This window comes from Schistocerca cancellata, chromosome 9, assembly GCF_023864275.1.
Source record: "Schistocerca cancellata isolate TAMUIC-IGC-003103 chromosome 9, iqSchCanc2.1, whole genome shotgun sequence".
In the NCBI taxonomy this organism is placed as follows: domain Eukaryota; kingdom Metazoa; phylum Arthropoda; class Insecta; order Orthoptera; family Acrididae; genus Schistocerca; species Schistocerca cancellata.
Genome location: NC_064634.1, coordinates 465,162,783 through 465,234,871, shown reverse-complemented (window position 1 = coordinate 465,234,871; position 72,089 = coordinate 465,162,783).

The window sequence follows — 72,089 nt, the reverse complement described above, 5'->3', positions numbered from 1 at the left end:
CGTCCAAGGGGAGCAATGCTTCAAACAGTCTGTATACGTGCCGTTACTGAGAGGCTAGTATTAGATTGTGACGCACAATTAGGTGATTACTGTAACCCTTGGAGCTCCATATTGACGATGAAACACAGAAATTGCATCGGGACTGGATATAGTAGGCAGAATGCCAACTTACGTCCAGGGGGAGCAATGCTTCAAACAGTCTGTATACGTGCCTTTCCTGAGAGGCCAGTATTAGATTGCGACGCACCACTGGGTGTTTACTGTAACCCTTGGAGCTTCATATTGACGATGAAACACAGAAATTGAATCGGGATTGAATATAGTAGGCACAATGCCGACTTACGTCCAGGGGGAACAATGCTTCAAACAGTCTGTATACGTGCCTTTCCTGAGAGGCCTGTATTAGATTGCACGCACCACTGGGTGTTGACTGTAACCCTTGGAGTTTCATATTGACGATGAAACACAATAATTGCATCGGGATATAATATAGTAGGCACAATGCCGACTTACGTCCAGGGGGAGTAATGCTTCAAACAGTCTGTATACGTGCTTTTCCTGAGAGGCCAGTAATAGATTGCGACGCACCACTGGGTGTTTACTGTAACCCTTGGAGCTTCATACTGACGATGAAACACAGAAATTGCATCGGGATTGAATATAGTAGGCTCAATGCCGACTTACGTCTAGGGGGAGTAATGCTTCAAACAGTCTGTATACGTGCCGTTACTGAGTGGCAAGTATTAGATTGTGACGCACCATTAGGTGATTACTGTAACCCTTGGAGCTCCATATTGACGATGAAACACAGAAATTGCATCGGGACTGAATATAGTAGGCAGAATGCCAACTTACGTCCAGGGGGAGCAATGCTTCAAACAGTCTGTATACGTGCCTTTCCTGAGAGGCCAGTATTAGTCTGCGACGCACCACTGGGTGTTTACTGTAACCCTTGCAGCTTCATATTGACGATGAAACACAGAAATTGCATCGGGATTGAATATAGTAGGCACAATGCCGACTTACGTCCAGGGGGAGCAGTGCTTCAAACAGTCTGTATACGTGACTTTCCTGAGAGGCCAGTATTAGATTGCACGCACCACTGGGTGTTTACTGTAACCCTTGGAGCTTCATATTGACTATGAAACACAGAAATTGCATCGGGATAGAATATAGTAGGCACAATGCCGACTTACGTCCAGGGGGAGTAATGCTTCAAACAGTCTGTATATGAGCCGTTACTGCGAGGCAAGTATTAGATTGCGATGCACCACTGGGTGTTTACTGTAACCCTTGGAACTTCATATTGACGATGAAACACAGAAATTGCATCGGGATTGAATATAGTATTCACAATGACGACTTACGTCCAGGGGGAGCAATGCTTCAAAGAGTCTGTGTACGTGCCGTTACTGAGAGGCCAGTATTAGATTGCGACGCACCACTGGGTGTTTACTGTAACCACTGGGACAACATATTGACGATGAAACACAGAAATTGCATCGGGATTAAATATAGTAGGCACAATGCAGACTTACGTCCAGGGGGAGTAATGCTTCAAACAGTCTGTATATGAGCCGTTACTGCGAGGCAAGTATTAGATTGCGACGCACCACTGGGTGTTTACTGTAACCATTGGAGCTTCATATTGACGATGAAACACAGAAATTGCATCGGGATTGAATATAGTAGGCACAATGTCGACTTACGTCCAGGGGGAGCAATTCTTCAAACAATCTGTATACGTGCCTTTCCTGAGAGTTCAGTATTAGATTGCGACGCACCACTGGGTGTTTACTGTAACACTTGGAGCTTCATATTTACGATGAAACACAGAAATTGCATCGGGATTGAATATAGTAGGCACAATGCCGACTTATGTCCAGGGGGAGCAATGCTTCAAACATTCTGTATACGTGCCATTACTGAGAGGCCAGTATTAGATTGCGGCGCACAACAGGGTGTTTACTGTAACCCTTGGAACTTCATATTAACGATGAAACACAGAAATTGCATCGTGATAGAATATAGTAGGCACAATGCCGACTTACGTCCCAGGGGAGCAATGCTTCAAACAGTCTGTATACGTTCCGTTACTGAGAGGCCAGTATTAGATTGTGACGCACCACTTGGTAATTACTGTAACCCTTGTAGCTCCATATTGACGATGAAACACAGAAATTGCATCGGGATTGAATATAGTAGGCAGAATGCCGACTTACGTCAAGGGGGTGTAATGCTTCAAACAGTCTGTATACGTGCCGTTACTGAGAGGCCAGTATTAAAATGCGACGCACCACTGGGTGTTTACTGTAACCCTTGGAGCTTCATATTGACGATGAAACACAGAAATTGCATCGGGATTAAATATAGTAGGCACAATGCCGACTTACGTCCAGGGGGAGCAATGCTTCAAACTGTGTGTATACGTGCTTTTCCTGAGAGGCCAGTATTAGATTGCGACGCACCACTGGGTGTTTACTGTAACCCTTGGAGCTTCATATTGACGATGAAACACAGATATTGTATCGGGATTGAATATAGTAGGCACAATGCCGACTTACATCAAGGGGGAGCAATGCTTCAAACAGTCTGTATACGTGCGTTTCCTGAGAGGCCAGTATTAGATTGCGACGCACCACTGGGTGTTTACTGTAACTCTTGGAGCTTCATATTGACGATGAAACACAGAAATTGCATCAGGATTGAATATAGTAGGCACAATGCCGACTTACGTCCAGGGGGAGCAATGCTTCATACAGTTATATACGGGCCTGTCCTGAGATTCCAGTATTAGATTGCGACGGACCACTGGGTGTTTACTGTAACCCATGGAGCTTCATATTGACAATGAAACACAGAAATTGCACCGGGATTGAATATAGTAGGCACAATGCCGACTTACGTCCAGGGGGAGTAATGCTTCAAACAGTCTGTATACCTGCCTTTCTTGAGAGGCCAGTATTAGATTGCGACGCACCACTGGGTGTTTACTGTAACCCTTGGAGCTTCATATTGACGATGAAACACAGACATTGCATCGGGATTGAATATAGTAGGTACATTGCCGACTTACGTCCAGGGAGAGTAATGCTACAAACAGTCTGTATACGTGCCTTTCCTGAGAGGCCAGTATTAGATTGCGACGCACCACTGGGTGTTTACTGTAACCCTTGGAGCTTCATGTTGACGATGAAACACAGAAATTGCATTGGGATTGAATATAGTAGGCACAATGCCGACTTACGTCCAAGGGGAGCAATGCTTCAAACAGTCTGTATACGTGCCGTTACTGAGAGGCTAGTATTAGATTGTGACGCACCATTAGGTGATTACTGTAACCCTTGGAGATCCATATTGACGATGAAACACAGAAATTGCATCGGGACTGAATATAGTAGGCAGAATGCCAACTTACGTCCAGGGGGAGCAATGTTTCAAACAGTCTGTATACGTGCCTTTCCTGAGAGGCCAGTATTAGATTGCGACGCACCACTGGGTGTTTACTGTAACCCTTGGAGCTTCATATTGACGATGAAACACAGAAATTGAATCGGGATTGAATATAGTAGGCACAATGCCGACTTACGTCCAGGGGGAGCAATGCTTCAAACAGTCTGTATACGTGCCTTTCCTGAGAGGCCTGTATTAGATTGCACGCACCACTGGGTGTTGACTGTAACCCTTGGAGTTTCATATTGAAGATGAAACACAATAATTGCATCGGGATATAATATAGTAGGCACAATGCCGACTTACGTCCAGGGGGAGTAATGCTTCAAACAGTCTGTATACGTGCTTTTCCTGAGAGGCCAGTAATAGATTGCGACGCACCACTGGGTGTTTACTGTAACCCTTGGAGCTTAATACTGACGATGAAACACAGAAATTGCATCGGGATTGAATATAGTAGGCTCAATGCCGACTTACGTCCAGGGGGAGCAGTGCTTCAAACAGTCTGTATACGTGCCTTTCCTGAGAGGCCAGTATTAGATTGCACGCACCACTGGGTGTTTACTGTAACCCTTGGAGCTTCATATTGACTATGAAACACAGAAATTGCATCGGGATAGAATATAGTAGGCACAATGCCGACTTACGTCCAGGGGGAGTAATGCTTCAAACAGTCTGTATATGAGCCGTTACTGCGAGGCAAGTATTAGAATGCGACGCACCACTGGGTGTTTACTGTAACCCTTGGAACTTCATATTGACGATGAAACACAGAAATTGCATCGGGATTGAATATAGTATTCACAATGACGACTTACGTCCAGGGGGAGCAATGCTTCAAAGAGTCTGTGTACGTGCCGTTACTGAGAGGCCAGTATTAGATTGCGACGCACCACTGGGTGTTTACTGTAACCACTGGGACAACATATTGACGATGAAACACTGAAATTGCATAGGGATTAAATATAGTAGGCACAATGCCGACTTACGTCCGGGGGAGCAATGCTTCAAACAGTCTGTATACGTGCCTTTCCTGAGAGGCCAGTATTAGATTGCGACGCACCACTGGGTGTTTACTGTAACCATTGGAGCTTCATATTGACGATGAAACACAGAAATTGCATCGGGATTGAATATAGTAGGCACAATGTCGACTTACGTCCAGGGGGAGCAATTCTTCAAACAGTCTGTATACGTGCCTTTCCTGAGAGTTCAGTATTAGATTGCGACGCACCACTGGGTGTTTACTGTAACACTTGGAGCTTCATATTTACGATGAAACACAGAAATTGCATCGGGATTGAATATAGTAGGCACAATGCCGACTTATGTCCACGGGGAGCAATGCTTCAAACATTCTGTATACGTGCCATTACTGAGAGGCCAGTATTAGATTGCGGCGCACAACAGGGTGATTACTGTAACCCTTGGAACTTCATATTAACGATGAAACACAGAAATTGCATCGTGATAGAATATAGTAGGCACAATGCCGACTTACGTCCAGGGGGAGCAATGCTTCAAACAGTCTGTATACGTGCCTTTCCTGAGAGGCCAGTATTAGATTGTGTCGCACCACTTGGTGTTTACTGTAACCCTTGGAGCTCCATATTGACGATGAAACACAGAAATTGCATCGGGATTGAATATAGTAGGCAGAATGCCGACTTACGTCAAGGGGGTGTAATGCTTCAAACAGTCTGTATACGTGCCGTTACTGAGAGGCCAGTATTAAAATGCGACGCACCACTGGGTGTTTACTGTAACCCTTGGAGCTTCATATTGACGATGAAACACAGAAATTGCATCGGGATTAAATATAGTAGGCACAATGCCGACTTACGTCCAGGGGGAGCAATGCTTCAACTTTGTGTATACGTGCTTTTCCTGAGAGGCCAGTATTAGATTGCGACGCACCACTGGGTGTTTACTGTAACCCTTGGAGCTTCATATTGACGATGAAACACAGATATTGTATCGGGATTAAATATAGTAGGCACAATGCCGACTTACATCAAGGGGGAGCAATGCTTCAAACAGTCTGTATACGTGCGTTTCCTGAGAGGCCAGTATTAGATTGCGACGCACCACTGGGTGTTTACTGTAACCCTTGGAGCTTCATATTGACGATGAAACACAGAAATTGCATCAGGATTGAATATAGTAGGCACAATGCCGACTTACGTCCAGGGGGAGCAATGCTTCATACAGTTATATACGGGCCTGTCCTGAGATTCCAGTATTAGATTGCGACGGACCACTGGGTGTTTACTGTAACCCATGGAGCTTCATATTGACAATGAAACACAGAAATTGCACCGGGATTGAATATAGTAGGCACAATGCCGACTTACGTCCAGGGGGAGTAATGCTTCAAACAGTCTGTATACGTGCCTTTCTTGAGAGGCCAGTATTAGATTGCGACGCACCACTGGGTGTTTACTGTAACCCTTGGAGCTTCATATTGACGATGAAACACAGACATTGCATCGGGATTGAATATAGTAGGTACATTGCCGACTTACGTCCAGGGAGAGTAATGCTACAAACAGTCTGTATACGTGCCTTTACTGAGAGGCCAGTATTAGATTGCGACGCACCACTGGGTGTTTACTGTAACCCTTGGAGCTTCATGTTGACGATGAAACACAGAAATTGCATTGGGATTGAATATAGTAGGCGCAATGCCAACTAACGTCCAGGGGAGCAATGCTTCAAACAGTCGGTGTACGTGCCTCTCCTGAGAGGCCAGTAATAGATTGCGATGCACCACTGGGTGTTTACTGTAACCCTTGGAGCTTCCCATTGACGATGAAACACAGAAATTGCGTCGGGATTGAATATAGTAGGCACAATGCCGACTTACGTCCAAGGGGAGCAATGCTTCAAACAGTCTGTATACGTGCCGTTACTGAGAGGCTAGTATTAGATTGTGACGCACCATTAGGTGATTACTGTAACCCTTGGAGCTCCATATTGACGATGAAACACAGAAATTGCATCGGGACTGAATATAGTAGGCAGAATGCCAACTTACGTCCAGGGGGAGCAATGCTTCAAACAGTCTGTATACGTGCCTTTCCTGAGAGGCCAGTATTAGATTGCGACGCACCACTGGGTGTTTACTGTAACCCTTGGAGCTTCATATTGACGATGAAACACAGAAATTGAATCGGGATTGAATATAGTAGGCACAATGCCGACTTACGTCCAGGGGGAGCAATGCTTCAAACAGTCTGTATACGTGCCTTTCCTGAGAGGCCTGTATTAGATTGCACGCACCACTGGGTGTTGACTGTTACCCTTGGAGCTTCATACTGACGATGAAACACAGAAATTGCATCGGGATTGAATATAGTAGGCTCAATGCCGCCTTACGTCTAGGGGGAGTAATGTTTCAAAGAGTCTGTATATGTGCCGTTACTGAGAGGCCAGTATTAGATTGCGACGCACCTCTGGGTATTTACTGAAACCCTTGGAGCTTCATATTGACGATGAAACACAAAAATTGCATCGGGATTGAATATAGTAGGCATAATGCGGACTTACGTCCATGGGGAATAATGCTTCAAACAGTCTGTATACGTGCCTTTCCTGAGAGGCCAGTATTAGACATCGACGCACCACTGGGAGTTTACTGTAACCCATGGAGCTTCATATTGACGATGAAACACAGAAATTGCATCGGGATTGAATATGGTAGGCACAATGCCGACTTACGTCCAGGGGGAGTAATGCATCAAACAGTCTGTATACGTGCCATTACTGAGAGGCAAGTATTAGATTGTGACGCACCATTAGGTGATTACTGTAACCCTTGGAGCTCCATATTGACGATGAAACACAGAAATTGCATCGGGACTGAATATAGTAGGCAGAATGACAACTTACGTCCAGGGGGAGCAAAGCTTCAAACAGTCTGTATACGTGCCTTTCCTGAGAGGCCAGTATTAGATTGCGACGCACCACTGGGTGTTCACTGTAACCTTTGCAGCTTCATACTGACGATGAAACACAGAAATTGCATCGGGATTGAATATAGTAGGCTCAATGCCTACTTACGTCTAGGGGGAGTAATGTTTCAAAGAGTCTGTATATGTGACGTTACTGAGAGGCCAGTATTAGATTGCGACGCACCACTGGGTATTTACTGTAACCCTTGGAGCTTCATATTGACGATGAAACACAAAAATTGAATCGGGATTGAATATAGTAGGCATAATGCGGACTTACGTCCAGGGGGAATAATGCTTCAAACAGTCTGTATACGTGCCTTTCCTGAAAGGCCAGTATTAGACTTCGACGCACCACTGGGAGTTTACTGTAACCCATGGAGCTTCATATTGACGATGAAACACAGAAATTGCATCGGGATTGAATATGGTAATCACAATGCCGACTTACGTCCAGGGGGAGTAATGCTTCAAACATTCTGAATACGTGCCGTTACTGAGAGGCAAGTATTAGATTGTGACGCACCATTAGGTGATTACTGTAACCCTTGGAGCTCCATATTGGCGATGAAACACAGAAATTGCATCGGGACTGAATATAGTAGGCAGAATGCCAACTTACGTCCAGGGGGAGCAATGCTTCAAACAGTCTGTATACGTGACTTTCCTGAGAGGCCAGTATTAGATTGCGACGCACCACTGGGTGTTTACTGTAACCCTTGGAGCTTCATATTGACGATGAAACACAGAAATTGCATCGGGATTGAATATAGTAGGCACAATGCCGACTTACGTCCAGGGGGAGCAGTGCTTCAAACAGTCTGTATACGTGCCTTTCCTGAGAGGCCAGTATTAGATTGCACGCACCACTGGGTGTTTACTGTAACCCTTGGAGCTTCATATTGACTATGAAACACAGAAATTGCATCGGGATAGAATATAGTAGGCACAATGCCGACTTACGTCCAGGGGGAGTAATGCTTCAAACAGTCTGTATATGAGCCGTTACTGCGAGGCAAGTATTAGATTGCGACGCACCACTGGGTGTTTACTGTAACCCTTGGAACTTCATATTGACGATGAGACACAGAAATTGCATCGGGATTGAATATAGTATTCACAATGACGACTTACGTCCAGGGGGAGCAATGCTTCAAAGAGTCTGTGTACGTGCCGTTACTGATAGGCCAGTATTAGATTGCGACGCACCACTGGGTGTTTACTGTAACCACTGGGACAACATATTGACGATGAAACACTGAAATTGCATCGGGATTAAATATAGTAGGCACAATGCCGACTTACGTCCAGGGGGAGCAATGCTTCAAACAGTCTGTATACGTGCCTTCCCTGAGAGGCCAGTATTAGATTGCGACGCACCACTGGGTGTTTACTGTAACCCTTGGAGCTTCATATTGACGATGAAACACAGATATTGTATCGGGATTGAATATAGTAGGCACAATGCCGACTTACATCAAGGGGGAGCAATGCTTCAAACAGTCTGTATACGTGCGTTTCCTGAGAGGCCAGTATTAGATTGCGACGCACCACTGGGTGTTTACTGTAACCCTTGGAGCTTCATATTGACGATGAAACACAGAAATTGCATCAGGATTGAATATAGTAGGCACAATGCCGACTTACGTCCAGGGGGAGCAATGCTTCATACAGTTATATACGGGGCTGTCCTGAGATTCCAGTATTAGATTGCGACGGACCACTGGGTGTTTACTGTAACCCATGGAGCTTCATATTGACAATGAAACACAGAAATTGCACCGGGATTGAATATAGTAGGCACAATGCCGACTTACGTCCAGGGGGAGTAATGCTTCAAACAGTCTGTATACGTGCCTTTCTTGAGAGGCCAGTATTAGATTGCGACGCACCACTGGGTGTTTACTGTAACCCTTGGAGCTTCATATTGACGATGAAACACAGACATTGCATCGGGATTGAATTTAGTAGGTACATTGCCGACTTACGTCCAGGGAGAGTAATGCTACAAACAGTCTGTATACGTGCCTTTACTGAGAGGCCAGTATTAGATTGCGACGCACCACTGGGTGTTTACTGTAACCCTTGGAGCTTCATGTAGACGATGAAACACAGAAATTGCATTGGGATTGAATATAGTAGGCGCAATGCCAACTAACGTCCAGGGGAGCAATGCTTCAAACAGTCGGTGTACGTGCCTCTCCTCAGAGGCCAGTAATAGATTGCGATGCACCACTGGGTGTTTACTGTAACCCTTGGAGCTTCCCATTGACGATGAAACACAGAAATTGCGTCGGGATTGAATATAGTAGGCACAATGCCGACTTACGTCCAAGGGGAGCAATGCTTCAAACAGTCTGTATACGTGCCGTTACTGAGAGGCTAGTATTAGATTGTGACGCACCATTAGGTGATTACTGTAACCCTTGGAGCTCCATATTGACGATGAAACACAGAAATTGCATCGGGACTGAATATAGTAGGCAGAATGCCAACTTACGTCCAGGGGGAGCAATGCTTCAAACAGTCTGTATACGTGCCTTTCCTGAGAGGCCAGTATTAGATTGCGACGCACCATTGGGTGTTTACTGTAACCCTTGGAGCTTCATATTGACGATGAAACACAGAAATTGAATCGGGATTGAATATAGTAGGCACAATGCCGACTTACGTCCAGGGGGATCAATGCTTCAAACAGTCTGTATACGTGCCTTTCCTGAGAGGCCTGTATTAGATTGCACGCACCACTGGGTGTTGACTGTTACCCTTGGAGCTTCATACTGACGATGAAACACAGAAATTGCATCGGGATTGAATATAGTAGGCTCAATGCCGCCTTACGTCTAGGGGGAGTAATGTTTCAAAGACTCTGTATATGTGCCGTTACTGAGAGGCCAGTATTAGATTGCGACGCACCCCTGGGTATTTACTGAAACCCTTGGAGCTTCATATTGACGATGAAACATGGAAATTGCATCGGGATTGAATATAGTAGGCATAATGCGGACTTACGTCCATGGGGAATAATGCTTCAAACAGTCTGTATACGTGCCTTTCCTGAGAGGCCAGTATTAGACATCGACGCACCACTGGGAGTTTACTGTAACCCATGGAGCTTCATATTGACGATGAAACACGGAAATTGCATCGGGATTGAATATGGTAGGCACAATGCTGACTTACGTCCAGGGGGAGTAATGCATCAAACAGTCTGTATACGTGCCATTACTGAGAGGCAAGTATTAGATTGTGACGCACCATTAGGTGATTACTGTAACCCTTGGAGCTCCATATTGACGATGAAACACAGAAATTGCATCGGGACTGAATATAGTAGGCAGAATGACAACTTACGTCCAGGGGGAGCAAAGCTTCAAACAGTCTGTATACGTGCCTTTCCTGAGAGGCCAGTATTAGATTGCGACGCACCACTGGGTGTTCACTGTAACCTTTGCAGCTTCATACTGACGATGAAACACAGAAATTGCATCGGGATTGAATATAGTAGGCTCAATGCCTACTTACGTCCAGGGGGAGTAATGCTTCAAACAGTCTGTATATGTGCCGTTACTGAGAGGCCAGTATTAGATTGCGACGCACCACTGCGTATTTACTGTAACCCTTGGAACTTCATATTGACGATGAAACACAGAAATTGCATCGGGATTGAATATAGTATGCACAATGCCGACTTACGTCCAGGGGGAGCAATGCTTCAAACAGTCTGTATACGTGACTTTCCTGAGAGGCCAGTATTAGATTGCGACGCACCACTGGGTGTTTACTGTAACCCTTGGAGCTTCATGTTGACGATGAAACACAGAAATTGCATTGGGATTGAATATAGTAGGCGCAATGCCAACCAACGTCCAGGGGAGCAATGCTTCAAACAGTCGGTGTACGTGCCTCTCCTGAGAGGCCAGTAATAGATTGCGATGCACCACTGGGTGTTTACTGTAACCCTTGGAGCTTCCCATTGACGATGAAACACAGAAATTGCGTCGGGATTGAATATAGTAGGCACAATGCCGACTTACGTCCAAGGGGAGCAATGCTTCAAGCAGTCTGTATACGTGCCGTTACTGAGAGGCTAGTATTAGATTGTGACGCACCATTAGGTGATTACTGTAACCCTTGGAGCTCCATATTGACGATGAAACACAGAAATTGCATCGGGACTGAATATAGTAGGCAGAATGCCAACTTACGTCCAGGGGGAGCAATGCTTCAAACAGTCTGTATACGTGCCTTTCCTGAGAGGCCTGTATTAGATTCCACGCACCACTGGGTGTTGACTGTTACCCTTGGAGCTTCATACTGACGATGAAACACAGAAATTGCATCGGGATTGAATATAGTAGGCTCAATGCCGCCTTACGTCTAGGGGGAGTAATGTTTCAAAGAGTCTGTATATGTGACGTTACTGAGAGGCCAGTATTAGATTGCGACGCACCACTGGGTATTTACTGTAACCCTTGGAGCTTCATATTGACGATGAAACACAAAAATTGCATCGGGATTGATTATAGTAGGCATAATGCGGACTTACGTCCAGGGGGAATAATGCTTCAAACAGTCTGTATACGTGCCTTTACTGAGAGGCCAGTATTAGACATCGACGCACCACTGGGAGTTTACTGTAACCCATGGAGCTTCATATTGACGATGAAACACAGAAATTGCATCGGGATTGAATATAGTAGGCACAATGCCGACTTACGTCCAGGGGGAGTAATGCTTCAAACAGTCTGTATATGTGCCGTTACTGAGAGGCCAGTATTAGATTGCGACGCACCACTACGTATTTACTGTAACCCTTGGAACTTCATATTGACGATGAAACACAGAAATTGCATCGGGATTGAATATAGTATGCACAATGCCGACTTACGTCCAGGGGGAGCAATGCTTCAAACAGTCTGTATACGTGACTTTCCTGAGAGGCCAGTATTAGATTGCGACGCACCACTGGGTGTTTACTGTAACCCTTGGAGCTTCATGTTGACGATGAAACACAGAAATTACATTGGGATTGAATATAGTAGGCGCAATGCCAACTAACGTCCAGGGGAGCAATGCTTCAAACAGTCGGTGTACGTGCCTCTCCTGAGAGGCCAGTAATAGATTGCGATGCACCACTGGGTGTTTACTGTTACCCTTGGAGCTTCCCATTGACGATGAAACACAGAAATTGCGTCGGGATTGAATATAGTAGGCACAATGCCGACTTACGTCCAAGGGGAGCAATGCTTCAAACAGTCTGTATACGTGCCGTTACTGAGAGGCTAGTATTAGATTGTGACGCACCATTAGGTGATTACTGTAACCCTTGGAGCTCCATATTGACGATGAAACACAGAAATTGAATCGGGATTGAATATAGTAGGCACAATGCCGACTTACGTCCAGGGGGAGCAATGCTTCAAACAGTCTGTATACGTGCCTTTCCTGAGAGGCCTGTATTAGATTGCACGCACCACTGGGTGTTGACTGTAACCCTTGGAGCTTCATACTGACGATGAAACACAGAAATTGCATCGGGATTGAATATAGTAGGCTCAATGCCGCCTTACGTCTAGGGGGAGTAATGTTTCAAAGAGTCTGTATATGTGCCGTTACTGAGAGGCCAGTATTAGATTGCGACGCACCTCTGGGTATTTACTGAAACACTTGGAGCTTCATATTGACGATGAAACACAAAAATTGCATCGGGATTGAATATAGTAGGCATAATGCGGACTTACGTCCATGGGGAATAATGCTTCAAACAGTCTGTATACGTGCCTTTCCTGAGAGGCCAGTATTAGACATCGACGCACCACTGGGAGTTTACTGTAACCCATGGAGCTTCATATTGACGATGAAACACAGAAATTGCATCGGGATTGAATATGGTAAGCACAATGCCGACTTACGTCCAGGGGGAGTATTGCTTCAAACAGTCTGTATACGTGCCATTACTGAGAGGCAAGTATTAGATTGTGACGCACCATTAGGTGATTACTGTAACCCTTGAAGCTCCATATTGACGATCAAACACAGAAATTGCATCGGGACTGAATATAGTAGGCAGAATGACAACTTACGTCCAGGGGGAGCAAAGCTTCAAACAGACTGTATACGTGCCTTTCCTGAGAGGCCAGTATTAGATTGCGACGCACCACTGGGTGTTCACTGTCACCTTTGCAGCTTCATACTGACGATGAAACACAGAAATTGCATCGGGATTGAATATAGTAGGCTCAATGCCTACTTACGTCTAGGTGGACTAATGTTTCAAAGAGTCTGTATATGTGCCGTTACTGAGAGGCCAGTATTAGATTGCGACGCACCACTGGGTATTTACTGTAACCCTTGGAGCTTCATATTGACGATGAAACACAAAAATTGCATCGGGATTGAAAATAGTAGGCATAATGCGGACTTACGTCCAGGGGGAATAATGCTTCAAACAGTCTGTATACGTGCCTTTACTGAGAGGCCAGTATTAGACATCGACGCACCACTGGGAGTTTACTGTAACCCATGGAGCTTCATATTGACGATGAAACACAGAAATTCCATCGGGATTGAATATAGTAGGCACAATGCTGACTTACGTCCAGGGGGAGTAATGCTTCAAACAGTCTGTATATGTGCCGTTACTGAGAGGCCAGTATTAGATTGCGACGCACCACTGCGTATTTACTGTAACCCTTGGAACTTCATATTGACGATGAAACACAGAAATTGCATCGGGATTGAATATAGTATGCACAATGCCGACTTACGTCCAGGGGGAGCAATGCTTCAAACAGTCTGTATACGTGACTTTCCTGAGAGGCTAGTATTAGATTGCGACGCACCACTGGGTGTTTACTGTAACCCTTGGTGCTTCATATTGACGATGAAACACAGAAATTGCATCGGTATTGAATATAGTAGCCACAATGCTGACTTGCGTCCAGGGGGAGCAATGCTTCAAACATTCTGTATAAGTGCCGTTACTGAGAGGCCAGTATTAGATTGTGACGCACCACTTGGTGATTACTGTAACCCTTGGAGCTCCATATTGACGGTGAAACACAGAATTGCATCGGGATTGACTATAGTAGGCAGAATGCCAACTTACGTTCAGGGGGTATAATGCTTCAAACAATCTGTATACGTGCCGTTACTGAGAGGCCAGTATTAGAATGCGACGCACCACTGGTGTTTACTGTAACCCTTGGAGCATCATATTGTCGATGAAACACAGAAATTGCATCGGGATTAAATATAGTAGGCACAATGCCGACTTACGTCCAGGGGGAGCAATGCTTCAAACAGTCTGTATACGTGCCCTTCCTGAGAGGCCAGTATTAGATTGCGGCGCACCACTGGGTGTTTACTGTAACCCTTGGAGCTTCATATTGACGATGAAACACAGAAATTGCATCGGGATTGAATATAGTAGGCACAATGCCGACTTACGTCCAGGGGGAGCAATGCTTCAAACAGTCTGTATACGTGCCTTTCCTGAGAGGCCAGTATTAGATTGCACGCAGCACTGGGTGTTTACTATAACCCTTGGAGTTTCATATTGACGATGAAACACAATAATTGCATCGGGATTTAATATAGTAGGCACAATGCCGACTTACGTCCAGGGGGAGCAATGCTTCAAACAGTCTGTATACGTGCTTTTCCTGAGAGGCCAGTATTAGATTGCGACGCACCTCTGGGTGTTTACTGTAACCATTGGAGCTTCATATTGACGATGAAACACAGAAATTGCATCGGGATTGAATATAGTAGGCACAATGATGACTTACGTTCAAGGGGAGCAAGCTTCAAACAGTCTGTATACGTGCCGTTACTGAGAGATCAGTATCAGATTGCGACGCACCACTGGGTGTTTACTGTAACCCTTGGAGCTTCATATTGACTATGAAACACAGAAATTGCATCGGGATAGAATATAGTAGGCACAATGCCGACTTACGTCCAGGGGGAGTAATGCTTCAAACAGTCTGTATATGTGCCGTTACTGAGAGGCAAGTATTAGATTGCGACGCACCACTGGGTGTTTACTGTAACCCTTGGAACTTCATATTGACGATGAAACACAGAAATTGCATCGGGATTGAATATAGTATTCACAATGCCGACTTACGTCCAGGGGGAGCAATGCTTCAAAGAGTCTGTGTACGTGCCGTTACTGTGAGGCCAGTATTAGATTGCGACGCACCACTGGGTGTTTACTTTAACCACTGGGACAACATATTGACGATGAAACACAGAAATCGCATCGGGATTAAATATAGTAGGCACAATGCCGACTTACGTCCAGGGGGAGCAATGCTTCAAACAGTCTGTATACGTGCCTTTCCTGAGAGGCCAGTATTAGATTGCGACGCACCACTGGGTGTTTACTGTAACCATTGGAGCTTCATATTGACGATGAAACACAGAAATTGCATCGGGATTGTATATAGTAGGCACAATGTCGACTTACGTCCAGGGGGAGCAATTCTTCAATCAGTCTGTATACGTGCATTTCCTGAGAGTTCAGCATTAGATTGCGACGCACCACTGGGTGTTTACTGTAACACTTGGAGCTTCATATTTACGATGAAACACAGAAATTGCATCGGGATTGAATATAGTAGGCACAATGCCGACTTATGTCCAGGGGGAGCAATGCTTCAAACATTCTGTATACGTGCCGTTACTGAGAGGCCAGTATTAGATTGCGGCGCACAACAGGGTGTCTACTGTAACCCTTGGTACTTCATATTAACGATGAAACACTGAAATTGCATCGTGATAGAATATAGTAGGCACAATGCAAACTTACGTCCCAGGGGAGCAATGCTTCAAACAGTCTGTATACGTTCCGTTACTGAGAGGCCAGTATTAGATTGTGACGCACCACTTGGTGTTTACTGTAACCCTTGGAGCTCCATATTGACGATGAAACACAGAAATTGCATCGGGATTGAATATAGTAGGCAGAATGCCGACTTACGTCACGGGGGTGTAATGCTTCAAATAGTCTGTATACGTGCCGTTACTGAGAGGCCAGTATTAAAATGCGACGCACCACTGGGTGTTTACTGTAACCCTTGGAGCTTCATATTGACGATGAAACACAGAAATTGCATCGGGATTGAATATAGTAGGCACAATGACGACTTACGTCCAGGGGGAGCAATGCTTCAAACAGTCTGTATACGTGCCTTTCCTGAGATGCCAGTATTAGATTGCACGCAGCACTGGGTGTTTACTGTAACCCTTGGAGTTTCATATTGACGATGAAACACAATAATTGCATCGGAATTTAATATAGTAGGCACAATGCCGACTTACGTCCAGGGGGAGCAATGCTTCAAACAGTCTGTATACGTGCTTTTCCTGAGAGGCCAGTATTAGATTGCGACGCACCTCTGGGTGTTTACTGTAACCCTTGGAGCTTCATATTGACGATGAAACACAGAAATTGCATCGGGATTGAATATAGTAGGCACAATGACGACTTACGTTCAAGGGGAGCAAGCTTCAAACAGTCTGTATACGTGCCGTTACTGAGAGGCCAGTATCAGATTGCGACGCACCACTGGGTGTTTACTGTAACCCTTGGAGCTTCATATTGCCTATGAAACACAGAAATTGCATCGGGATTGAATATAGTATTCACAATGCCGACTTACGTCCAGGGGGAGCAATGCTTCAAAGAGTCTGTGTACGTGCCGTTACTGAGAGGCCAGTATTAGATTGCGATGCACCACTGGGTGTTTACTGTAACCACTGGGACAACATATTGACGATGAAACACAGAAATCGCATCGGGATTAAATATAGTAGGCACAATGCCGACTTACGTCCAGGGGGAGCAATGCTTCAAACAGTCTGTATACGTGCCTTTCCTGAGAGGCCAGTATTAGATTGCGACGCACCACTGGGTGTTTACTGTAACCATTGGAGCTTCATATTGACGATGAAACACAGAAATTGCATCGGGATTGTATATAGTAGGCACAATGTCGACTTACGTCCAGGGGGAGCAATTCTTCAATCAGTCTGTATACGTGCCTTTCCTGAGAGTTCAGCATTAGATTGCGACGCACCACTGGGTGTTTACTGTAACACTTGGAGCTTCATATTTACGATGAAACACAGAAATTGCATCGGGATTGAATATAGTAGGCACAATGCCGACTTATGTCCAGGGGGAGCAATGCTTCAAACATTCTGTATACGTGCCGTTACTGAGAGGCCAGTATTAGATTGCGGCGCACAACAGGGTGTTTACTGTAACCCTTGGAACTTCATATTAACGATGATACACAGAAATTGCATCGTGATAGAATATAGTAGGCACAATGCCGACTTACGTCCCAGGGGAGCAATGCTTCAAACAGTCTGTATACGTTCCGTTACTGAGAGGCCAGTATTAGATTGTGACGCACCACTTGGTGTTTACTGTAACCCTTGGAGCTCCATATTGACGAGGAAACACAGAAATTGCATTGGGATTGAATATAGTAGGCAGAATGCCGACTTACGTCAAGGGGGTGTAATGCTTCAAACAGTCTGTATACGTGCCGTTACTGAGAGGCCAGTATTAAAATGCGACGCACCACTGGGTGTTTACTGTAACCCTTGGAGCTTCATATTGACGATGAAACACAGAAATTGCATCGGGATTAAATATAGTAGGCACAATGCAGACTTACGTCCAGGGGGAGCAATGCTTCAAACTGTGTGTATACGAGCCTTTCCTGAGAGGCCAGTATTACATTGCGACGCACCACTGGGTGTTTACTGTAACCCTTGGAGCTTCATATTGACGATGAAACACAGATATTGTATCGGGATTGAATATAGTAGGCACAATGCCGACTTACATCAAGGGGGAGCAATGCTTCAAACAGTCTGTATACGTGCGTTTCCTGAGAGGCCAGTATTAGATTGCGACGCACCACTGGGTGTTTACTGTAACTCTTGGAGCTTCATATTGACGATGAAACACAGAAATTGCATCAGGATTGAAAATAGTAGGCACAATGCCGACTTACGTCCAGGGGGAGCAATGCTTCACACAGTTATATACGGGCCTGTCCTGAGATTCCAGTATTAGATTGCAACGGACCACTGGGTGTTTACTGTAACCCATGGAGCTTCATATTGACAATGAAACACAGAAATTGCACCGGGATTGAATATAGTAGGCACAATGCCGACTTACGTCCAGGGGGAGTAATGCTTCAAACAGTCTGTATACGTGCCTTTCTTGAGAGGCCAGTATTAGATTGCGACGCACCACTGGGTGTTTACTGTAACCCTTGGAGCTGCATATTGACGATGAAACACAGACATTGCATCGGGATTGAATATAGTAGGTACATTGCCGACTTACGTCCAGGGAGAGTAATGCTACAAACAGTATGTATACGTGATTTTCCTGAGAGGCCAGTATTAGATTGCGACGCACCACTGGGTGTTTACTGTAACCCTTGGAGCTTCATGTTGACGATGAAACACAGAAATTGCATTGGGATTGAATATAGTAGGCGCAATGCCAACTAACGTCCATGGGAGCAATGATTCAAACATTCGGTGTACGTGCCTCTCCTGAGAGGCCAGTAATAGATTGCGATGCACCACTGGGTGTTTACTGTAACCCTTGGAGCTTCATATTGACGATGAAACACAGAAATTGAATCGGGATTGAATATAGTAGGCACAATGCCGACTTACGTCCAGGGGGAGCAATGCTTCAAACAGTCTGTATACGTGCCTTTCCTGAGAGGCCTGTATTAGATTGCACGCACCACTGGGTGTTGACTGTAACCCTTGGAGTTTCATATTGACGATGAAACACAATAATTGCATCGGGATATAATATAGTAGGCACAATGCCGACTTACGTCCAGGGGGAGTAATGCTTCAAACAGTCTGTATACGTGCTTTTCCTGAGAGGCCAGTAATAGATTGCGACGCACCACTGGGTGTTTACTGTAACCTTTGGAGCTTAATACTGACGATGAAACACAGGAATTGCATCGGGATTGAATATAGTAGGCTCAATGCCGACTTACGTCTAGGGGGAGTAATGTTTCAAAGAGTCTGTATATGTGCCGTTACTGAGAGGCCAGTATTAGATTGCGACGCACCACTGGGTATTTACTGAAACCCTTGGAGCTTCATATTGACGATGAAACACAAAAATTGAATCGGGATTGAATATAGTAGGCATAATGCGGACTTACGTCCAGGGGGAATAATGCTTCAAACAGTCTGTATACGTGCCTTTCCTGAGAGGCCAGTATTAGACATCGACGCACCACTGGGAGTTTACTGTAACCCATGGAGCTTCATATTGACGATGAAACACAGAAATTGCATCGGGATTGAATATGGTAATCACAATGCCGACTTACGTCCAGGGGGAGTAATGCTTCAAACAGTCTGTATACGTGCCGTTACTGAGAGGCAAGTATTAGATTGTGACGCACCATTAGGTGATTACTGTAACCCTTGGAGCTCCATATTGACGATGAAACACAGGAATTGCATCGGGACTGAATATAGTAGGCAGAATGCCAACTTACGTCCAGGGGGAGCAATGCTTCAAACAGTCTGTATACGTGCCTTTCCTGAGAGGCCAGTATTAGATTGCGACGCACCACTGGGTGTTTACTGTAACCCTTGGAGCTTCATATTGCCGATGAAACACAGAAATTGCATCGGGATTGAATATAGTAGGCACAATGCCGACTTACGTCCAGGGGGAGCAGTTCTTCAAACAGTCTGTATACGTGCCTTTCCTGAGAGGCCAGTATTAGATTGCACGCACCACTGGGTGTTTACTGTAACCCTTGGAGCTTCATATTGACTATGAAACACAGAAATTGCATCGGGATATAATATAGTAGGCACAATGCCGACTTACGTCCAGGGGGAGTAATGCTTCAAACAGTCTGTATATGAGCCGTTACTGCGAGGCAAGTATTAGATTGCGACGCACCACTCGGTGTTTACTGTAACCCTTGGAACTTCATATTGACGATGAAACACAGAAATTGCATCGGGATTGAATATAGTATTCACAATGACGACTTACGTCCAGGGGGAGCAATGCTTCAAAGAGTCTGTGTACGTGCCGTTACTGAGAGGCCAGTATTAGATTGCGACGCACCACTGGGTGTTTACTGTAACCACTGGGACAACATATTGACGATGAAACACTGAAATTGCATCGGGATTAAATATAGTAGGCACAATGCCGACTTGCGTCCAGGGGGAGCAATGCTTCAAACAGTCTGTATACGTGCCTTTCCTGAGAGGCCAGTATTAGATTGCGACGCACCACTGGGTGTTTACTGTAACCATTGGAGCTTCATATTGACGATGAAACACAGAAATTGCATCGGGATTGAATATAGTGGGCACAATGTCGACTTACGTCCAGGGGGAGCAATTCTTCAAACAGTCTGTATACGTGCCTTTCCTGAGAGTTCAGTATTAGATTGCGACGCACCACTGGGTGTTTACTGTAACACTTGGAGCTTCATATTTACGATGAAACACAGAAATTGCATCGGGATTGAATATAGTAGGCACAATGCCGACTTATGTCCAGGGGGAGCAATGCTACAAACATTCTGTATACGTGCCATTACTGAGAGGCCAGTATTAGATTGCGGCGCACAACAGGGTGTTTACTGTAACCCTTGGAACTTCATATTAACGATGAAACACAGAAATTGCATCGTGATAGAATATAGTAGGCACAATGCCGACTTACGTCCAGGGGGAGCAATGCTTCAAACAGTCTGTATACGTGCCTTTCCTGAGAGGCCAGTATTAGATTGTGACGCACCACTTGGTGTTTACTGTAACCCTTGGAGCTCCATATTGACGATGAAACACAGAAATTGCATCGGGATTGAATATAGTAGGCAGAATGCCGACTTACGTCAAGGGGGTGTAATGCTTCAAACAGTCTGTATACGTGCCGTTACTGAGAGGCCAGTATTAAAATGCGACGCACCACTGGGTGTTTACTGTAACCCTTGGAGCTTCATATTGACGATGAAACACAGAAATTGCATCGGGATTAAATATAGTAGGCACAATGCCGACTTACGTCCAGGGGGAGCAATGCTTCAAACTGTGTGTATACATGCTTTTCCTGAGAGGCCAGTATTAGATTGCGACACACCACTGGGAGTTTACTGTAACTCTTGGAGCTTCATATTGACGATGAAACACAGATATTGTATCGGGATTGAATATAGTAGGCACAATGCCGACTTACATCAAGGGGGAGCAATGCTTCAAACAGTCTGTATACGTGCGTTTCCTGAGAGGCCAGTATTAGATTGCGACGCACCACTGAGTGTTTACTGTAACTCTTGGAGCTTCATATTGACGATGCAACACAGAAATTGCATCAGGATTAAATATAGTAGGCACAATGCCGACTTACGTCCAGGGGGAGCAATGCTTCATACAGTTATATACGGGCCTGTCCTGAGATTCCAGAATTAGATTGCGACGGACCACTGGGTGTTTACTGTAACCCATGGAGCTTCATATTGACAATGAAACACAGAAATTGCACCGGGATTGAATATAGTAGGCACAATGCCGACTTACGTCCAGGGGGAGTAATGCTTCAAACAGTCTGTATACGTGCCTTTCTTGAGAGGCCAGTATTAGATTGCGACGCACCACTGGGTGTTTACTGTAACCCTTGGAGCTTCATATTGACGATGAAACACAGACATTGCATCGGGATTGAATATAGTAGGTACATTGCCGACTTACGTCCAGGGAGAGTAATGCTACAAACAGTCTGTATACGTGCCTTTCCTGAGAGGCCAGTATTAGATTGCGACGCACCACTGGGTGTTTACTGTAACCCTTGGAGCTTCATGTTGACGATGAAACACAGAAATTGCATTGGGATTGAATATAGTAGGCGCAATGCCAACTAACGTCCAGGGGAGCAATGCTTCAAACAGTCGGTGTACGTGCCTCTCCTGAGAGGCCAGTAATAGATTGCGATGCACCACTGGGTGTTTACTGTAACCCTTGGAGCTTCCCATTGACGATGAAACACAGAAATTGCGTCGGGATTGAATATAGTAGGCACAATGCCGACTTACGTCCAAGGGGAGCAATGCTTCAAACAGTCTGTATACGTGCCTTTCCTGAGAGGCCAGTATTAGATTGCGACGCACCTCTGGGTATTTACTGAAACCCTTGGAGCTTCATATTGACGATGAAACACAAAAATTGCATCGGGATTGAATATAGTAGGCATAATGCGGACTTAGGTCCATGGGGAAAAATGCTTCAAACAGTCTGTATACGTGACTTTCCTGAGAGGCCAGTATTAGACATCGACGCACCACTGGGAGTTTACTGTAACCCATGGAGGTTCATATTGACGATGAAACACAGAAAGTGCATCGGGATTGAATATGGTAGGCACAATGCCGACTTACGTCCAGGGGGAGTAATGCTTCAAACAGTCTGTATACGTGCCGTTACTGAGAGGCAAGTATTAGATTGTGACGCACCATTAGGTGATTACTGTAACCCTTGGAGCTCCATATTGACGATGAAACACAGAAATTGCATCGGGACTGAATATAGTAGGCAGAATGACAACTTACGTCCAGGGGGAGCAATGCTTCAAACAGTCTGTATACGTGCCTTTCCTGAGAGGCCAGTATTAGATTGCGACGCACCACTGGGTGTTTACTGTAACCCTTGGAGCTTCATATTGACGATGAAACACAAAAATTGCATCGGGATTGAATATAGTAGGCATAATGCGGACTTACGTCCAGGGGGAATAATGCTTCAAACAGTCTGTATACGTGCCTTTACTGAGAGGCCAGTATTAGACATCGACGCACCACTGGGAGTTTACTGTAACCCATGGAGCTTCATATTGACGATGAAACACAGAAATTGCATCGGGATTGAATATAGTAGGCACAATGCCGACTTACGTCCAGGGGGAGTAATGCTTCAAACAGTATGTATATGTGCCGTTACTGAGAGGCCAGTATTAGATTGCGACGCACCACTGCGTATTTACTGTAACCCTTGGAACTTCATATTGACGATGAAACACAGAAATTGCATCGGGATTGAATATAGTATGCACAATGCCGACTTACGTCCAGGGGGAGCAATGCTTCAAACAGTCTGTATACGTGACTTTCCTGAGAGGCCAGTATTAGATTGCGACGCACCACTGGGTGTTTACTGTAACCCTTGGTGCTTCATATTGACGATGAAACACAGAAATTGCATCGGTATTGAATATAGTAGCCACAATGCTGACTTGCGTCCAGGGGGAGCAATGCTTCAAACAGTCTGTATAAGTGCCGTTACTGAGAGTCCAGTATTAGATTGTGACGCACCACTTGGTGATTACTGTAACCCTTGGAGCTCCTTATTGACGATGAAACACAGAAATTGCATCGGGATTGACTATAGTAGGCAGAATGCCAACTTACGTTCAGGGGGTATAATGCTTCAAACAATCTGTATACGTGCCGTTACTGAGAGGCCAGTATTAGAATGCGACGCACCACTGGGTGTTTACTGTAACCCTTGGAGCATCATATTGTCGATGAAACACAGAAATTGCATCGGGATTAAATATAGTAGGCACAATGCCGACTTACGTCCAGGGGGAGCAATGCTTCAAACAGTCTGTATACGTGCCCTTCCTGAGAGGCCAGTATTAGATTGCGACGCACCACTGGGTGTTTACTGTAACCCTTGGAGCTTCATATTGACGATGAAACACAGAAATTGCATCGGGATTGAATATAGTAGGCACAATTCCGACTTACGTCCAGGGGGAGCAATGCTTCAAACAGTCTGTATACGTGCCTTTCCTGAGAGGCCAGTATTAGATTGCACGCAGCACTGGGTGTTTACTGTAACCCTTGGAGTTTCATATTGACGATGAAACACAATAATTGCATCGGGATTTAATATAGTAGGCACAATGCCGACTTACGTCCAGGGGGAGCAATGCTTCAAACAGTCTGTATACGTGCTTTTCCTGAGAGGCCAGTATTAGATTGCGACGCACATCTGGGTGTTTACTGTAACCCTTGGAGCTTCATATTGACGATGAAACACAGAAATTGCATCGGGATTGAATATAGTAGGCACAATGACGACTTACGTTCAAGGGGAGCAAGCTTCAAACAGTCTGTATACGTGCCGTTACTGAGAGGCCAGTATCAGATTGCGACGCACCACTGGGTGTTTACTGTAACCCTTGGAGCTTCATATTGACTATGAAACACAGAAATTGCATCGGGATAGAATATAGTAGGCACAATGCCGACTTACGTCCAGGGGGAGTAATGCTTCAAACAGTCTGTATATGTGCCGTTACTGAGAGGCAAGTATTAGATTGCGACGCACCACTGGGTGTTTACTGTAACCCTTGGAACTTCATATTGACGATGAAACACAGAAATTGCATCGGGATTGAATATAGTGGGCACAATGTCGACTTACGTCCAGGGGGAGCAATTCTTCAAACAGTCTGTATACGTGCCTTTCCTGAGAGTTCAGTATTAGATTGCGACGCACCACTGGGTGTTTACTGTAACACTTGGAGCTTCATATTTACGATGAAACACAGAAATTGCATCGGGATTGAATATAGTAGGCACAATGCCGACTTATGTCCAGGGGGAGCAATGCTACAAACATTCTGTATACGTGCCATTACTGAGAGGCCAGTATTAGATTGCGGCGCACAACAGGGTGTTTACTGTAACCCTTGGAACTTCATATTAACGATGAAACACAGAAATTGCATCGTGATAGAATATAGTAGGCACAATGCCGACTTACGTCCAGGGGGAGCAATGCTTCAAACAGTCTGTATACGTGCCTTTCCTGAGAGGCCAGTATTAGATTGTGACGCACCACTTGGTGTTTACTGTAACCCTTGGAGCTCCATATTGACGATGAAACACAGAAATTGCATCGGGATTGAATATAGTAGGCAGAATGCCGACTTACGTCAAGGGGGTGTAATGCTTCAAACAGTCTGTATACGTGCCGTTACTGAGAGGCCAGTATTAAAATGCGACGCACCACTGGGTGTTTACTGTAACCCTTGGAGCTTCATATTGACGATGAAACACAGAAATTGCATCGGGATTAAATATAGTAGGCACAATGCCGACTTACGTCCAGGGGGAGCAATGCTTCAAACTGTGTGTATACATGCTTTTCCTGAGAGGCCAGTATTAGATTGCGACACACCACTGGGAGTTTACTGTAACTCTTGGAGCTTCATATTGACGATGAAACACAGATATTGTATCGGGATTGAATATAGTAGGCACAATGCCGACTTACATCAAGGGGGAGCAATGCTTCAAACAGTCTGTATACGTGCGTTTCCTGAGAGGCCAGTATTAGATTGCGACGCACCACTGAGTGTTTACTGTAACTCTTGGAGCTTCATATTGACGATGAAACACAGAAATTGCATCAGGATTAAATATAGTAGGCACAATGCCGACTTACGTCCAGGGGGAGCAATGCTTCATACAGTTATATACGGGCCTGTCCTGAGATTCCAGAATTAGATTGCGACGGACCACTGGGTGTTTACTGTAACCCATGGAGCTTCATATTGACAATGAAACACAGAAATTGCACCGGGATTGAATATAGTAGGCACAATGCCGACTTACGTCCAGGGGGAGTAATGCTTCAAACAGTCTGTATACGTGCCTTTCTTGAGAGGCCAGTATTAGATTGCGACGCACCACTGGGTGTTTACTGTAACCCTTGGAGCTTCATATTGACGATGAAACACAGACATTGCATCGGGATTGAATATAGTAGGTACATTGCCGACTTACGTCCAGGGAGAGTAATGCTACAAACAGTCTGTATACGTGCCTCTCCTGAGAGGCCAGTATTAGATTGCGACGCACCACTGGGTGTTTACTGTAACCCTTGGAGCTTCATGTTGACGATGAAACACAGAAATTGCATTGGGATTGAATATAGTAGGCGCAATGCCAACTAACGTCCAGGGGAGCAATGCTTCAAACAGTCGGTGTACGTGCCTCTCCTGAGAGGCCAGTAATAGATTGCGATGCACCACTGGGTGTTTACTGTAACCCTTGGAGCTTCCCATTGACGATGAAACACAGAAATTGCGTCGGGATTGAATATAGTAGGCACAATGCCGACTTACGTCCAAGGGGAGCAATGCTTCAAACAGTCTGTATACGTGCCTTTCCTGAGAGGCCAGTATTAGATTGCGACGCACCTCTGGGTATTTACTGAAACCCTTGGAGCTTCATATTGACGATGAAACACAAAAATTGCATCGGGATTGAATATAGTAGGCATAATGCGGACTTAGGTCCATGGGGAATAATGCTTCAAACAGTCTGTATACGTGACTTTCCTGAGAGGCCAGTATTAGACATCGACGCACCACTGGGAGTTTACTGTAACCCATGGAGCTTCATATTTACGATGAAACACAGAAATTGCATCGGGATTGAATATAGTAGGCACAATGCCGACTTATGTCCAGGGGGAGCAATGCTACAAACATTCTGTATACGTGCCATTACTGAGAGGCCAGTATTAGATTGCGGCGCACAACAGGGTGTTTACTGTAACCCTTGGAACTTCATATTAACGATGAAACACAGAAATTGCATCGTGATAGAATATAGTAGGCACAATGCCGACTTACGTCCAGGGGGAGCAATGCTTCAAACAGTCTGTATACGTGCCTTTCCTGAGAGGCCAGTATTAGATTGTGACGCACCACTTGGTGTTTACTGTAACCCTTGGAGCTCCATATTGACGATGAAACACAGAAATTGCATCGGGATTGAATATAGTAGGCAGAATGCCGACTTACGTCAAGGGGGTGTAATGCTTCAAACAGTCTGTATACGTGCCGTTACTGAGAGGCCAGTATTAAAATGCGACGCACCACTGGGTGTTTACTGTAACCCTTGGAGCTTCATATTGACGATGAAACACAGAAATTGCATCGGGATTAAATATAGTAGGCACAATGCCGACTTACGTCCAGGGGGAGCAATGCTTCAAACTGTGTGTATACATGCTTTTCCTGAGAGGCCAGTATTAGATTGCGACACACCACTGGGAGTTTACTGTAACTCTTGGAGCTTCATATTGACGATGAAACACAGATATTGTATCGGGATTGAATATAGTAGGCACAATGCCGACTTACATCAAGGGGGAGCAATGCTTCAAACAGTCTGTATACGTGCGTTTCCTGAGAGGCCAGTATTAGATTGCGACGCACCACTGAGTGTTTACTGTAACTCTTGGAGCTTCATATTGACGATGAAACACAGAAATTGCATCAGGATTAAATATAGTGGGCACAATGCCGACTTACGTCCAGGGGGAGCAATGCTTCATACAGTTATATACGGGCCTGTCCTGAGATTCCAGAATTAGATTGCGACGGACCACTGGGTGTTTACTGTAACCCATGGAGCTTCATATTGACAATGAAACACAGAAATTGCACCGGGATTGAATATAGTAGGCACAATGCCGACTTACGTCCAGGGGGAGTAATGCTTCAAACAGTCTGTATACGTGCCTTTCTTGAGAGGCCAGTATTAGATTGCGACGCACCACTGGGTGTTTACTGTAACCCTTGGAGCTTCATATTGACGATGAAACACAGACATTGCATCGGGATTGAATATAGTAGGTACATTGCCGACTTACGTCCAGGGAGAGTAATGCTACAAACAGTCTGTATACGTGCCTTTCCTGAGAGGCCAGTATTAGATTGCGACGCACCACTGGGTGTTTACTGTAACCCTTGGAGCTTCATGTTGACGATGAAACACAGAAATTGCATTGGGATTGAATATAGTAGGCGCAATGCCAACTAACGTCCAGGGGAGCAATGCTTCAAACAGTCGGTGTACGTGCCTCTCCTGAGAGGCCAGTAATAGATTGCGATGCACCACTGGGTGTTTACTGTAACCCTTGGAGCTTCCCATTGACGATGAAACACAGAAATTGCGTCGGGATTGAATATAGTAGGCACAATGCCGACTTACGTCCAAGGGGAGCAATGCTTCAAACAGTCTGTATACGTGCCTTTCCTGAGAGGCCAGTATTAGATTGCGACGAACCTCTGGGTATTTACTGAAACCCTTGGAGCTTCATATTGACGATGAAACACAAAAATTGCATCGGGATTGAATATAGTAGGCATAATGCGGACTTAGGTCCATGGGGAATAATGCTTCAAACAGTCTGTATACGTGACTTTCCTGAGAGGCCAGTATTAGACATCGACGCACCACTGGGAGTTTACTGTAACCCATGGAGGTTCATATTGACGATGAAACACAGAAAGTGCATCGGGATTGAATATGGTAGGCACAATGCCGACTTACGTCCAGGGGGAGTAATGCTTCAAACAGTCTGTATACGTGCCGTTACTGAGAGGCAAGTATTAGATTGTGACGCACCATTAGGTGATTACTGTAACCCTTGGAGCTCCATATTGACGATGAAACACAGAAATTGCATCGGGACTGAATATAGTAGGCAGAATGACAACTTACGTCCAGGGGGAGCAATGCTTCAAACAGTCTGTATACGTGCCTTTCCTGAGAGGCCAGTATTAGATTGCGACGCACCACTGGGTGTTCACTGTAACCTTTGCAGCTTCATACTGACGATGAAACACAGAAATTGCATCGTAATTGAATATAGTAGGCTCAATGCCTACTTACGTCTAGGGGGAGTAATGTTTCAAAGAGTCTGTATATGTGCCGTTACTGAGAGGCCAGTATTAGATTGCGACGCACCACTGGGTATTTACTGTAACCCTTGGAGCTTCATATTGACGATGAAACACAAAAATTGCATCGGGATTGAATATAGTAGGCATAATGCGGACTTACGTCCAGGGGGAATAATGCTTCAAACAGTCTGTATACGTGCCTTTACTGAGAGGCCAGTATTAGACATCGACGCACCACTGGGAGTTTACTGTAACCCATGGAGCTTCATATTGACGATGAAACACAGAAATTGCATCGGGATTGAATATAGTAGGCACAATGCCAACTTACGTCCAGGGGGAGTAATGCTTCAAACAGTATGTATATGTGCCGTTACTGAGAGGCCAGTATTAGATTGCACGCAGCACTGGGTGTTTACTGTAACCCTTGGAGTTTCATATTGACGATGAAACACAATAATTGCATCGGGATTTAATATAGTAGGCACAATGCCGACTTACGTCCAGGGGGAGCAATGCTTCAAACAGTCTGTATACGTGCTTTTCCTGAGAGGCCAGTATTAGATTGCGACGCACATCTGGGTGTTTACTGTAACCCTTGGAGCTTCATATTGACGATGAAACACAGAAATTGCATCGGGATTGAATATAGTAGGCACAATGACGACTTACGTTCAAGAGGAGCAAGCTTCAAACAGTCTGTATACGTGCCGTTACTGAGAGGCCAGTATCAGATTGCGACGCACCACTGGGTGTTTACTGTAACCCTTGGAGCTTCATATTGACTATGAAACACAGAAATTGCATCGGGATAGAATATAGTAGGCACAATGCCGACTTACGTCCAGGGGGAGTAATGCTTCAAACAGTCTGTATATGTGCCGTTACTGAGAGGCAAGTATTAGATTGCGACGCACCACTGGGTGTTTACTGTAACCCTTGGAACTTCCTATTGACGATGAAACACAGAAATTGCATCGGGATTGAATATAGTATTCACAATGCCGACTTACGTCCAGGGGGAGCAATGCTTCAAAGAGTCTGTGTACGTGCCGTTACTGTGAGGCCAGTATTAGATTGCGACGCACCACTGGGTGTTTACTGTAACCACTGGGACAACATATTGACGATGAAACACAGAAATCGCATCGGGATTAAATATAGTAGGCACAATGCCGACTTACGTCCAGGGGGAGCAATGCTTCAAACAGTCTGTATACGTGCCTTTCCTGAGAGGCCAGTATTAGATTGCGACGCACCACTGGGTGTTTACTGTAACCATTGGAGCTTCATATTGACGATGAAACACAGAAATTGCATCGGGATTGTATATAGTAGGCACAATGTCGACTTACGTCCAGGGGGAGCAATTCTTCAATCAGTCTGTATACGTGCCTTTCCTGAGAGTTCAGCATTTGATTGCGACGCACCACTGGGTGTTTACTGTAACACTTGGAGCTTCATATTTACGATGAAACACAGAAATTGCATCGGGATTGAATATAGTAGGCACAATGCCGACTTATGTCCAGGGGGAGCAATGCTTCAAACATTCTGTATACGTGCCGTTACTGAGAGGCCAGTATTAGATTGCGGCGCACAACAGGGTGTTTACTGTAACCCTTGGAACTTCATATTAACGATGAAACACTGAAATTGCATCGTGATAGAATATAGTAGGCACAATGCAAACTTACGTCCCAGGGGAGCAATGCTTCAAACAGTCTGTATACGTTCCGTTACTGAGAGGCCAGTATTAGATTGTGACGCACCACTTGGTGTTTACTGTAACCCTTGGAGCTCCATATTGACGATGAAACACAGAAATTGCATCGGGATTGAATATAGTAGGCAGAATGCCGACTTACGTCAAGGGGGTGTAATGCTTCAAATAGTCTGTATACGTGCCGTTACTGAGAGGCCAGTATTAAAATGCGACGCACCACTGGGTGTTTACTGTAACCCTTGGAGCTTCATATTGACGATGAAACACAGAAATTGCATCGGGATTGAATATAGTAGGCACAATGCCGACTTACGTCCAGGGGGAGCAATGCTTCAAACAGTCTGTATACGTGCCTTTCCTGAGAGGCCAGTATTAGATTGCACGCAGCACTGGGTGTTTACTGTAACCCTTGGAGTTTCATATTGACGATGAAACACAATAATTGCATCGGGATTTAATATAGTAGGCACAATGCCGACTTACGTCCAGGGGGAGCAATGCTTCAAACAGTCTGTATACGTGCTTTTCCTGAGAGGCCAGTATTAGATTGCGACGCACCTCTGGGTGTTTACTGTAACCCTTGGAGCTTCATATTGACGATAAAACACAGAAATTGCATCGGGATTGAATATAGTAGGCACAATGACGACTTACGTTCAAGGGGAGCAAGCTTCAAACAGTCTGTATGCGTGCCGTTATTGAGAGGCCAGTATCAGATTGCGACGCACCACTGGGTGTTTACTGTAACCCTTGGAGCTTCATATTGACTATGAAACACATAAATTGCATCGGGATAGAATATAGTAGGCACAATGCCGACTTACGTCCAGGGGGAGTAATGCTTCAAACAGTCTGTATATGTGCCGTTACTGAGAGGCAAGTATTAGATTGCGACGCACCACTGGGTGTTTACTGTAACCCTTGGAACTTCATATTGACGATGAAACACAGAAATTGCATCGGGATTGAATATAGTATTCACAATGCCGACTTACGTCCAGGGGGAGCAATGCTTCAAAGAGTCTGTGTACGTGCCGTTACTGAAAGGCCAGTATTAGATTGCGACGCACCACTGGGTGTTTACTGTAACCACTGGGACAACATATTGACGATGAAACACAGAAATCGCATCGGGATTAAATATAGTAGGCACACTGCCGACTTACGTCCAGGGGGAGCAATGCTTCAAACAGTCTGTATACGTGCCTTTCCTGAGAGGCCAGTATTGGATTGCGACGCACCACTAGGTGTTTACTGTAACCATTGGAGCTTCATATTGACGATGAAACACAGAAATTGCATCGGGATTGTATATAGTAGGCACAATGTCGACTTACGTCCAGGGGGAGCAATTCTTCAATCAGTCTGTATACGTGCCTTTCCTGAGAGTTCAGCATTAGATTGCGACGCACCACTGGGTGTTTACTGTAACACTTGGAGCTTCATATTTACGATGAAACACAGAAATTGCATCGGGATTGAATATAGTAGGCACAATGCCGACTTATGTCCAGGGGGAGCAATGCTTCAAACATTCTGTATACGTGCCGTTACTGAGAGGCTAGTATTAGATTGCGGCGCACAACAGGGTGTTTACTGTAACCCTTGGAACTTCATATTAACGATGAAACACACAAATTGCATCGTGATAGAATATAGTAGGCACAATGCCGACTTACGTCCCAGGGGAGCAATGCTTCAAACAGTCTGTATACGTTCCGTTACTGAGAGGCCAGTATTAGATTGTGACGCACCACTTGGTGTTTACTGTAACCCTTGGAGCTCCATATTGACGATGAAACACAGAAATTGCATCGGGATTGAATATAGTAGGCAGAATGCCGACTTACGTCAAGGGGGTGTAATGCTTCAAACAGTCTGTATACGTGCCGTTACTGAGAGGCCAGTATTAAAATGCGACGCACCACTGGGTGTTTACTGTAACCCTTGGAGCTTCATATTGACGATGAAACACAGAAATTGCATCGGGATTAAATATAGTAGGCACAATGCAGACTTACGTCCAGGGGGAGCAATGCTTCAAACTGTGTGTATACGAGCCTTTCCTGAGAGGCCAGTATTACATTGCGACGCACCACTGGGTGTTTACTGTAACCCTTGGAGCTTCATATTGACGATGAAACACAGATATTGTATCGGGATTGAATATAGTAGGCACAATGCCGACTTACATCAAGGGGGAGCAATGCTTCAAACAGTCTGTATACGTGCGTTTCCTGAGAGGCCAGTATTAGATTGCGACGCACCACTGGGTGTTTACTGTAACTCTTGGAGCTTCATATTGACGATGAAACACAGAAATTGCATCAGGATTGAATATAGTAGGCACAATGCCGACTTACGTCCAGGGGGAGCAATGCTTCATACAGTTATATACGGGCCTGTCCTGAGATTCCAGTATTAGATTGCGACGGACCACTGGGTGTTTACTGTAACCCATGGAGCTTCATATTGACAATGAAACACAGAAATTGCACCGGGATTGAATATAGTAGGCACAATGCCGACTTACGTCCAGGGGGAGTAATGCTTCAAACAGTCTGTATACGTGCTTTTCTTGAGAGGCCAGTATTAGATTGCGACGCACCACTGGGTGTTTACTGTAACCCTTGGAGCTGCATATTGACGATGAAACACAGACATTGCATCGGGATTGAATATAGTAGGTACATTGCCGACTTACGTCCAGGGAGAGTAATGCTACAAACAGTCTGTATACGTGATTTTCCTGAGAGGCCAGTATTAGATTGCGACGCACCACTGGGTGTTTACTGTAACCCTTGGAGCTTCATGTTGACGATGAAACACAGAAATTGCATTGGGATTGAATATAGTAGGCGCAATGCCAACTAACGTCCATGGGAGCAATGCTTCAAACAGTCGGTGTACGTGCCTCTCCTGAGAGGCCAGTAATAGATTGCGATGCACCACTGGGTGTTTACTGTAACCCTTGGAGCTTCCCATTGACGATGAAACACAGATATTGCATCGGGATTGAATATAGTAGGCACAATGCCGACTTACGTCCAAGGGGAGCAATGCTTCAAACAGTCTGTATACGTGCCGTTACTGAGAGGCTAGTAATAGTTTGTGACGTACCATTAGGTGATTACTGTAACCCTTGGAGCTCCATATTGACGATGAAACACAGAAATTGCATCGGGACTGGATATAGTAGGCAGAATGCCAACTTACGTCCAAGGGGAGCAATGCTTCAAACAGTCTGTATACGTGCCTTTCCTGAGAGGCCTGTATTATATTGCACGCACCACTGGGTGTTGACTGTAACCCTTGGAGTTTCATATTGACGATGAAACACAATAATTGCATCGGGATTTAATATAGTAGGCACAATGCCGACTTACGTCCAGGGGGAGTAATGGTTCAAACAGTCTGTATACGTGCTTTTCCTGAGAGGCCAGTATTAGATTGCGACGCACCACTGGGTGTTTACTGTAACCCTTGGAGCTTCATACTGACGATGAAACACAGAAATTGCATCGGGATTGAATATAGTAGGCCCAATGCCGACTTACGTCTAGGGGGAGTAATGTTTCAAAGAGTCTGTATATGTGCCGTTACTGAGAGGCCAGTATTAGATTGCGACGCACCACTAGGTGTTTACTGAAACCCTTGGAGCTTCATATTGACGATGAAACACAAAAATTGCATCGGGATTGAATATAGTAGGCATAATGCGGACTTACGTCCATGGGGAATAATGCTTCAAACTGTCTGTATACGTGCCTTTCCTGAGAGGCCAGTATTAGACATCGACGCACCACTGGGAGTTTACTGTAACCCATGGAGCTTCATATTGACGATGAAACACAGAATATGCATCGGGATTGAATATGGTAGGCACAATGCCGACTTACGTCCAGGGGGAGTAATGCTTCAAACAGTCTGTATACGTGCCGTTACTGTGAGGCAAGTATTAGATTGTGACGCACCATTAGGTGATTACTGTAACCCTTGGAGCTCCATATTGACGATTAAACACAGAAATTGCATCGGGACTGAATATAGTAGGCAGAATGCCAACTTACGTTCAGGGGGAGCAATGCTTCAAACAGTCTGTATACGTGCCTTTCCTGAGAGGCCAGTATTAGATTGCGACGCACCACTGGGTGTTTACTGTAATCCTTGGAGCTTCATATTGACGATGAAACACAGAAATTGAATCGGGATTGAATATAGTAGGCACAATGCCGACTTACGTCCAGGGGGAGCAAAGCTTCAAACAGTCTGTATACGTGCCTTTCCTGAGAGGCCTGTATCAGATTGCACGCACCACTGGGTGTTGACTGTAACCCTTGGAGTTTCATATTGACGATGAAACACAATAATTGCATCGGGATATAATATAGTAGGCACAACGCCGACTTACGTCCAGGGGTAGTAATGCTTCAAACAGTCTGTATACGTGCTTTTCCTGAGAGGCCAGTAATAGATTGCGACACACCACTGGGTGTTTACTGTAACCCTTGGAGCTTCATACTGACGATGAAACACAGAAAATGCATCGGGATTGAATATAGTAGGCTCAATGCCGCCTTACGTCTATGGGGAGTAATGTTTCAAAGAGTCTGTATATGTGCCGTTACTGAGAGGCCAGTATTAGATTGCGACGCACCTCTGGGTATTTACTGAAACCCTTGGAGCTTCATATTGACGATGAAACACAAAAATTGCATCGGGATTGAATATAGTAGGCATAATGCGGACTTACGTCCATGGGGAATAATGCTTCAAACAGTCTGTATACGTGCCTTTCCTGAGAGGCCAGTATTAGACATCGACGCACCACTGGGAGTTTACTGTAACCCATGGAGCTTCATATTGACGATGAAACACAGAAATTGCATCGGGATTGAATATGGTAGGCACAATGCCGACTTACGTCCAGGGGGAGTAATGCTTCAAACAGTCTGTATACGTGCCGTTACTGAGAGGCAAGTATTAGATTGTGACGCACCATTAGGTGATTACTGTAACCCTTGGAGCTCCATATTGACGATGAAACACAGAAATTGCATCGGGACTGAATGTAGTAGGCAGAATGACAACTTACGTCCAGGGGGAGCAATGCTTCAAACAGTCTGTATACGTGCCTTTCCTGAGAGGCCAGTATTAGATTGCGACGCACCACTGGGTGTTCACTGTAACCTTTGCAGCTTCATACTGACGATGAAACACAGAAATTGCATCGTAATTGAATATAGTAGGCTCAATGCCTACTTACGTCTAGGGGGAGCAATGCTTCAAACAGTCTGTATACGTGACTTTACTGAGAGGCCAGTATTAGACATCGACGCACCACTGGGAGTTTACTGTAACCCATGGAGCTTCATATTGACGATGAAACACAGAAATTGCATCGGGATTGAATATAGTAGGCACAATGCCGACTTACGTCCAGGGGGAGTAATGCTTCAAACAGTCTGTATATGTGCCGTTACTGAGAGGCCAGTATTAGATTGCGACGCACCACTGCGTATTTACTGTAACCCTTGGAACTTCATATTGACGATGAAACACAGAAATTGCATCGGGATTGAATATAGTATGCACAATGCCGACTTACGTCCAGGGGGAGCAATGCTTCAAACAGTCTGTATACGTGACTTTCCTGAGAGGCCAGTATTAGATTGCGACGCACCACTGGGTGTTTACTGTAACCCTTGGTGCTTCATATTGACGATGAAACACAGAAATTGCATCGGTATTGAATATAGTAGCCACAATGCTGACTTGCGTCCAGGGGGAGCAATGCTTCAAACAGTCTGTATAAGTGCCGTTACTGAGAGGCCAGTATTAGATTGTGACGCACCACTTGGTGATTACTGTAACCCTTGGAGCTCCATATTGACGATGAAACACAGAAATTGCATCGGGATTGACTATAGTAGGCAGAATGCCAACTTACGTTCAGGGGGTATAATGCTTCAAACAATCTGTATACGTGCCGTTACTGAGAGGCCAGTATTAGAATGCGACGCACCACTGGGTGTTTACTGTAACCCTTGGAGCATCATATTGTCGATGAAACACAGAAATTGCATCGGGATTAAATATAGTAGGCACAATGCCGACTTACGTCCAGGGGGAGCAATGCTTCAAACAGTCTGTATACGTGCCCTTCCTGAGAGGCCAGTATTAGATTGCGACGCACCACTGGGTGTTTAGTGTAACCCTTGGAGCTTCATATTGACGATGAAACACAGAAATTGCATCGGGATTGAATATAGTAGGCACAATGCCGACTTACATCCAGGGGGAGCAATGCTTCAAACAGTCTGTATACGTGCCTTTCCTGAGAGGCCAGTATTAGATTGCACGCAGCACTGGGTGTTTACTGTAACCCTTGGAGTTTCATATTGACGATGAAACACAATAATTGCATCGGGATTTAATATAGTAGGCACAATGCCGACTTACGTCCAGGGGGAGCAATGCTTCAAACATTCTGTATACGTGCTTTTCCTGAGAGGCCAGTATTAGATTGCGACGCACCTCTGGGTGTTTACTGTAACCCTTGGAGCTTCATATTGACGATGAAACACAGAAATTGCATCGGGATTGAATATAGTAGGCACAATGACGACTTACGTTCAAGGGGAGCAAGCTTCAAACAGTCTGTATACGTGCCGTTACTGAGAGGCCAGTATCAGATTGCGACGCACCACTGGGTGTTTACTGTAACCCTTGGAGCTTCATATTGACTATGAAACACAGAAATTGCATCGGGATAGAATATAGTAGGCACAATGCCGACTTACGTCCAGGGGGAGTAATGCTTCAAACAGTCTGTATATGTGCCGTTACTGAGAGGCAAGTATTAGATTGCGACGCACCACTGGGTGTTTACTGTAACCCTTGGAACTTCATATTGACGATGAAACACAGAAATTGCATCGGGATTGAATATAGTATTCACAATGCCGACCTACGTCCAGGGGGAGCAATGCTTCAAAGAGTCTGTGTACGTGCCGTTACTGTGAGGCCAGTATTAGATTGCGACGCACCACTGGGTGTTTACTGTAACCACTAGGACAACATATTGACGATGAAACACAGAAATCGCATCGGGATTAAATATAGTAGGCACAATGCCGACTTACGTCCAGGGGGAGCAATGCTTCAAACAGTCTGTATACGTGCTTTTCCTGAGAGGCCAGTATTAGATTGCGACGCACCTCTGGGTGTTTACTGTAACCCTTGGAGCTTCATATTGACGATGAAACACAGAAATTGCATCGGGATTGAATATAGTAGGCACAATGACGACTTACGTTCAAGGGGAGCAAGCTTCAAACAGTCTGTATACGTGCCGTTACTGAGAGGCCAGTATCAGATTGCGACGCACCACTGGGTGTTTACTGTAACCCTTGGAGCTTCATATTGACTATGAAACACAGAAATTGCATCGGGATAGAATATAGTAGGCACAATGCCGACTTACGTCCACTGGGAGTAATGCTTCAAACAGTCTGTATATGTGCCGTTACTGAGAGGCAAGTATTAGATTGCGACGCACCACTGGGTGTTTACTGTAACCCTTGGAATTTCATATTGACGATGAAACACAGAAATTGCATCGGGATTGAATATAGTATTCACAATGCCGACTTACGTCCAGGGGGAGCAATGCTTCAAAGAGTCTGTGTACGTGCCGTTACTGAGAGGCCAGTATTAGATTGCGACGCACCACTGGGTGTTTACTGTAACCACTGGGACAACATATTGACGATGAAACACAGAAATCGCATCGGGATTAAATATAGTAGGCACAATGCCGACTTACGTCCAGGGGGAGCAATGCTTCAAACAGTCTGTATACGTGCCTTTCCTGAGAGGCCAGTATTAGATTGCGACGCACCACTAGGTGTTTACTGTAACCATTGGAGCTTCATATTGACGATGAAACACAGAAATTGCATCGGGATTGTATATAGTAGGCACAATGTCGACTTACGTCCAGGGGGAGCAATTCTTCAATCAGTCTGTATACGTGCCTTTCCTGAGAGTTCAGCATTAGATTGCGACGCACCACTGGGTGTTTACTGTAACACTTGGAGCTTCATATTTACGATGAAACACAGAAATTGCATCGGGATTGAATATAGTAGGCACAATGCCGACTTATGTCCAGGGGGAGCAATGCTTCAAACATTCTGTATACGTGCCGTTACTGAGAGGCCAGTATTAGATTGCGGCGCACAACAGGGTGTTTACTGTAACCCTTGGAACTTCATATTAACGATGAAACACAGAAATTGCATCGTGATAGAATATAGTAGGCACAATGCCGACTTACGTCCCAGGGGAGCAATGCTTCATACAGTCTGTATACGTTCCGTTACTGAGAGGCCAGTATTAGATTGTGACGCACCACTTGGTGTTTACTGTAACCCTTGGAGCTTCATACTGACGATGAAACACAGAAATTGCATCGGGATTGAATATAGTAGGCTCAATGCCGCCTTACGTCTAGGGGGAGTAATGTTTCAAAGAGTCTGTATATGTGCCGTTACTGAGAGGCCAGTATTAGATTGCGACGCACCACTGGGTGTTTACTGTAACCCTTGGAGCTGCATATTGACGATGAAACACAGACATTGCATCGGGATTGAATATAGTAGGTACATTGCCGACTTACGTCCAGGGAGAGTAATGCTACAAACAGTCTGTATACGTGATTTTCCTGAGAGGCCAGTATTAGATTGCGACGCACCACTGGGTGTTTACTGTAACCCTTGGAGCTTCACGTTGACGATGAAACACAGATATTGCATTGGGATTGAATATAGCAGGCGCAATGCCAACTAACGTCCATGGGAGCAATGCTTCAAACAGTCGGTGTACGTGCCACTCCTGAGAGGCCAGTAATAGATTGCGATGCACCACTGGGTGTTTACTGTAACCCTTGGAGCTTCCCATTGACGATGAAACACAGATATTGCATCGGGATTGAATATAGTAGGCACAATGCCGACTTACGTCCAAGGGGAGCAATGCTTCAAACAGTCTGTATACGTGCCGTAACTGAGAGGCTAGTAATAGATTGTGACGCACCATTAGGTGATTACTGTAACCCTTGGAGCTCCATATTGACGATGAAACACAGAAATTGCATCGGGACTGGATATAGTAGGCAGAATGCCAACTTACGTCCAAGGGGAGCAATGCTTCAAAGAGTCTGTATACGTGCCTTTCCTGAGAGGCCTGTATTATATTGCACGCACCACTGGGTGTTGACTGTAACCCTTGGAGTTTCATATTGACGATGAAACACAATAATTGCATCGGGATTTAATATAGTAGGCACAATGCCGACTTACGTCCAGGGGGAGTAATGGTTCAAACAGTCTGTATACGTGCTTTTCCTGAGAGGCCAGTATTAGATTATGACGCACCACTGGGTGTTTACTGTAACCCTTGGAGCTTCATACTGACGATGAAACACAGAAATTGCATCGGGATTGAATATAGTAGGCTCAATGCCGACTTACGTCTAGGGGGAGTAATGTTTCAAAGAGTCTGTATATGTGCCGTTACTGAGAGGCCAGTATTAGATTGCGACGCACCACTGGGTATTTACTGAAACCCTTGGAGCTTCATATTGACGATGAAACACAAAAATTGCATCGGGATTGAATATAGTAGGCATAATGCGGACTTACGTCCAGGTGGAATAATGCTTCAAACAGTCTGTATACGTGCCTTTCCTGAGAGGCCAGTATTAGACATCGACGCAATACTGGGAGTTTACTGTAACCCATGGAGCTTCATATTGACGATGAAACACAGAAATTGCATCGGGATTGAATATGGTAGGCACAATGCCGACTTACGTCCAGGGGGAGTAATGCTTCAAACAGTCTGTATACGTGCCGTTACTGAGAGGCAAGTATTAGATTGTGACGCACCATTAGGTAATTACTGTAACCCTTGGAGCTCCATATTGACGATGAAACACAGAAATAGCATCGGGACTGAATATAGTAGGAAGAATGCCAACTTACGTCCAGGGGGAGCAATGCTTCAAACAGTCTGTATACGTGCCTTTCCTGAGAGGCCAGTATTAGATTGCGACGCACCACTGGGTGTTTACTGTAACCCTTGGAGCTTCATATTGACGATGAAACACAGAAATTGCATCGGGATTGAATATAGTAGGCACAATGCATACTTACGTCTAGGGGGAGCAATGCTTCAAACAGTCTGTATACGTGCTTTTCCTGAGAGGCCAGTATTAGATTGCGACGCACCACTGGGTGTTTACTGTAACCCTTGGAGCTTCATACTGACGATGAAACACAGAAATTGCATCGGGATTGAATATAGTAGGCTCAATGCCGACTTACGTCCAGGGGGAGCAATGCTTCAAACAGTCTGTATACGTGCTTTTCCTGAAACGCCAGTATTAGATTGCGACGCACCACTGGCTGTTTACTGTAACCTTTGCAGCTTCATACTGACGATGAAACACAGAAATTGCATCGGGATTGAATATAGTAGGCTCAATGCCGACTTACGTCTAGGGGGAGTAATGTTTCAAAGAGTCTGTATATGTGCCGTTACTAAGAGGCCAGTATTAGATTGCGACGCACCACTGGGTATTTACTGTAACCCTTGGAGCCTCATATTGACGATGAAACACAAAAATTGCATCGGGATTGAATATAGTAGGCATAATGCGGATTTAGTCCAGGGGGAATAATGCTTCAAACAGTCTGTATACGTGCCTTTCCTGAGAGGCCAGTATTAGACATCGACGCACCACTGGATATTTACTGTAACCCATGGAGCTTCATATTGACGATGAACCACAGAAATTGCATCGGGATTGAATATAGTAGGCACAATGCCGACTTACGACCAGGGGGAGTAATGCTTCAAACAGTCTGTATATGTGCCGTTACTGAGAGGCCAGTATTAGATTGCGACGCACCGCTGCGTATTTACTGTAACCCTTGGAGCTTCATATTGACGATGAAACACAGAAATTGCATCGGGATTGAATTTAGTAAGCATAATGCCGACTTACGTCCAGGGGGAGCAATGCTTCAAACAGTCTGTATACGTGACTTTCCTGAGAGGCCAATATTAGATTGCGACGCACCACTGGGTGTTTACTGTAACCCTTGGTGCTTCATATTGACGATGAAACACAGAAATTGCATCGGTATTGAATATAGTAGCCACAATGCTGACTTGCGTCCAGGGGGAGCAATGCTTCAAACAGTCTGTATAAGTGCCGTTACTGAGAGGTCAGTATTAGATTGTGACGCACCACTTGGTGATTACTGTAACCCTTGGAGCTCCATATTGACGATGAAACACAGAAATTGCATCGGGATTGACTATAGTAGGCAGAAGCCAACTTACGTCCAGGGGGTATAATGCTTCAAACAATCTGTATACGTGCCGTTACTGAGAGGCCAGTATTAGAATGCGACGCACCACTGGGTGTTTACTGCAACCCTTGGAGCATCATATCGTCGATGAAACACAGAAATTGCATCGGGATTAAATATAGTAGGCACAATGCCGACTTACGTCCAGGGGGAGCAATGCTTCAAACATTCTGTATACGTGCCCTTCCTGAGAGGCCAGTATTAGATTGCGACGCAAAACTGGGTGTTTACTGTAACCCTTGGAGCTTCATATTGACGATGAAACACAGAAATTGCATCCGGATTGAATATAGTAGGCACAATGCCGACTTACGTCCAGGGGGAGCAATGCTTCAAACAGTCTGTATACGTGCTTTTCCTGAGAGGCCAGTATTAGATTGCGACGCACCTCTGGGTGTTTACTGTAACCCTTGGAACTTCATATTAACGATGAAACACAGAAATTGCATCGTGATAGAATATAGTAGGCACAATGCCGACTTACGTCCCAGGGGAGCAATGCTTCAAAGAGTCTGTGTACGTGCCGTTACTGAGAGGCCAGTATTAGATTGCGACGCACCACTGGGTGTTTACTGTAACCACTGGGACAACATATTGACGATGAAACACAGAAATGGCATCGGGATTAAATATAGTAGGCACTATGCCGACTTACGGCCAGGGGGAGCAATGCTTCAAACAGTCTGTATACGTGCCTTTCCTGAGAGGGCAGTATTAGATTGCGACGCACCACTGGGTGTTTACTGTAACCATTGGAGCTTCATATTGACGATGAAACACAGAAATTGCATCGGGATTGAATATAGTAGGCACAATGTCGACTTACGTCCAGGGGGAGCAATTCTTCAATCAGTCTGTATACGTGCCTTTCCTGAGAGTTCAGCATTAGATTGCGACGCACCACTTGGTGTTTACTGTAACCCTTGGAGCTCCATATTGACGATGAAACACAGAAATTGCATCGGGATTAAATATAGTAGGCACAATGCCGACTTACGTCCAGGGGGAGCAATGCTTCAAACTGTCTGTATACTTGCCTTTCCTGAGAGGCCAGTATTAGATTGCGGCGCACAACAGGGTGTTTACTGTAACCCTTGGAACTTCATATTAACGATGAAACACAGAAATTGCATCGTGATAGAATATAGTAGGCACAATGCCGACTTACGTCCCAGGGGAGCAATGCTTCAAAGAGTCTGTATACGTTCCGTTACTGAGAGGCCAGTATTAGATTGTGACGCACCACTTGGTGTTTACTGTAACCCTTGAAGCTCCATATTGACGATGAAACACAGAAATTGCATCGGGATTGAATATAGTAGGCAGAATGCCGTCTTACGTCAAGGGGGTGTAATGCTTCAAACATTCTGTATACGTGCCGTTACTGAGAGGCCAGTATTAAAATGCGACGCTTCACTGGGTGTTTACTGTAACCCTTGGAGCTTCATATTGACGATGAAACACAGAAATTGCATCGGGATTAAATATAGTAGGCACAATGCCGACTTACGTCCAGGGGGAGCAATGCTTCAAACTGTCTGTATACGTGCCTTTCCTGAGAGGCCAGTATTAGATTGCGACGCACCACTGGGTGTTTACTGTAACCCTTGGAGCTTCATATTGACGATGAAACACAGACATTGCATCGGGATTGAATATAGTAGGTACATTGCCGACTTACGTCCAGGGAGAGTAATGCTACAAACAGTCTGTATACGTGCCTTTCCTGAGAGGCCAGTATTAGATTGCGACGCACCACTGGGTGTTTACTGTAACCCTTGGAGCTTCATGTTGACGATGAAACACAGAAATTGCATCAGGATTGAATATAGTAGGCACTATGCCGACTTACGTCCAGGGGGAGCAATGCTTCATACAGTTATATACGTGCCTGTCCTGAGATTCCAGTATTAGATTGCGACGGACCACTGGGTGTTTACTGTAAACCATGGAGCTTCATATTGACAATGAAACACAGAAATTGCACCGGGATTGAATATAGTAGGCACAATGCCGACTTACGTCCAGGGGGAGTAATGCTTCAAACAGTCTGTATACGTGCCTTTCTTGAGAGGCCAGTATTAGATTGCGACGCACCACTGGGTGTTTACTGTAACCCTTGGAGCTTCATATTGTCGATGAAACACAGACATTGCATCGGGATTGAATATAGTAGGTACATTGCCGATTTACGTCCAGGGAGAGTAATGCTACAAACAGTCTGTATAGGTGCTTTTCCTGAGAGGCCAGTATTAGATTGTGACGCACCACTGGGTGTTTACTGTAACCCTTGGAGCTTCATGTTGACGATGAAACACAGAAATTGCATCGGGATTGAAAATAGTAGGCGCAATGCCAACTAACGTCCAGGAGAGCAATGCTTCAAACAGTCGGTGTACGTGCCCTTCCTGAGAGGCCAGTAATAGATTGCGATGCACCACTGGGTGTTTACTGTAACCCTTGGAACTTCCCATTGACGATGAAACACAGAAATTGCTTCGGGATTGAATATAGTAGGCACAATGCCGACTTACGTCCAAGGGGAGCAATGCTTCAAACAGTCTGTATACGTGCCGTTACTGAGAGGCAAGTATTAGATTGTGACGCACCATTAGGTGATTACTGTAACCCTTGGAGCTCCATATTGACGATGAAACACAGAAATTGCATCGGGACTGAATATTGTAGGCAGAATGCCAAATTACGTCCAGGGGGAGCAATGCTTCAAACAGTCTGTATACGTGCCTTTCCTGAGAGGCCAGTATTAGATTGCGACGCACCACTGGGTGTTTACTGTAACCCTTGGAGCTTCATATTGACGATGAAACACAGAAATTGCATCAGGATTGAATATTGTAGGCACAATGCCGACTTACGTCCAGGGTGAGCAATGCTTCATACAGTTATATACGTGCCTGTCCTGAGATTCCAGTATTAGATTGCGACGGACCACTGGGTGTTTACTGTAACCCATGGAGCTTCATATTGACAATGAAACACAAAAATTGCACCGGGATTGAATATAGTAGGCACAATGCCGACTTACATCCAGGGGGAGTAATGCTTCAAACAGTCTGTATACGTGCCTTTCTTGAGAGGCCAGTATTAGATTGCGACACACCACTGGGTGTTTACTGTAACCCTTGGAGCTTCATATTGACGATTTAACACAGACATTGCATCGGGATTGAATATAGTAGGTACATTGCCGACTTACGTCCAGGGAGAGTAATGCTACAAACAGTCTGTGTACATGCCTTTCCCGAGAGGCCAGTATTAGATTGCGACGCACCACTGGGTGTTTACTTTAACCCTTGGAGCTTCATGTTGACGATGAAACACAGAAATTGCATCGGGATTGAATATAGTAGGCGCAATGCAAACTAACGTCCAGGGGAGCAATGCTTCAAACAGTCGGTGTACGTGCCTTTCCTGAGAGGCCAGTAATAGATTGCGATGCACCACTGGGTGTTTACTGTGACCCTTGGAGCTTCCCATTGACGATGAAACACAGAAATTGCTTCGGGATTGAATATAGTAGGCACAATGCCGACTTACGTCCAAGGGGAGCAATGCTTCAAACAGTCTGTATACGTGCCGTTACTGAGAGGCAAGTATTAGATTGTGACGCACCATTAGGTGATTACTGTAACCCTTGGAGCTCCATATTGACGATGAAACACAGAAATTGCATCGGGACTGAATATAGTAGGCAGAATGCCAACTTACGTCCAGGGGGAGCAATATTTCAAACAGTCTGTATACGTGCCTTTCCTGAGAGGCCAGTATTAGATTGCGACGCACCACTGGGTGTTTACTGTAACCCTTGGAGCTTCATATTGACGATGAAACACAGAAATTGCATCGGGATTGAATATAGTAGGCACAATGCCGACTTACGTCCAGGGGGAGCAATGCTTCAAACAGTCTGTATACGTGCCTTTCCTGAGAGGCCAGTATTAGATTGCACGCACCACTGGGTGTTTACTGTAACCTTTGGAGTTTCATATTGACGATGAAACACAATAATTGCATCGGGATTTAATATAGTAGGCACAATGCCGACTTACGTCCAGGGGGAGCAATGCTTCAAACAGTCTGTATGCGTGCTTTTCCTGAGAGGCCAGTATTAGATTGCGACGCACCGCTGGGTGTTTACTGTAACCCTTGGAGCTTCATACTGACGATGAAACACAGAAATTGCATCGGGATTGAATATAGTAGGCTCAATGCCGACTTACGTCTAGGGGGAGTAATGTTTCAAAGAGTCTGTATATGTGCCGTTACTGAGAGGCCAGTATTAGATTGCGACGCACCACTGGGTATTTACTGTAACCCTTGGAGCTTCATATTGACGATGAAACACAATAGTTGCATCGGGATTGAATATAGTAGGCATAATGCGGACTTACGTCCAGGGGGAATAATGCTTCAAACAGTCTGTATACGTGCCTTTCCTGAGAGGCCAGTATTAGACATCGACGCACCACTGGGAGTTTACTGTAACCCAGGGAGCTTCATATTGACGATGAAACACAGAAATTGCATCGGGATTTGAATATAGTAGGCACAATGCCGACTTACGTCCAGGGGGAGTAATGCTTCAAACAGTCTGTATACGTGCCGTTACAGAGAGGCGAGTATTAGATTGTGACGCACCATTAGGTGATTACTGTTACCCTTGGAGCTCCATATTGACGATGAAACACAGAAATTGCATCGGGACTGAATATAGTAGGCAGAATGCCAACTTACCTCCAGGGGGAGCAATGCTTCAAACAGTCAGTATACATGCCTTTCCTGAGAGGCCAGTATTAGATTGCGACGCACCACTGGGAGTTTACTGTAACCCTTGGAGCTTCATATTGACGATGAAACACAGAAATTGCATCGGGATTGAATATAGTAGGCACAATGCCGACTTACGTCCAGGGGGAGCAATTCTTCAATCAGTCTGTATACGTGCCTTTCCTGAGAGTTCAGCATTAGATTGCGACGCACCACTGGGTGGTTACTGTAACACTTGGAGCTTCATATTTACGATGAAACACAGAAATTGCATCGGGATTGAATATAGTAGGCACAATGCCGACTTATGTCCAGGGGGAGCAATGCTTCAAACATTCTGTATACGTGCCGTTACTGAGAGGCCAGTATCAGATTGCGGCGCACAACAGGGTGTTTACTGTAACCCTTGGAACTTCATATTAACGATGAAACACAGAAATTGCATCGTGATAGAATATAGTAGGCACAATGCCGACTTACGTCCCAGGGGAGCAATGCTTCAAACAGTCTGTATACGTGCCTTTCTTGAGAGGCCAGTATTAGATTGTGACGCACCACTTGGTGTTTACTGTAACCCTTGGAGCTCCATATTGACGATGAAACACAGAAATTGCATCGGGATTGAATATAGTAGGCAGAATGCCGACTTACGTCAAGGGGGTGTAATGCTTCAAACAGTCTGTATACGTGCCGTTACTGAGAGGCCAGTATTAAAATGCGACGCACCACTGGGTGTTTACTGTAACCCTTGGAGCTTCATATTGACGATGAAACACAGAAATTGCATCGGGATTAAATATAGTAGGCACAATGCCGACTTACGACCAGGGGGAGCAATGCTTCAAACTGTGTGTATATGTGCCTTTCCTGAGAGGCCAGTATTAGATTGCGACGCACCACTGGATGTTTACTGTAACCCTTGGAGCTTCATATTGACGATGAAACACAGATATTGTATCGGGATTGAATATAGTAGGCACAATGCCGACTTACATCAAGGGGGAGCAACGCTTCAAACAGTCTGTATACGTGCGTTTCCTGAGAGGCCAGTATTAGAATGCGACGCACCACTGGGTGTTTACTGTAACTCTTGGAGCTTCATATTGACGATGAAACACATAAATTGCATCAGGATTGAATATAGTAGGCACAATGCCGACTTACGTCCAGGGGGAGCAATGCTTAATACAGTTATATACGGGCCTGTCCTGAGATTCCAGTATTAGATTGCAACGGACCACTGGGTGTTTACTGTAACCCATGGAGCTTCATATTGACAATGAAACACAGAAATTGCACCGGGATTGAATATAGTAGGCACAATGCCGACTTACGTCCAGGGGGAGTAATGCTTCAAACATTCTGTATACGTGCCGTTACTGAGAGGCAAGTATTAGATTGTGACGCACCATTAGGTAATTACTGTAACCCTTGGAGCTCCATATTGACGATGAAACACAGAAATTGCATCGGGACTGAATATAGTAGGAAGAATGCCAACTTACGCCCAGGGGGAGCAATGCTTCAAACAGTCTGTATACGTGCCTTTCCTGAGAGGCCAGTATTAGATTGCGACGCACCACTGGGTGTTTACTGTAACCCTTGGAGCTTCATATTGACGATGAAACACAGAAATTGCATCGGGATTGAATATAGTAGGCACAATGCCGACTTACGTCCAGGGGGAGCAATGCTTCAAACAGTCTGTATACGTGCTTTTCCTGAGAGGCCAGTATTAGATTGCGACGCACCACTGGGTGTTTACTGTAACCCTTGGAGCTTCATACTGACGATGAAACACAGAAATTGCATCGGGATTGAATATAGTAGGCTCAATGCCGACTTACGTCCAGGGGGAACAATGCTTCAAACAGTCTGTATACGTGCTTTTCCTGAAACGCCAGTATTAGATTGCGACGCACCACTGGCTGTTTACTGTAACCTTTGCAGCTTCATACTGACGATGAACCACAGAAATTGCATCGGGATTGAATATAGTAGGCTCAATGCCGACTTACGTCTAGGGGGAGTAATGTTTCAAAGAGTCTGTATATGTGCCGTTACTAAGAGGCCAGTATTAGATTGCGACGCACCACTGGGTATTTACTGTAACCCTTGGAGCTTCATATTGACGATGAAACACAAAATTTGCATCGGGATTGAATATAGTAGGCATAATGCGGACTTACGTCCAGGGGGAATAATGCTTCAAACAGTCTGTATACGTGCCTTTCCTGAGAGGCCAGTATTAGACATCGACGCACCACTGGATATTTACTGTAACCCATGGAGCTTCATATTGACGATGAAACACAGAAATTGCATCGGGATTGAATATAGTAGGCACAATGCCGACTTACGTCCAGGGGGAGTAATGCTTCAAACAGTCTGTATATGTGCCGTTACTGAGAGGCCAGTATTAGATTGCGACGCACCACTGCGTATTTACTGTAACCCTTGGAGCTTCATATTGACGATGAAACACAGAAATTGCATCCGGATTGAATATAGTAGGCACAATGCCGACTTACGTCCAGGGGGAGCAATGCTTCAAACAGTCTGTATACGTGCTTTTCCTGAGAGGCCAGTATTAGATTGCGACGCACCTCTGGGTGTTTACTGTAACCCTTGGAGCTTCATATTGACGATGAAACACAGAAATTGCATCGGGATTGAATATAGTAGGCACAATGACTACTTACGTTCAAGGGGAGCAAGCTTCAAACAGTCTGTATACGTGCCGTTACTGAGAGGCCAGTATCAGATTGCGACGCACCACTGGGTGTTTACTGTAACCCTTGGAGCTTCATATTGACTATGAAACACAGAAATTGCAACGGGATAGAATATAGTAGGCACAATGCCGGCTTACGTCCAGGGGGAGTAATGCTTCAAACAGTCTGTATATGTCCCGTTACTGAGAGGCAAGTATTAGATTGCGACGCACCACTGGGTGTTTACTGTAACCCTTGGAATTTCATATTGACGATGAAACACAGAAATTGCATCGGGATTGAATATAGTATTCACAATGCCGACTTACGTCCAGGGGGAGCAATGCTTCAAAGAGTATGTGTACGTGCCGTTACTGAGAGGCCAGTATTAGATTGCGACGCACCACTGGGTGTTTACTGTAACCACTGGGACAACATATTGACGATGAAACACAGAAATGGCATCGGGATTAAATATAGTAGGCACTATGCCGACTTACGGCCAGGGGGAGCAATGCTTCAAACAGTCTGTATACGTGCCTTTCCTGAGAGGGCAGTATTAGATTGCGACGCACCACTGGGTGTTTACTGTAACCATTGGAGCTTCATATTGACGATGAAACACAGAAATTGCATCGGGATTGAATATAGTAGGCACAATGTCGACTTACGTCCAGGGGGAGAAATTCTTCAATCAGTCTGTATACGTGCCTTTCCTGAGAGTTCAGCATTAGATTGCGACGCACCACTTGGTGTTTACTGTAACCCTTGGAGCTCCATATTGACGATGAAACACAGAAATTGCATCGGGATTAAATATAGTAGGCACAATGCCGACTTACGTCCAGGGGGAGCAATGCTTCAAACTGTCTGTATACTTGCCTTTCCTGAGAGGCCAGTATTAGATTGCGGCGCACAACAGGGTGTTTACTGTAACCCTTGGAGCTTCATATTAACGATGAAACACAGAAATTGCATCGTGATAGAATATAGTAGGCACAATGCCGACTTACGTCCCAGGGGAGCAATGCTTCAAAGAGTCTGTATACGTTCCGTTACTGAGAGGCCAGTATTAGATTGTGACGCACCACTTGGTGTTTACTGTAACCCTTGAAGCTCCATATTGACGATGAAACACAGTAATTGCATCGGGATTGAATATAGTAGGCAGAATGCCTTCTTACGTCAAGGGGGTGTAATGCTTCAAACATTCTGTATACGTGCCGTTACTGAGAGGCCAGTATTAAAATGCGACGCTTCACTGGGTGTTTACTGTAACCCTTGGAGCTTCATATTGACGATGAAACACAGAAATTGCATCGGGATTAAATATAGTAGGCACAATGCCGACTTACGTCCAGGGGGAGCAATGCTTCAAACTGTCTGTATACGTGCCTTTCCTGAGAGGCCAGTATTAGATTGCGACGCACCACTGGGTGTTTACTGTAACCCTTGGAGCTTCATATTGACGATGAAACACAGACATTGCATCGGGATTGAATATAGTAGGTACATTGCCGACTTACGTCCAGGGAGAGTAATGCTACAAACAGTCTGTATACGTGCCTTTCCTGAGAGGCCAGTATTAGATTGCGACGCACCACTGGGTGTTTACTGTAACCCTTGGAGCTTCATGTTGACGATGAAACACAGAAATTGCATCAGGATTGAATATAGTAGGCACAATGCCGACTTACGTCCAGGGGGAGCAATGCTTCATACAGTTATATACGTGCCTGTCCTGAGATTCCAGTATTAGATTGCGACGGACCACTGGGTGTTTACTGTAACCCATGGAGCTTCATATTGACAATGAAACACAGAAATTGCACCGGGATTGAATATAGTAGGCACAATGCCGACTTACGTCCAGGGGGAGTAATGCTTCAAACAGTCTGTATACGTGCCTTTCTTGAGAGGCCAGTATTAGATTGCGACGCACCACTGGGTGTTTACTGTAACCCTTGGAGCTTTTTATTGTCGATGAAACACAGACATTGCATCGGGATTGAATATAGTAGGTACATTGCCGATTTACGTCCAGGGAGAGTAATGCTACAAACAGTCTGTATAGGTGCTTTTCCTGAGAGGCCAGTATTAGATTGTGACGCACCACTGGGTGTTTACTGTAACCCTTGGAGCTTCATGTTGACGATGAAACACAGAAATTGCATCGGGATTGAATATAGTAGGCGCAATGCCAACTAACGTCCAGGAGAGCAATGCTTCAAACAGTCGGTGTACGTGCCCTTCCTGAGAGGCCAGTAATAGATTGCGATGCACCACTGGGTGTTTACTGTAACCCTTGGAACTTCCCATTGACGATGAAACACAGAAATTGCTTCGGGATTGAATATAGTAGGCACAATGCCGACTTACGTCCAAGGGGAGCAATGCTTCAAACAGTCTGTATACGTGCCGTTACTGAGAGGCAAGTATTAGATTGTGACGCACCATTAGGTGATTACTGTAACCCTTGGAGCTCCATATTGGCGATGAAACACAGAAATTGCATCGGGACTGAATATAGTAGGCAGAATGCCAAATTACGTCCAGGGGGAGCAATGCTTCAAACAGTCTGTATACGTGCCTTTCCTGAGAGGCCAGTATTAGATTGCGACGCACCACTGGGTGTGTACTGTAACCCTTGGAGCTTCATATTGACGATGAAACACAGAAATTGCATCAGGATTGAATATTGTAGGCACAATGCCGACTTACGTCCAGGGTGAGCAATGCTTCATACAGTTATATACGTGCCTGTCCTGAGATTCCAGTATTAGATTGCGACGGACCACTGGGTGTTTACTGTAACCCATGGAGCTTCATATTGACAATGAAACACAAAAATTGCACCGGGATTGAACATAGTAGGCACAATGCCGACTTACGTCCAGGGGGAGTAATGCTTCAAACAGTCTGTATACGTGCCTTTCTTGAGAGGCCAGTATTAGATTGCGACACACCACTGGGTTTACTGTAACCCTTGGAGCTTCATATTGACGATTTAACACAGACATTGCATCGGGATTGAATATAGTAGGTACATTGCCGACTTACGTCCAGGGAGAGTAATGCTACAAACAGTCTGTATACGTGCCTTTCCCGAGAGGCCAGTATTAGATTGCGACGCACCACTGGGTGTTTACTTTAACCCTTGGAGCTTCATGTTGACGATGAAACACAGAAATTGCATCGGGATTGAATATAGTAGGCGCAATGCCAACTAACGTCCAGGGGAGCAATGCTTCAAACAGTCGGTGTACGTGCCTTTCCTGAGAGGCCAGTAATAGATTGCGATGCACCACTGGGTGTTTACTGTGACCCTTGGAGCTTCCCATTGACGATGAAACACAGAAATTGCTTCGGGATTGAATATAGTAGGCACAATGCCGACTTACGTCCAAGGGGAGCAATGCTTCAAACAGTCTGTATACGTGCCGTTACTGAGAGGCACGTATTAGATTGTGACGCACCATTAGGTGATTACTGTAACCCTTGGAGCTCCATATTGACGATGAAACACAGAAATTGCATCGGGACTGAATATAGTAGGCAGAATACCAACTTACGTCCAGGGGGAGCAATATTTCAAACAGTCTGTATACGTGCCTTTCCTGAGAGGCCAGTATTAGATTGCGACGCACCACTGGGTGTTTACTGTAACCCTTGGAGCTTCATATTGACGATGAAACACAGAAATTGCATCGGGATTGAATATAGTAGGCACAATGCCGACTTACGTCCAGGGGGAGCAATGCTTCAAACAGTCTGTATACGTGCCTTTCCTGAGAGGCCAGTATTAGATTGCACGCACCACTGGGTGTTTACTGTAACCTTTGGAGTTTCATATTGACGATGAAACACAATAATTGCATCGGGATTTAATATAGTAGGCACAATGCCAACTTACGTCCATGGGGAGCAATGCTTCAAACAGTCTGTACACGTGCTTTTCCTGAGAGGCCAGTATTAGATTGCGACGCACCGCTGGGTGTTTACTGTAACCCTTGGAGCTTCATACTGACGATGAAACACAGAAATTGCATCGGGATTGAATATAGTAGGCTCAATGCCGACTTACGTCTAGGGGGAGTAATGTTTCAAAGAGTCTGTATATGTGCCGTTACTGAGAGGCCAGTATTAGATTGCGACGCACCACTGGGTATTTACTGTAACCCTTGGAGCTTCATATTGACGATGAAACACAGAAATTGCATCGTGATAGAATATAGTAGGCACAATGCCGACTTACGTCCAGGGGGAGCAATGCTTCAAACAGTCTGTATACGTGCCTTTCCTGAGAGGCCAGTATTAGATTGCACGCACCACTGGGTGTTTACTGTAACCTTTGGAGTTTCATATTGACGATGAAACACAATAATTGCATCGGGATTTAATATAGTAGGCACAATGCCGACTTACGTCCAGGGGGAGCAATGCTTCAAACAGTCTGTATGCGTGCTTTTCCTGAGAGGCCAGTATTAGATTGCGACGCACCGCTGGGTGTTTACTGTAACCCTTGGAGCTTCATACTGACGATGAAACACAGAAATTGCATCGGGATTGAATATAGTAGGCTCAATGCCGACTTACGTCTAGGGGGAGTAATGTTTCAAAGAGTCTGTATATGTGCCGTTACTGAGAGGCCAGTATTAGATTGCGACGCACCACTGGGTATTTACTGTAACCCTTGGAGCTTCATATTGACGATGAAACACAAAAGTTGCATCGGGATTGAATATAGTAGGCATAATGCGGACTTACGTCCAGGGGGAATAATGCTTCAAACAGTCTGTATACGTGCCTTTCCTGAGAGGCCAGTATTAGACATCGACGCACCACTGGGAGTTTACTGTAACCCAGGGAGCTTCATATTGACGATGAAACACAGAAATTGCATCGGGATTTGAATATAGTAGGCACAATGCCGACTTACGTCCAGGGGGAGTAATGCTTCAAACAGTCTGTATACGTGCCGTTACAGAGAGGCGAGTATTAGATTGTGACGCACCATTAGGTGATTACTGTTACCCTTGGAGCTCCATATTGACGATGAAACACAGAAATTGCATCGGGACTGAATATAGTAGGCAGAATGCCAACTTACCTCCAGGGGGAGCAATGCTTCAAACAGTCAGTATACATGCCTTTCCTGAGAGGCCAGTATTAGATTGCGACGCACCACTGGGTGTTTACTGTAACCCTTGGAGCTTCATATTGACGATGAAACACAGAAATTGCATCGGGATTGAATATAGTAGGCACAATGCCGACTTACGTCCAGGGGGAGCAATTCTTCAATCAGTCTGTATACGTGCCTTTCCTGAGAGTTCAGCATTAGATTGCGACGCACCACTGGGTGGTTACTGTAACACTTGGAGCTTCATATTTACGATGAAACACAGAAATTGCATCGGGATTGAATATAGTAGGCACAATGCCGACTTATGTCCAGGGGGAGCAATGCTTCAAACATTCTGTATACGTGCCGTTACTGAGAGGCCAGTATCAGATTGCGGCGCACAACAGGGTGTTTACTGTAACCCTTGGAACTTCATATTAACGATGAAACACAGAAATTGCATCGTGATAGAATATAGTAGGCACAATGCCGACTTACGTCCCAGGGGAGCAATGCTTCAAACAGTCTGTATACGTGCCTTTCTTGAGAGGCCAGTATTAGATTGTGACGCACCACTTGGTGTTTACTGTAACCCTTGGAGCTCCATATTGACGATGAAACACAGAAATTGCATCGGGATTGAATATAGTAGGCAGAATGCCGACTTACGTCAAGGGGGTGTAATGCTTCAAACAGTCTGTATACGTGCCGTTACTGAGAGGCCAGTATTAAAATGCGACGCACCACTGGGTGTTTACTGTAACCCTTGGAGCTTCATATTGACGATGAAACACAGAAATTGCATCGGGATTAAATATAGTAGGCACAATGCCGACTTACGACCAGGGGGAGCAATGCTTCAAACTGTGTGTATATGTGCCTTTCCTGAGAGGCCAGTATTAGATTGCGACGCACCACTGGATGTTTACTGTAACCCTTGGAGCTTCATATTGACGATGAAACACAGATATTGTATCGGGATTGAATATAGTAGGCACAATGCCGACTTACATCAAGGGGGAGCAACGCTTCAAACAGTCTGTATACGTGCGTTTCCTGAGAGGCCAGTATTAGAATGCGACGCACCACTGGGTGTTTACTGTAACTCTTGGAGCTTCATATTGACGATGAAACACATAAATTGCATCAGGATTGAATATAGTAGGCACAATGCCGACTTACGTCCAGGGGGAGCAATGCTTAATACAGTTATATACGGGCCTGTCCTGAGATTCCAGTATTAGATTGCGACGGACCACTGGGTGTTTACTGTAACCCATGGAGCTTCATATTGACAATGAAACACAGAAATTGCACCGGGATTGAATATAGTAGGCACAATGCCGACTTACGTCCAGGGGGAGTAATGCTTCAAACATTCTGTATACGTGCCGTTACTGAGAGGCAAGTATTAGATTGTGACGCACCATTAGGTAATTACTGTAACCCTTGGAGCTCCATATTGACGATGAAACACAGAAATTGCATCGGGACTGAATATAGTAGGAAGAATGCCAACTTACGCCCAGGGGGAGCAATGCTTCAAACAGTCTGTATACGTGCCTTTCCTGAGAGGCCAGTATTAGATTGCGACGCACCACTGGGTGTTTACTGCAACCCTTGGAGCTTCATATTGACGATGAAACACAGAAATTGCATCGGGATTGAATATAGTAGGCACAATGCCGACTTACGTCCAGGGGGAGCAATGCTTCAAACAGTCTGTATACGTGCTTTTCCTGAGAGGCCAGTATTAGATTGCGACGCACCACTGGGTGTTTACTGTAACCCTTGGAGCTTCATACTGACGATGAAACACAGAAATTGCATCGGGATTGAATATAGTAGGCTCAATGCCGACTTACGTCCAGGGGGAGCAATGCTTCAAACAGTCTGTATACGTGCTTTTCCTGAAACGCCAGTATTAGATTGCGACGCACCACTGGCTGTTTACTGTAACCTTTGCAGCTTCATACTGACGATGAACCACAGAAATTGCATCGGGATTGAATATAGTAGGCTCAATGCCGACTTACGTCTAGGGGGAGTAATGTTTCAAAGAGTCTGTATATGTGCCGTTACTAAGAGGCCAGTATTAGATTGCGACGCACCACTGGGTATTTACTGTAACCCTTGGAGCTTCATATTGACGATGAAACACAAAATTTGCATCGGGATTGAATATAGTAGGCATAATGCGGACTTACGTCCAGGGGGAATAATGCTTCAAACAGTCTGTATACGTGCCTTTCCTGAGAGGCCAGTATTAGACATCGACGCACCACTGGATATTTACTGTAACCCATGGAGCTTCATATTGACGATGAAACACAGAAATTGCATCGGGATTGAATATAGTAGGCACAATGCCGACTTACGTCCAGGGGGAGTAATGCTTCAAACAGTCTGTATATGTGCCGTTACTGAGAGGCCAGTATTAGATTGCGACGCACCACTGCGTATTTACTGTAACCCTTGGAGCTTCATATTGACGATGAAACACAGAAATTGCATCCGGATTGAATATAGTAGGCACAATGCCGACTTACGTCCAGGGGGAGCAATGCTTCAAACAGTCTGTATACGTGCTTTTCCTGAGAGGCCAGTATTAGATTGCGACGCACCTCTGGGTGTTTACTGTAACCCTTGGAGCTTCATATTGACGATGAAACACAGAAATTGCATCGGGATTGAATATAGTAGGCACAATGACTACTTACGTTCAAGGGGAGCAAGCTTCAAACAGTCTGTATACGTGCCGTTACTGAGAGGCCAGTATCAGATTGCGACGCACCACTGGGTGTTTACTGTAACCCTTGGAGCTTCATATTGACTATGAAACACAGAAATTGCAACGGGATAGAATATAGTAGGCACAATGCCGGCTTACGTCCAGGGGGAGTAATGCTTCAAACAGTCTGTATATGTCCCGTTACTGAGAGGCAAGTATTAGATTGCGACGCACCACTGGGTGTTTACTGTAACCCTTGGAATTTCATATTGACGATGAAACACAGAAATTGCATCGGGATTGAATATAGTATTCACAATGCCGACTTACGTCCAGGGGGAGCAATGCTTCAAAGAGTATGTGTACGTGCCGTTACTGAGAGGCCAGTATTAGATTGCGACGCACCACTGGGTGTTTACTGTAACCACTGGGACAACATATTGACGATGAAACACAGAAATGGCATCGGGATTAAATATAGTAGGCACTATGCCGACTTACGGCCAGGGGGAGCAATGCTTCAAACAGTCTGTATACGTGCCTTTCCTGAGAGGGCAGTATTAGATTGCGACGCACCACTGGGTGTTTACTGTAACCATTGGAGCTTCATATTGACGATGAAACACAGAAATTGCATCGGGATTGAATATAGTAGGCACAATGTCGACTTACGTCCAGGGGGAGCAATTCTTCAATCAGTCTGTATACGTGCCTTTCCTGAGAGTTCAGCATTAGATTGCGACGCACCACTTGGTGTTTACTGTAACCCTTGGAGCTCCATATTGACGATGAAACACAGAAATTGCATCGGGATTAAATATAGTAGGCACAATGCCGACTTACGTCCAGGGGGAGCAATGCTTCAAACTGTCTGTATACTTGCCTTTCCTGAGAGGCCAGTATTAGATTGCGGCGCACAACAGGGTGTTTACTGTAACCCTTGGAACTTCATATTAACGATGAAACACAGAAATTGCATCGTGATAGAATATAGTAGGCACAATGCCGACTTACGTCCCAGGGGAGCAATGCTTCAAAGAGTCTGTATACGTTCCGTTACTGAGAGGCCAGTATTAGATAGTGACGCACCACTTGGTGTTTACTGTAACCCTTGAAGCTCCATATTGACGATGAAACACAGAAATTGCATCGGGATTGAATATAGTAGGCAGAATGCCGTCTTACGTCAAGGGGGTGTAATGCTTCAAACATTCTGTATACGTGCCGTTACTGAGAGGCCAGTATTAAAATGCGACGCTTCACTGGGTGTTTACTGTAACCCTTGGAGCTTCATATTGACGATGAAACACAGAAATTGCATCGGGATTAAATATAGTAGGCACAATGCCGACTTACGTCCAGGGGGAGCAATGCTTCAAACTGTCTGTATACGTGCCTTTCCTGAGAGGCCAGTATTAGATTGCGACGCACCACTGGGTGTTTACTGTAACCCTTGGAGCTTCATATTGACGATGAAACACAGACATTGCATCGGGATTGAATATAGTAGGTACATTGCCGACTTACGTCCAGGGAGAGTAATGCTACAAACAGTCTGTATACGTGCCTTTCCTGAGAGGCCAGTATTAGATTGCGACGCACCACTGGGTGTTTACTGTAACCCTTGGAGCTTCATGTTGACGATGAAACACAGAAATTGCATCAGGATTGAATATAGTAGGCACAATGCCGACTTACGTCCAGGGGGAGCAATGCTTCATACAGTTATATACGTGCCTGTCCTGAGATTCCAGTATTAGATTGCGACGGACCACTGGGTGTTTACTGTAACCCATGGAGCTTCATATTGACAATGAAACACAGAAATTGCACCGGGATTGAATATAGTAGGCACAATGCCGACTTACGTCCAGGGGGAGTAATGCTTCAAACAGTCTGTATACGTGCCTTTCTTGAGAGGCCAGTATTAGATTGCGACGCACCACTGGGTGTTTACTGTAACCCTTGGAGCTTTTTATTGTCGATGAAACACAGACATTGCATCGGGATTGAATATAGTAGGTACATTGCCGATTTACGTCCAGGGAGAGTAATGCTACAAACAGTCTGTATAGGTGCTTTTCCTGAGAGGCCAGTATTAGATTGTGACGCACCACTGGGTGTTTACTGTAACCCTTGGAGCTTCATGTTGACGATGAAACACAGAAATTGCATCGGGATTGAATATAGTAGGCGCAATGCCAACTAACGTCCAGGAGAGCAATGCTTCAAACAGTCGGTGTACGTGCCCTTCCTGAGAGGCCAGTAATAGATTGCGATGCACCACTGGGTGTTTACTGTAACCCTTGGAACTTCCCATTGACGATGAAACACAGAAATTGCTTCGGGATTGAATATAGTAGGCACAATGCCGACTTACGTCCAAGGGGAGCAATGCTTCAAACAGTCTGTATACGTGCCGTTACTGAGAGGCAAGTATTAGATTGTGACGCACCATTAGGTGATTACTGTAACCCTTGGAGCTCCATATTGGCGATGAAACACAGAAATTGCATCGGGACTGAATATAGTAGGCAGAATGCCAAATTACGTCCAGGGGGAGCAATGCTTCAAACAGTCTGTATACGTGCCTTTCCTGAGAGGCCAGTATTAGATTGCGACGCACCACTGGGTGTGTACTGTAACCCTTGGAGCTTCATATTGACGATGAAACACAGAAATTGCATCAGGATTGAATATTGTAGGCACAATGCCGACTTACGTCCAGGGTGAGCAATGCTTCATACAGTTATATACGTGCCTGTCCTGAGATTCCAGTATTAGATTGCGACGGACCACTGGGTGTTTACTGTAACCCATGGAGCTTCATATTGACAATGAAACACAAAAATTGCACCGGGATTGAACATAGTAGGCACAATGCCGACTTACGTCCAGGGGGAGTAATGCTTCAAACAGTCTGTATACGTGCCTTTCTTGAGAGGCCAGTATTAGATTGCGACACACCACTGGGTGTTTACTGTAACCCTTGGAGCTTCATATTGACGATTTAACACAGACATTGCATCGGGATTGAATATAGTAGGTACATTGCCGACTTACGTCCCGGGAGAGTAATGCTACAAACAGTCTGTATACGTGCCTTTCCCGAGAGGCCAGTATTAGATTGCGACGCACCACTGGGTGTTTACTTTAACCCTTGGAGCTTCATGTTGACGATGAAACACAGAAATTGCATCGGGATTGAATATAGTAGGCGCAATGCCAACTAACGTCCAGGGGAGCAATGCTTCAAACAGTCGGTGTACGTGCCTTTCCTGAGAGGCCAGTAATAGATTGCGATGCACCACTGGGTGTTTACTGTGACCCTTGGAGCTTCCCATTGACGATGAAACACAGAAATTGCTTCGGGATTGAATATAGTAGGCACAATGCCGACTTACGTCCAAGGGGAGCAATGCTTCAAACAGTCTGTATACGTGCCGTTACTGAGAGGCACGTATTAGATTGTGACGCACCATTAGGTGATTACTGTAACCCTTGGAGCTCCATATTGACGATGAAACACAGAAATTGCATCGGGACTGAATATAGTAGGCACAATGCCGACTTACGTCCAGGGGGAGCAATGCTTCAAACAGTCTGTATACGTGCCTTTCCTGAGAGGCCAGTATTAGATTGCACGCACCACTGGGTGTTTACTGTAACCTTTGGAGTTTCATATTGACGATGAAACACAATAATTGCATCGGGATTTAATATAGTAGGCACAATGCCAACTTACGTCCATGGGGAGCAATGCTTCAAACAGTCTGTACACGTGCTTTTCCTGAGAGGCCAGTATTAGATTGCGACGCACCGCTGGGTGTTTACTGTAACCCTTGGAGCTTCATACTGACGATGAAACACAGAAATTGCATCGGGATTGAAAATAGTAGGCTCAATGCCGACTTACGTCTAGGGGGAGTAATGTTTCAAAGAGTCTGTATATGTGCCGTTACTGAGAGGCCAGTATTAGATTGCGACGCACCACTGGGTATTTACTGTAACCCTTGGAGCTTCATATTGACGATGAAACACAAAAGTTGCATCGGGATTGAATATAGTAGGCATAATGCGGACTTACGTCCAGGGGGAATAATGCTTCAAACAGTCTGTATACGTGCCTTTCCTGAGAGGCCAGTATTAGACATCGACGCACCACTGGGAGTTTACTGTAACCCATGGAGCTTCATATTGACGATGAAACACAGAAATTGCATCGGGATTTGAATATAGTAGGCACAATGCCGACTTACGTCCAGGGGGAGTAATGCTTCAAACAGTCTGTATACGTGCCGTTACAGAGAGGCAAGTATTAGATTGTGACGCACCATTAGGTGATTACTGTTACCCTTGGAGCTCCATATTGACGATGAAACACAGAAATTGCATCGGGACTGAATATAGTAGGCAGAATGCCAACTTACCTCCAGGGGGAGCAATGCTTCAAACAGTCAGTATACATGCCTTTCCTGAGAGGCCAGTATTAGATTGCGACGCACCACTGGGTGTTTACTGTAACCCTTGGAGCTTCATATTGACGATGAAACACAGAAATTGCATCGGGATTGAATATAGTAGGCACAATGCCGACTTACTTCCAGGGGGAGCAATTCTTCAATCAGTCTGTATACGTGCCTTTCCTGAGAGTTCAGCATTAGATTGCGACGCACCACTGGGTGGTTACTGTAACACTTGGAGCTTCATATTTACGATGAAACACAGAAATTGCATCGGGATTGAATATAGTAGGCACAATGCCGACTTATGTCCAGGGGGAGCAATGCTTCAAACATTCTGTATACGTGCCGTTACTGAGAGGCCAGTATCAGATTGCGGCGCACAACAGGGTGTTTACTGTAACCCTTGGAACTTCATATTAACGATGAAACACAGAAATTGCATCGTGATAGAATATAGTAGGCACAATGCCGACTTACGTCCCAGGGGAGCAATGCTTCAAACAGTCTGTATACGTGCCTTTCTTGAGAGGCCAGTATTAGATTGTGACGCACCACTTGGTGTTTACTGTAACCCTTGGAGCTCCATATTGACGATGAAACACAGAAATTGCATCGGGATTGAATATAGTAGGCAGAATGCCGACTTACGTCAAGGGGGTGTAATGCTTCAAACAGTCTGTATATGTGCCGTTACTGAGAGGCCAGTATTAAAATGCGACGCACCACTGGGTGGTTACTGTAACCCTTGGAGCTTCATATTGACGATGAAACACAGAAATTGCATCGGGGTTAAATATAGTAGGCACAATGCCGACTTACGTCCAGGGGGAGCAATGCTTCAAACTGTGTGTATATGTGCCTTTCCTGAGAGGCCAGTATTAGATTGCGACGCACCACTGGATGTTTACTGTAACCCTTGGAGCTTCATATTGACGATGAAACACAGATATTGTATCGGGATTGAATATAGTAGGCACAATGCCGACTTACATCAAGGGGGAGCAACGCTTCAAACAGTCTGTATACGTGCGTTTCCTGAGAGGCCAGTATTAGAATGCGACGCACCACTGGGTGTTTACTGTAACTCTTGGAGCTTCATATTGACGATGAAACACAGAAATTGCATCAGGATTGAATATAGTAGGCACAATGCCGACTTACGTCCAGGGGGAGCAATGCTTCATACAGTTATATACGGGCCTGTCCTGAGATTCCAGTATTAGATTGCGACGGACCACTGGGTGTTTACTGTAACCCATGGAGCTTCATATTGACAATGAAACACAGAAATTGCACCGGGATTGAATATAGTAGGCACAATGCCGACTTACGTCCAGGGGGAGTAATGCTTCAAAGAGTCTGTATACGTGCCTTTCTTGAGAGGCCAGTATTAGATTGCGACGCACCACTGGGTGTTTACTGTAACCCTTGGAGCTTCATATAGACGATGAAACACAGAAATTGCATCGGGATTAAATATAGTAGGCACAATGCCGACTTACGTCCAGGGGGAGCAATGCTTCAAACTGTGTGTATACGTGCCTTTTCTGAGAGGCCAGTATTAGATTGCGACGCACCACTGGATGTTTACTGTAACCCTTGGAGCTTCATATTGACGATGAAACACAGATATTGTATCGGGATTGAATATAGTAGGCACAATGCCGACTTACATCAAGGGGGAGGAATGCTTCAAGCAGTCTGTATACGTGCGTTTCCTGAGAGGCCAGTATTAGAATGCGACGCACCACTGGGTGTTTACTGTAACTCTTGGAGCTTCATATTGACGATGAAACACAGAAATTGCATCAGGATTGAATATAGTAGGCACAATGCCGACTTACGTCCAGGGGGAGCAATGCTTCATACAGTTATATACGGGCCTGTCCTGAGATTCCAGTATTAGATTGCGACGGACCACTGGGTGTTTACTGTAACCCATGGAGCTTCATATTGACAATGAAACACAGAAATAGCACCGGGATTGAATATAGTAGGCACAATGCCGACTTACGTCCAGGGGGAGTAATGCTTCAAAGAGTCTGTGTACGTGCCTTTCTTGAGAGGCCAGTATTAGATTGCGACGCACCACTGGGTGTTTACTGTAACCCTTGGAGCTTCATATTGACGATGAAACACAGACATTGCATCGGGATTGAATATAGTAGGTACATTGCCGACTTACGTCCAGGGAGAGTAATGCTACAAACAGTCTGTATACGTGATATTCCTGAGAGGCCAGTAATAGAATGCGACGCACCACTGGGTGTTTACTGTAACCCTTGGAGCTTCATGTTGACGATGAAACACAGAAATTGCATTGGGATTGAATATAGTAGGCGCAATGCCAACTAACGTCCAGGTGAGCAATGCTTTAAACAGTCGGTGTACGTGCCTCTCCTGAGAGGCCAGTAATAGATTGCGATGCACCACTGGGTGTTTACTGTAACCCTTGGAGCTTCCCATTGACGATGAAACACAGCAATTGCATCGGGATTGAATATAGTAGGCACAATGCCGACTTACGTCCAAGGGGAGCAATGCTTCAAACATTCTGTATACGTGCCGTTACTGAGAGGCTAGTATTAGATTGTGACGCACCATTAGGTGATTACTGCAACCCTTGGAGCTCCATATTGACGATGAAACACAGAAATTGCATCGGGACTGGATATAGTAGGCAGAATGCCAACTTACGTCCAAGGGGAGCAATGCTTCAAACAGTCTGTATACGTGCCTTTCCTGAGAGGCCTGTATTAGATTGCACGCACCACTGGGTGTTGACTGTAACCCTTGGAGTTTCATATTGACGATGAAACACAATAATTGCATCGGGATTTAATATAGTAGGCACAATGCCGACTTACGTCCAGGGGAGTAATGGTTCAAACAGTCTGTATACGTGCCTTTCCTGAGAGGCCAGTATTAGATTGCGATGCACCACTGGGTGTTTACTGTAACCCTTGGAGCTTCATATTGACGATGAAACACAAAAATTGCATCGGGATTGAATATAGTGGGCATAATGCGGACTTACGTCCAGGGGGAATAATGCTTCAAACAGTCTGTATACGTGCCTTTCCTGAGAGGCCAGTATTAGACATCGACGCACCACTGGATATTTACTGCAACCCATGGAGCTTCATATTGACGATGAAACACAGAAATTGGATCGGGATTGAATATAGTAGGCACAATGCCGACTTACGTCCAGGGGGAGTAATGCTTCAAACAGTCTGTATATGTGCCGTTACTGAGAGGCCAGTATTAGGTTGCGACGCACCACTGCGTATTTACTGTAACCCTTGGAGCTTCATATTGACGATGAAACACAGAAATTGCATCGGGATTGAATTTAGTAGGCACAATGCCGACTTACGTCCAGGGGGAGCAATGCTTCAAACAGTCTGTATACGTTACTTTCCTGAGATGCCAGTATTAGATTGCGACGCACCACTGGGTGTTTACTGTAACCCTTGGTGCTTCATATTGACGATGAAACACAGAAATTGCATCGGTATTGAATATAGTAGCCACAATGCTGACTTGCGTCCAGGGGGAGCAATGCTTCAAACAGTCTGTATAAGTGCCGTTACTGAGAGGTCAGTATTAGATTGTGACGCACCACTTGGTGATTACTGTAACCCTTGGAGCTCCATATTGACGATGAAACACAGAAATTGCATCGGGATTGACTATAGTAGGCACAATGCCGACTTACGTCCAGGGGGAGCAATGCTTCAAACAGTCTGTATACGTGCCTTTCCTGAGAGGCCAGTATTAGATTGCACGAACCACTGGGTGTTTACTGTAACCCTTGGAGTTTCATATTGACGATGAAACACAATAATTGCATCGGGATTTAATATAGTAGGCACAATGCCGACTTACGTCCAGGGGGAGCAATGCTTCAAACAGTCTGTATACGTGCTTTTCCTGAGAGGCCAGTATTGAATTGCGACGCACCTCTGGGTGTTTACTGTAACCCTTGGAGCTTCATAATGACGATGAAACACAGATATAGCATCGGGATTGAATATAGTAGGCACAATGACGACTTACGTTCAAGGGGAGCAAGCTTCAAACAGTCTGTATACGTGCCGTTACTGAGAGGCCAGTATGAGATTGCGACGCACCACTGGGTGTTTACTGTAACCCTTGGAGCTTCATATTGACTATGAAACACAGAAATTGCATCGGGATAGAATATAGTAGGCACAATGCCGACTTACGTCCAGGGGGAGTAATGCTTCAAACAGTCTGTATATGTCCCGTTTCTGAGAGGCAATTACTACATTGCGACGCACCACTGGGTGTTTACTGTAACCCTTGGAACTTCATATTGACGATGAAACACAGAAATTGCATCGGGATTGAATATAGTATTCACAATGCCGACTTACGTCCAATGGGAGCAATGCTTCAAAGAGTCTGTGTACGTGCCGTTACTGAGAGGCCAGTATTACATTGCGACGCACCACTGGGTGTTTACTGAAACCACTGGGACAACATATTGACGATGAAACACAGAAATCGCATCGGGATTAAATGTAGGAGGCACAATGCCGACTTACGTCCAGGGGGAGCAATGCTTCAAACAGTCTGTATACGTGCCTTTCCTGAGAGGCCAGTATTAGATTGCGACGCACCACTGGGAGTTTACTGTAACCATTGGAGCTTCATATTGACGATGAAACACATAAATTCCATCGGAATTGAATATAGTAGGCACAATGTCGACTTACGTCCAGGGGGAGCAATTCTTCAATCAGTCTGTATACGTGCCCTTCCTGAGAGTTCAGCATTAGATTGCGACGCTCCACTGGGTGTTTACTGTAACACTTGGAGCTTCATATTTACGACGAAACACAGATATTGCATGTGGATTGAATATAGTAGGCACAATGCCGACTTATGTCCAGGGGGAGCAATGCTTCAAACATTCTGTATACGTGCCGTTACTGAGAGGCCAGTATTAGATTGCGGCGCACAACAGGGTGTTTACTGTAACCCTTGGAACTTCATATTAACGATGAAACACAGAAATTGCATCGTGATAGAATATAGTAGGCACAATGCCGACTTACGTCCCAGGGGAGCAATGCTTCAAACATTCTGTATATGTTCCGTTACTGAGAGGCCAGTATTAGATTGTGACGCACCACTTGGTGTTTACTGTAACCCTTGGAGCTCCATATTGACGATGAAACACAGAAATTGCATCGGGATTGAATATAGTAGGCAGAATGCCGTCTTACGTCAAGGGGGTGTAATGCTTCAAACAGTCTGTATACGTGCCGTTACTGAGAGGCCAGTATTAAAATGCGACGCACCACTGGGTGTTTACTGTAACCCTTGGAGCTTCATATTGACGATGAAACACAGAAATTGCATCGGGATTAAATATAGTTGGCACAATGCCGACTTACGTCCAGGGGGAGCAATGCTTCAAACTGTCTGTATACGTGCCTTTCCTGAGAGGCCAGTATTAGATTGCGACGCACCACTGGGTGTTTACTGTAACCCTTGGAGCTTCATATTGACGATGAAACACAGATATTGCATCGGGATTGAATATAGTGGGCACAATGCCGACTTACATCAAGGGGGAGCAATGCTTCAAACAGTCTGTATACGTGCCTTTCTTGAGAGGCCAGTATTAGATTGCGACGCACCACTGGGTGTTTACTGTAACCCTTGGAGCTTCATATTGACGATGAAACACAGACATTGCATCGGGATTGAATATAGTAGGTACACTGCCGACTTACGTCCAGGGAGAGTAATGCTACAAACAGTCTGTATACGTGCCTTTCCTGAGAGTCCAGTATTAGATTGCGACGCACCACTGGGTGTTTACTGTAACCCTTGGAGCTTCATGTTGACGATGAAACACAGAAATTGCATCGGGATTGAATATAGTAGGCGCAATGCCAACTAACGTCCAGGGGAGCAATTCTTCAAACAGTCGGTGTACGTGCCTTTCCTGAGAGGCCAGTAATAGATTGCGATGCACCACTGGGTGTTTACTATAACCCTTGGAGCTTCATATTGACGATGAAACACAGACATTGCATCGGGATTGAATATAGTAGGTACACTGCCGACTTACGTCTATGGGGAGTAATGTTTCAAAGAGTCTGTATATGTGCCGTTACTGAAAGGCCAGTATTAGATTGCGACGCACCACTGGGTATTTACTGTAACCCTTGGAGCTTCATATTGACGATGAAACACAAAAATTGCATCGGGATTGAATATAGTAGGCATAATGCGGACTTACGTCCAGGGGTAATAATGCTTCAAACAGTCTGTATACGTGCCTTTCCTGAGAGGCCAGTATTAGACATCGACGCACCACTGGATATTTACTGTAACCCATGGAGCTTCATATTGACGATGAAACACAGAAATTGGATCGGGATTGAATATAGTAGGCACAATGCCGACTTACGTCCAGGGGGAGTAATGCTTCAAACAGTCTGTATATGTGCCGTTACTGAGAGGCCAGTATTAGGTTGCGACGCACCACTGCGTATTTACTGTAACCCTTGGAGCTTCATATTGACGATGAAACACAGAAATTGCATCGGGATTGAATTTAGTAGGCACAATGCCGACTTACGTCCAGGGGGAGCAATGCTTCAAACAGTCTGTATACGTTACTTTCCTGAGATGCCAGTATTAGATTGCGACGCACCACTGGGTATTTACTGTAACCCTTGGTGCTTCATATTGACGATGAAACACAGAAATCGCATCGGTATTGAATATAGTAGCCACAATGCTGACTTGCGTCCAGGGGGAGCAATGCTTCAAACAGTCTGTATAAGTGCCGTTACTGAGAGGTCGGTATTAGATTGTGACGCACCACTTGGTGATTACTGTAACCCTTGGAGCTCCATATTGACGATGAAACAAAGAAGTTGCATCGGGATTGACTATTGTAGGCACAATGCCGACTTACGTCCAGGGGGAGCAATGCTTCAAACAGTCTGTATACGTGCCTTTCCTGAGAGGCCAGTATTAGATTGCACGCACCACTGGGTGTTTACTGTAACCCTTGGAGTTTCATATTGACGATGAAACACAATAATTGCATCGGGATTTAATATAGTAGGCACAATGCCGACTTACGTCCAGGGGGAGCAATGCTTCAAACATTCTGTATACGTGCTTTTCCTGAGAGGCCAGTATTGAATTGCGACGCACCTCTGGGTGTTTACTGTAACCCTTGGAGCTTCATAATGACGATGAAACACAGATATAGCATCGGGATTGAATATAGTAGGCACAATGACGACTTACGTTCAAGGGGAGCAAGCTTCAAACAGTCTGTATACGTGCCGTTACTGAGAGGCCAGTATGAGATTGCGACGCACCACTGGGTGTTTACTGTAACCCTTGGAGCTTCATATTGACTATGAAACACAGAAATTGCATCGGGATAGAATATAGTAGGCAAAATGCCGACTTACGTCCAGGGGGAGTAATGCTTCAAACAGTCTGTATATGTCCCGTTACTGAGAGGCAAGTATTACATTGCGACGCACCACTGGGTGTTTACTGTAACCCTTGGAACTTCATATTGACGATGAAACACAGAAATTGCATCGGGATTGAATATAGTATTCACAATGCCGACTTACGTCCAATGGGAGCAATGCTTCAAAGAGTCTGTGTACGTGCCGTTACTGAGAGGCCAGTATTAGATTGCGACGCACCACTGGGTGTTTACTGAAACCACTGGGACAACATATTGACGATGAAACACAGAAATCGCATCGGGATTAAATGTAGGAGGCACAATGCCGACTTACGTCCAGGGGGAGCAATGCTTCAAACAGTCTGTATACGTGCCTTTCCGGAGAGGCCAGTATTAGATTGCAACGCACCACTGGGAGTTTACTGTAACCATTGGAGCTTCATATTGACGATGAAACACAGAAATTCCATCGGGATTGAATATAGTAGGCACAATGTCGACTTACGTCCAGGGGGAGCAATTCTTCAATCAGTCTGTATACGTGCCCTTCCTGAGAGTTCAGCATTAGATTGCGACGCACCACTGGGTGTTTACTGTAACACTTGGAGCTTCATATTTACGACGAAACACAGATATTGCATCTGGATTGAATATAGTAGGCACAATGCCGACTTATGTCCAGGGGGAGCAATGCTTCAAACATTCTGTATACGTGCCGTTACTGAGAGGCCAGTATTAGATTGCGGCGCACAACAGGGTGTTTACTGTAACCCTTGGAACTTCATATTAACGATGAAACACAGAAATTGCATCGTGATAGAATATAGTAGGCACAATGCCGACTTACGTCCCAGGGGAGCAATGCTTCAAACATTCTGTATATGTTCCGTTACTGAGAGGCCAGTATTAGATTGTGACGCACCACTTGGTGTTTACTGTAACCCTTGGAGCTCCATATTGACGATGGAACACAGAAATTGCATCGGGATTGAATATAGTAGGCAGAATGCCGACTTACGTCAAGGGGGTGTAATGCTTCAAACAGTCTGTATACGTGCCGTTACTGAGAGGCCAGTATTAAAATGCGACGCACCACTGGGTGTTTACTGTAACCCTTGGAGCTTCATATTGACGATGAAACACAGAAATTGCATCGGGATTAAATATAGTAGGCACAATGCCGACTTACGTCCAGGGGGAGCAATGCTTCAAACTGTCTGTATACGTGCCTTTCCTGAGAGGCCAGTATTAGATTGCGACGCACCACTGGGTGTTTACTGTAACCCTTGGAGCTTCATATTGACGATGAAACACAGATATTGCATCGGGATTGAATATAGTGGGCACAATGCCGACTTACATCAAGGGGGAGCAATGCTTCAAACAGTCTGTATACGTGCCTTTCTTGAGAGGCCAGTATTAGATTGCGACGCACCACTGGGTGTTTACTGTAACCCTTGGAGCTTCATATTGACGATGAAACACAGACATTGCATCGGGATTGAATATAGTAGGTACACTGCCGACTTACGTCCAGGGAGAGTAATGCTACAAACAGTCTGTATACGTGCCTTTCCTGAGAGTCCAGTATTAGATTGCGACGCACCACTGGGTGTTTACTGTAACCCTTGGAGCTTCATGTTGACGATGAAACACAGAAATTGCATCGGGATTGAATATAGTAGGCGCAATGCCAACTAACGTCCAGGGGAGCAATTCTTCAAACAGTCGGTGTACGTGCCTTTCCTGAGAGGCCAGTAATAGATTGCGATGCACCACTGGGTGTTTACTATAACCCTTGGAGCTTCATATTGACGATGAAACACAGACATTGCATCGGGATTGAATATAGTAGGTACACTGCCGACTTACGTCTATGGGGAGTAATGTTTCAAAGAGTCTGTATATGTGCCGTTACTGAGAGGCCAGTATTAGATTGCGACGCACCACTGGGTATTTACTGTAACCCTTGGAGCTTCATATTGACGATGAAACACAAAAATTGCATCGGGATTGAATATAGTAGGCATAATGCGGACTTACGTCCAGGGGTAATAATGCTTCAAACAGTCTGTATACGTGCCTTTCCTGAGAGGCCAGTATTAGAAATCGACGCACCACTGGGAGTTTACTGTAACCCATGGAGCTTCATATTGACGATGAAACACAGAAATTGCATCGGGATTTGAATATAGTAGGCACAATGACGACTTACGTTCAAGGGGAGCAAGCTTCAAACAGTCTGTATACGTGCCGTTACTGAGAGGCCAGTATGAGATTGCGACGCACCACTGGGTGTTTACTGTAACCCTTGGAGCTTCATATTGACTATGAAACACAGAAATTGCATCGTGATAGAATATAGTAGGCACAATGCCGGCTTACGTCCAGG